This window comes from Camellia sinensis, chromosome 9 (genome assembly GCF_055761805.1).
Source record: "Camellia sinensis isolate YWXY chromosome 9, ASM5576180v1, whole genome shotgun sequence".
Classification (NCBI taxonomy): Eukaryota; Viridiplantae; Streptophyta; class Magnoliopsida; order Ericales; family Theaceae; genus Camellia; species Camellia sinensis.
Window position 1 is genome coordinate 188,594,239 of NC_138969.1, and position 72,089 is coordinate 188,666,327.

Here is a 72,089-nt window from a genome sequence, read left to right on the forward strand (position 1 = left end):
TGATATACATATATACACACATATATGGGGCCTAATTAAAAAGAAAACCATAACTTAAAAAAAATTATTGATTCAATTACTTTAATTTTTCCAAAATCTATACAGAATCATAGTTCTGCGATGACCAGACTATATGAATCAACTTTAACTTTTCAAAGAAAAATAAATAAATTCAACTTTACCTTTTATTTGTTTATTTATTATTATATATATTTGACTATTAAGCCTCCTTCTCATGTCTAGACAATAAACAAATCAATCAAAACTGGTAGTGTTTTCTCTGCATTTCTTGGACATAGACATTTTTTTTCTAGTACACCCTTTGCAAATATTGTCACTACCACTTCTTTTGGTTTCTGATAGTATGAAGGCTTGTTCAAGTAATCATTGTCAAAAAACTGTATAGAGCTGGGACAATTATCTCCAGAAGTAGAATACTCCATCTAGCATAAAAAAACAATCTAATAGACTAATCTTGGTTACAACAAATTAACAGCAATCGAGGAAAATAAATGATGGCATGGGTGCCGACAACAACAGAAGCAAAGATAGTACTGCCATCACAATGGCAGTAGCTGCTAGCATTAACACTAGTCTAATGATAAAGGCAGCAATTGAAACAACAGATAAAAAAAAAAAAAAAAAAAAAAACCTACACTTCTAATGCATATCAAAAAAATAATTTAAAAATAAAAAATAAAACTGACCTATAAAAACCGTTAAAGGCTTGTTCTGTTATTCAACATAGAAGTAACACGACATATAGGTATAGGCATGTACATACTTGCAATACTTTCATCACACTCTGTAATCAGTTTGGTAAATCATGAATCATTTTGTGCTAAATAAGTACCCTTTTCTAGTGCTGCCTTGGCAGTATGATATTCTTCAAGCTTAAAGCATGTAGTGCTAAAGAAAAGGGAAAGTTAAAAAATTAATTATTGAAAGGATTGTTTTGAAGAGGGATGTTTGATATCATGCAGTTGCGTGATAGTTAGAATAATATTAATCCACTTTAAGAAAAATCTGAGGGGTAATGGAATCAGTTCATATCATAACATAAATGGTCTAGATAAAGTAACTAAAAAATGCAAGGGAAAACGAAAAAAAAAAAAAAAGAGCTTCACAATGGGTATAAAAAGTGAGTTAGATGTGTAGACAACAGAGACAAGGATAAGTAGACAACTACACCAGTTTGAGAAGAATCTTAGCCATTTTGCACAGGAAGCAAAGCCAAGGATAGGTAGACAACTAAGACAAGAACTAATTATGATAGAAGTGATGAGTTATATCTGTGTCTACATGAGTGGGTGAATTTTTCATTTAGGCATTGCATCAAACAGTTGGTGAGCAGAACGTGCAACAGGCAGCAGAAATTCACAGCAAACCACACATGTATCAGCACAAACCAAACTCAAAAACAGAGAAGCAAAGACAATTTCCCATCAAGCAAAAACAATGGAACAAAAATCAGACCACTCCCTTTGCTTTTTCTTTTCTTTTTCTATTTTTTCTTTTCTTATTTGAACTCCATCGAATGGGAGTCATAATCCAGTTAATGAAACCACTTCAAACAAACCTATTTCAGAAATGAGGACAAAATTAAACTGAATGGGTAGAATAAACAACCCTAGAGCAAGAGCTCACAGTTGGGGAAATAGAAGAAAGGGTGGAGAGAGAGAGAGAGAGAGAGAGAGAGAGAGAGAAAGTCAGAGCGAGAGAGCAACAAAACGAAAGAGAGTGAGAGAGCGAACCTGTTAGCGGCAGTGGCGGTGCTGATTTGCAACATACGGGGACCGACGGTGCGAGGATGCGCGGTCGTGAGGTTTGATCGCCGTGAGGTTTGTTGATTTGCGGTGGTGAGGTTTGCTAAGAGAGAGGTTCTGTGGTTGTGGTGTATACACAGAGAGGGTAAATGTATGAAACAGAGGCGTGAATCTGAAATTACTCCCTCTATAAAATTTTGAGCTTCCATGACTAAATGATTTATTTGTCGGGAAATGTATATAATGATTAAATAATTTCATGTCATTTGGCTACTAAATATTATTGTGGTCACTAAAAAGGGTGCGAAAAATCTGACTAAATATTATTTTAGCCTAAATTATATACTATTGTCGACTAAAATTGTTTCAGTCGCTAAAAGTAGTAATTTGGCGACGAAATGTTTTGGTCGCCAATTAATTTTATAAATCCCTCCAAAATTCAAACTTTTCCCTTCAAATATTTTAATTCTTTGGCGACTAAAATATTTTTTAGTCGCTAAAAATAAAATTTTGGCGACCAAACTTTTGGTCGCCAAAAGTCTAAAAGTAAATTTTTGTTTTTCATTCGGCGACTAAAAAATTTTAGTAGCCAAAACTATCTATATAGCGACTAAAACATTTTTTAGTCACCAATAATCAATATTTCCCAACTAAAAAAATTAGTAGCTAAATATTGTACTTTTGCTGACTAAAAAAATTTTTGATCGCCAATTCCGTAAGTTTTGGCAACTAAATTTTTTTTAGTCACCAAATTTGGTCGCCAAAAGTGCATTTTGTTGTAGTGTGTCCTTCAAACAATAATTGTTCAACATTTATGATTATTTATAAAGGAACATAATGCACTACAACATTTTCTTAGTTTAGTGACATTTGAAAGTGCACAAAACTATTCTTCTAATAACATTTTTCAATCTTGTGGCATTTTAAACAAGTGCCATTTATATCTGTGCCACGGTAGATACTAGTGGCATCTCAGTGACACTTACAAGTGCCATTACACCATCATGGTTAAAAACTTTCAATAACACTTTGATGTCATGATAGACACTATTTGTAACACTATCAAGCGCTATTAAAAAAAGATTTAGTGGCACTTCAGTGACACTTTTAAGTGCCATTACACCATCAAGGCTATAGACTTTCAGTGACACTTTAATGTCATGGTAGACACTATTCGTAACGCTATCAAGTACCATTAAAGAAGACTTACAATCTAAAAAATGCCACTATATGGATTTTTAATGGCGTTTGTTATACCACAATTGATAATTTTACCAACTTCATAAATGCCACTAAATCCATTTCATTTGTGCCATTGGAGCTTATTTTAGTAACACTTTGCAAAGCTACTACCACTTCTACGAAATGCTACTTATATGTTCTTTTCATTGACACTTTTAAAACTCACAACTAAACATGCGTAAATGCCTGTAAAAATTGAATCGATTTTATAAAAAATTGATTATTAATTGCCACATCCTATATTAATTTGACAACCATTCATCTTGTAATATTTTTATAATAATAAATAAATATTACCACCATAAGATCATTCCATCAAAAACAAAAACAAAAATTCAAACCACAATCATTTTTTTTTAATCTAAAAATATAAATTTATTTATATTGCAATACAAATTATAATTAAAATTATAAAATATTCTACCACACTAACAAAGTTAAAGCAAAAAAAAAATTAAAAGAAAATTATTCCAACCATAAGTTCTGAAAAGCCATAGCGGTATTCATCTTCCCGGGAGACAAATTATCAAAACAAATTCAGTTCCCAAATTCTAAACCTCACTTATATAAATATTCTCGGCTAGCATCCATAACTTGCAAAATCTGCATTCAAAAAATAAGCATACAAAGGTAATTGAAACTATATTAAGTTAATATAAATTTATTAATGAAATTAGTATTTACGAAAGAAATATACCGCAAATGGAGTAGACCAAAAAGCATGAGCTCCAATAGCTTGTCCAATTGTTTTGACAACTCCATATGATCAGATCAAACTCTTATTAGATTTGACTGGCACTTGAACATGTACCTCCCAATAGTCACGTCCTAGTTCTTTTTCCTCTACTTCTTTAGATGGGTTATATGCTTTTAAGTACTCTAATTGCAACTGTTTCTATTGGTCTAATGATACTTTTTAGAACAATTATATCTCCTACCTATAAATCAAGATTTAACTACTTAAGTAATTACATATTTACAATTAATAAATAATATTTAAAAAATAAACTAGTACAAAGTGCTAGAGTGAAGATGATCACAACTGAAAGTGATATGCATTTCTCTAGTAGATAAGCAAGCCACATGATTTAATTACTTAATTGGGACTTTTAGAAATACCATGTTTACGAATGCAAAAAAAAAAATAATAATAATAAATAAATAAATAAAAAATAATAAAAAAATAAATAAACATAGATGGGGCTTTAGAATCTTTCTTGAAGTGGTGGTGTGAAAAGAGATTAGTATTATTTTATCATCTTATTTATCCTTACAAATAGAAAAAGGGTAAAAAAAAATATTAAAATAAAAACAGAGCAAAACAATGCAAAATCCCACCGAAGCATTTAAATAAACACTTGCAAGACATTATATAAAATCACAACATAAATACAATAATAGTAAATCACAACTAACCATTTATATCAAAAGATGAAAATTAATAAATTCATGAGTTAAAAGATTAGATTTTACAGATTATATCAAATTTTATACCTAAAACAAGAAGATCATAAATAAGTGACAAAAAGGGTATTGTGTGTGTTTGATAAGAGTGAGAAAGAGAGAAAGAATACCTAATGAACTCTGATTGTAGAAGATGAAAACACAGCATATTTGTGGTGTAGATGATAGATAAGGATGGCATGAAAACACAACAAAATTTTTTTAATACACTTTTTCTTACCAGCACTCAAATAAAACAACAATTCCTGGAGTCATGGTGAAATATTTGGAATTTATCTATAGGTTCCTAGTTTATTTTAATTTCATATATCCATGAGTGTGATTACAACCATAAAATAAATATATATAAAAACCCTAAACGTTGTATACACAACTAACCAAAATAATTGAAATCAATCCATCATCTTTATGCCAATACAATATCAAACCAACATCAAATAAATAAATAAAAATAACAAAATAAACATAAATTAAGAGAAGTGGGTTTTGCACGCACAATTATTATTTGAAAATCAAAGAAATGCTTGGAGAATTAATGAAACCACCAAAATAAAACCCTAACCCTTGTTTTTCCTCTCCTCTCTCTCCCGCCATCTCTCTTTCTCTCTCATCTGCTACTCGCTGGTTTTGATTTTTTTTTTCTTTTTTTTTTCTTTTCGTTTTCCTAATGACAACCCTATTACAACCTAATCACAATTATATAACCTAATAACTATTATATTATACAAATACAACATATATAAATATGATATATATTTTATCAATATATAAAACACTTTTTTTATATATAAAATATATAAATATTCGGATTAATTATATATAATTAAATATCACATTAAATTCTCATGTATCTACGCAATTAATAAAGCCAAAAAAAAATAAAGTAATAATAATAATAATAATAATAATAATAATAATAATGACTTAAGAAAAAATTAGGATCGCTGCAGTTTGTTTCCTTTGAGCTTCCTTATTTCCTTTGTCATATAATATAAAATATAAAAATAAAAAAAATAAAAAATAAAAAAAAGGGTGGAGAATGAGACCAGATGAATCATATGGATTAAGTTTGTTCATATTTTAAATAAAAATAAATAAATATTAATTTCGGTCCTTATATTTTTAATTAAATCAATTATAATCTGTAATTTTTAATTTTGTGTCAATTTGGTTCAATTAATAATACCGTTAGTGTTTTTGATGAAAAATGATCACTAAATTTGTTGAGGTTAACTCAACGAGTTAAGAAAATTTATTATTTTACCTCTAAAAGAATGGCATATGTCACTTGTATGCCTATTTGCCATTAAAAAATGCTAACAATTAGGGCTAATTACACTATTAGTCCCTCTATTTTGGCTATTATGTCATTTTAGTCTTTGTAATTTCAATTGAATCAATTTTAACCTTGAATTTTTTATTTTGTCTCAAATTGATCCAATTGATAGCAAATGCAACCAGTCATCATTTTAGGAGTAAAACAAAATACTTTGTTAATTCAGTGACTTAACTTTAACCAATCCAACGAAAATTTTCTATCAAAGACTCTAAAGATGTTATCAATTCGACTAAATTGACGTAAAATCTAAAATTAAGTGTCAAAATTGAGTCAATTAAAACTATATGAAACAACAAAATGTAAGGATTATTGATGTAATTTACTCAACAATTATAAGCAATTGAAATAAATTGAGATAAATTAGTAAATTCAGAGTCAAAATCGAGTTAATTGAAACTACAGAGACTAAAATTTAAGAAACTTTATCATTGTATAAGAGAGTAATTTGAAATTTTATTTTTCCTATTAAGTCACATAAAGTCGTTGATCAATTTTGTACATGTGGCAAGTACAATTAAAAAAACATGATATATTGAGTTTAATTTTTTTTTAATTTATTTGTGCATTTTAAAAATTTTGAAAATATATTGGCATTTTTTGGTTTTTCAAAAAATGCCATTAGATAACTTCAAAAGTTTTTGGCTTTGTGGCATTTCTCAAAATGCTATAAAATGTTTGTTTATGACACTTTTCACCTAATGCCATAAAAAGTAACTTGCACCTACCTAATTCAGTGACATCTTTTAAAAAATGACATTGCTACTAAAGTTTAGTGGCATCTGTTGATAAATGTCACTAAAACAATTTCTTGTATAATTATTTTATAAAAGGCCATAAAATTGATGTGACATTTTGTAGACACCCCATTTTTTTATCGTCTTTAAGACTTAGACACCTCATATTGAACACTCGATGATGAATTATTACGCTGTACAATCGTTCAATTTCTTCTGCAGAAGGCTTTGATTTTCAAACTTCAGAGCTTAAACCTTGTTGTAGACGTCCCCGAACGCCCCGGGAGTGTAAGTCCCGTTCTGTTCATATTGGGGTCACTACAGCTCAGGACTCTCAAATTTGTCACGGTTCTAAGTCTGAACCAAAGAGTCCAAATCCGGCAAATCGTTTTGAGAAAAAACAGATTTTGAAAGAAGTGCCAAACATGGACTGCTTTGCCAGATACAGAGTCGCCACCTAAATATTTTATTTTTGGGAAATTTAGGAAACCCTGACTCGTTTGCCTAAGGCCACGTGTCCGTCATCACCAAAGTTGCCTCGGCTCGGGAACTTGGGTACGATTGGGGAAGGTCACTTCGTGAGCACCCCCGCTCGCCCGGTCAGAGACCGGCCTCTACTAACCATGATATCTATTTTTGAAAACATTGTATGTTCTTATTCCGGTTATTAGCCTAGGTTACTACGTGATGCGCACAGCATACAAGTATAGACTGAGTCGCCTGAATTGGAACAAAACATTTCATGTTTGTTTGTTTGAAAGATGGTTTGCTACCCGCAGGTAGGCTTAAAATGCAGATTTTGCCACCCTCGGGTGGGCTTAGAAAAGATGGTTTTGCCACTATCTAGTGGGCTTGAAACAAACATTTGATGATTCATTCCAATCCAGATAACTCAACCTTCACCCACAGGCATTCAGGCAGTTATATCACATTAGCAATTAGGCTCATGGTAAGCATGCTATTCATGGCAGTCACTCACACGCATGCAAGGATGCTAAAGCATAAAGCTTACCGAGTACTCCAAGCCAAAATGGAAACCACATTAGAAATCATGCATGATCCTAAGTATACAGAATTGCCTAATGCAACACATGCAAAAATGCAACCTATAGTGGGCTCGGCTATTCTAAACATGGTATATGGAATGCTACAACTAACATGTATTCAATTTGGAATTGAAAATACAATGCAGTTAGTATGATGCGCCGAGCCCGATGCATGCAAAACAGATGAATGAATGCAAACATGCTGTCATACTGTATGCTAATTAAAATATGCCCTAATCTAACCATCATAAGCGGATAAATAAAAGGGAGAAAGACGTGGGGTTGGAAGACATACAACACACACACGCACACTTATTACAGTTGTGCCCTCGCGCAGAGGGTCCGAATAAATAATACAGTTCCAAACGAAAGAATATTACAGTCCAAATATTACAGTCCAAATAATATACAAATTCCTAATTAATTAATGAATTAACTAAGAAAGTAAATAAAACTGGCATGCAAGCCAGGGACTGCCTTGCTTCTGATGGATGATGCATGTCCGGGTTGTCTTGCGCGGAAATCCACCGGGATGCCCCAATTAGCCTCTGTTTAGCAGTTATTCTTGAAATGCGTGCCAAGTCCCGAAAAGTTACTGATTCTTCATTTTGCTGCAACAGAGAGCAGGAAAGGGGCATAGCAATGTATTTTCACAAATATATGCATGCCTCGATCCTCGTGCCACCAATCACGCATATCGAGGCATGATGGCCGGGGAGTCGAATTGCACAATTCAATATAGAATGAATGCACGTATCAACACGACAAAACCTAACTCCATCATGGATGATCCGAAGTGTCGGTGACTGGGGAATTGAGACACATTTCGTCACTCGGAGTACGAAATGCACCTCATTTCCCGTGCCCGGGCTAACTCCTATCCCGAACACGATGCAATATGCATGACATGCATGAAATGCAACTAAGATACAATCCTAACATACACAATGCTATGGAATGACATACACGCTATACGGGGTAACACACAACCGAGCATACACAATGCTATGGATGAAATGGCATACGCAATGCAATAATGGGCTTACACCAACATGAGAGAGCCTCAGCCACACTCACATAGGAGGCCATCAGATGAAAATGAAGTGCCTCGAAATGCGTGCACGCGGGCACGCAAACCGAGGCAATGGCATACGCAATGCAATATGGCTAAAATGGCATATAGAATGCAAGGGCAATGCTGGGGACCCCCAGTGGGGGGCGACCCCCAGCAACCCCAGTGACAGGTGGCAACTGTCCACTGGCTCAAACCAAAAAAAAAAAAAAAAAAAAAAAAAAAAAAAAACAGTTTTTCAGCCAATCAAAGTTGACCCCCAGCACCCCCACTGGGGGTCCAACTCATTTTCCTAGAATGCAACATGGACTTATACTCACATGAGAGAGCCTCAGCCGCACTCACATAAGAGGCCGATGGATGAAAATGAAGTGCCTCGAAATGCGTGCACGCGGGCACGCAAACCGAGGCGATGGCATACGCAATGCAATGGCATGGAAATGGCATATAGAATGCAAAATGGACTTATACTAACATGAGAGAGCCTCAGCCACACTTACATAAGAAGCCGATGGATGAAAATGAAGTGCCTCGAAATACGTGCACACGGGCACGCAAACCGAGGCAATGGCATACGCAATGCAATATGGCATGGGATGGCATATAGAATGCAACATGGACTTATACTAGCATGAGAGAGCCTCAGCCACACTCACATAAGAAGCCGATGGATGAAAATGAAGTGCCTCGAAATGCGTGCACACGGGCACGCAAACTGAGGCAATGGCATACGCAATGCACTATGGCTAAAATGGCATGGAAAATGCAACATGGACTTATACTAACATGAGAGAGCCTCAGCCTCACTCACATGAGAGGCCGATGGATGAAAATGAAGTGCCTCGAAATGCGTGCACACGGGCACGCAAATCGAGGCAATGGCATACGCAATGCAATGGCATGGAAATAGCATATGGAAACATGTTAATGGATTTTTAGCAATGAAATGTGGGGGAAAACAGCCCCGAAATGAGGCGAAAACACACCCGATGCATGGAATCTCTCCCGAAATGCAAATTATGGCACCCGAAATGGCCTATAGCTATACCAAACATGCACAATATGGACATGCAATGAAAATACGGAAGCAAGACAGCCTCAAAATAATCATTTTTCCAGTACAAATCATGGCCAAACAGCAAGCAAAGATAGGGCAACAATGGCATGCAAAAATGGCCCTAAACATGAGATTATGAAGCAACTCACAGCTGCTGTCGTCAAACAGGTTAGGACCCTTCAACAACATTGAAGAGGGGAAAAAAATAAGCCACTTTACAGAACTGTAAAAACCCTAAAAACAAACACAAGTATGGCTGCACTCCCATGCAAGAAAAAGGGCCAAAAGGTGGCCAAAGAGGCAAGTGGCATATGCACAGCCCAAACTGAAAAATTCCCTTCTACAACATTGAAGAGGGACCAAAAATAAGCATATTTACTGAACCGTAAAAACTCCAAAACAGTATACAAACATGCTAGAAATGCAATGCAAAATGAGGCTCAAATGAGGCAATAACACAAAGTATGCAAAGCATTCACCAAACAGCCAAAGACCCTTAATAAAACATGTTAATAAGGTCAAAATAAGACTATTTCTAGGCCTGTAAAAAGACCAAAAACAGAAGCATGATAGGCTGCCAAAGCATGCAAGAAAATGGCATTCAAGGAGGATATTGAAGCAAGTGTAATATGGAGGGCTCAAACAGGGTTGAGCCCTTAATAAAACAAGAAAATGAGCTCAAAAAAATGACCTTTTCAGTTTTGGTCGGAGCTCAAATCAATAAGCATGTATGGCTTACAAAAGGTGCAAGAAATAGACCAAAAAAGGGGGAAATGCTACTCACCCTTGAAGACCAATGCTTTTGTTGCTTGTTGGACCAACTTTGATGACTTTAAGCTTCTGGAATTCCTCCCCTTGCTTCTGGAATGGAGTAGTGGTGATGGAGCTTGATGATGATGAAGAAATGGAGCCCAAAACTTGAAGGAAATGGGGTGATATGTATGTATATGCTCCAACCAATCCTTGCAACCCCTTTTCTTGAGTTGGGAGGCCAGCAAAAAATGCAAGAGAGGGAGAGAAGACTCTAGGCCAAAGTGGAGCCAAAATGAGCCTCTTGTTCCCCCACAAAATATCCCCCGGATATAGATATTTTCTGGGGGAAACAACTGTACAGCTGTAAAGTGTGCACTGCAAGGAATATGGCCGGCCAAGTATTTTTGTTGCAGGTGGCCGGCCAGCCACCACCCCTAGCCGGCCGGCTAGGGGTCAAAAGGGTCAAGTTGGTTTAGTGGCCGGCCACCACATATTGGTGGCCTCCCAGGTCCCCTCTTCACAACCCTGTGGTTCGAATTTGGAAACTCTAAAACAGGAGAGAGAACAAGCCACTTTGAGGAGGGGTTCAAAAGGTTCAAATGGAATTAATGGCCGGCCATGAACTTTTAGGGTCCTCCCATGTGTGTACATCACAAATATGTGGTTTGGAGTTCAAGAAAGTGGCCCAAGGGTGTTCAACATTGGCTCGGAAGTGCGAAAAACGGGTGTCGGAGGGCGAAAATGGAACATAACTGGTTGCCAAGATAATTGCTGGCCTCCCACCCTCCAGTGACCTCCCTGGTGATGAAACAGAGGCACCTGCCAAAAATGAACGAAAACCGATGCAAAACGAATGCTCGGGGGCCAAAACACGCAGTTCGGGGTCCCGAAAATGGGCTGTTAAGCATCGAAAGTGGCGTTCGGCCACGAAGTGGGTTTCTCAGACCCCAGTGTCCCTCAAAAGGGGGTAAATAAGATGTATGCCAAAATTTAGAGCAAACGGAGATGGTTAGGCGGTCCCGAATCGAGGCACACGGCCAACGGTCCCGAAAAACCGGAAACCGGGCTCCGAAATGGGAAAAATGGCCTACGGCCAAAAAATGTAGCCTACGGACATTGAGAGATGGTCTACGAGACCTCTCCCTTCCCTCAGGAAAAGAAACCGAGAAAATCGAGTCTGGTTCGCAAACCGAGGCAAGGCACAGAAGAGGGTTCGGAAGTCCGGAGGCAGGGCTCGCAGCCGCGACTTTGAGACTTTTGAACAAGCACAACATGCAATATCACCAAGTGCTCAACTGGTGACGTCTGAGTCTCAAGGTCGGTCAAAAATGGGGTGTCTACACTTGTACCCCCTCTGAACCAAAATCTAATTTTTTTTATAGCCTGACCACTCGGAAGCCTGCTGGCCAGTAGCCGGCAGGCCAATTTTTATTGGCCATTGGTCAGCTGCCCCTCTTCCTGGTTGGTCGACCATATCTAGCTGTCGGCATATATTTTGCTGCTAGCTGTCTCCCTATGTGCATGCCTTGCACCGGCTAGCTCAATACAAAAATTTCTGATAGGAGAACCTGTTTTTCTATAAATACTTGATCATCTCTCATGGTTTTAGGTTAGAAATTTTGTCAAGAGACAAAAACTTGCCAAACACTCTCCATATTTATCTTGCAATATACATACATTACCCATACACTTCCTTAAGAAAAATCTTGAGACTTCTTGCTGAGATTATTAAGCCAAAATTTCAGCTCTTGAGGGTGATCACTTTGTGGTTTGTGAACCAAAAAATATCCTCTCTTCAAGAGGTATAGCTTTTGTCATCTTCTCCCTTATTTACCCTACTCTTTTCCTCTCATTTTCTTGTTGTTTATACTCTATTTTGGACTAAATTTAAGTGCTGAAACTTGTGATTTAAAAGCTACCAAAGGTGAAGGGATTAATCACCATTTCTTGAACCATATTCCATAGTTTATATCCTTATTCTTCACACTTGTTTCTTTGATTTATATACAGTTTTTCAGAGTTTTCAAAGGCTAAAATATGTGATTTTAAGGTCCAAAAGGTGGAGGGGTTAGCCACCCTTCCTTAAACTTGCTTACTAGCTTTGTTCTCTTCCATTTTTGTTTACTTTTTTCTAGCTTTTCAAACTGGTTTTTAACACTATTTTGTATAATTTAGGGGGTTTTTTAATTGTTTATTTAGTTTATATTTTGAATACTATGCCTGTATTATTGTAAGGTCTCATAGATTTGGTGGTTTAGGCCATAGATACCAATCTACTTGAGTTGATAGCTTTATTTACATAGTTTTCATACATATATTCACACTTGTAATAATCATCTCTGCAACCTCTCTCCTTTCTTTGCTTTCTTTGATTAAGAGTTGTTTTAAGCACTAGATTTTTGTTCAAGGTATGAGAAAGAAACTTTTCACACTTAATGGTTTAATCTCTTTAGAGGTTCGTTACCAAAGCATTACATCTTTCTCATGTTAAGCACAACCTCTTGTTTGACACTACTCTTTATCGCTTTTTGCACTTGGTGGACGTAGTTATCACTTTTGGAAAAAATGAAAAAAATATAAGAAAATCACAAGGTAATGCAAAAGAGGCTAATAAAATCAGAGTAAAAGAGATAAAAAGAGTAATAAAGTTGATTTGAGTTCAATCGGGCGTTATATTGAACCCATTGAGTCTTGAATCATTACATATTTCGTAGTGATGTTTAGTGATTCAAGAATCAATGCCTATCAGTTCTCTTGAGGTAACTCCATGATAGAGAGGGCGTGTTGTTGGTCTTTTATTTCCATTTACTAAGCCTTTATCTTATCAGTTCATAGATCGTCACGCAACAAACCTGCGAATATTGATGATTTGCGAACCGAATCTACTCATCCCTTGATCAGTTACATGCTAGGGACAGGTAGAGAGGATAAACATCTCCTAGAAAACACTATGTTTTTGCTTTGTTTCAATTATGTGGTGTGGACTCGCCTTTTTTCCACTCCCCGCCTTTTGAAAAGATTTGAAAAGAAGGCCTCACAATTCAGACTCCCGCGGTTCTGAATCTAGTCTCACAAGTACAATGTGAAACTGATAAGCACCAAAGAGTCTAAATCCATGGCAAAATAGCCTTAAATATAGTCTAAAACATGCTGGACTTAAGCCACAAAAAGGTAAAACAATAAGCTAATACATGGAGTTAATTAGGCGTGCAAACAAGACACAAGGAGGGGAGGCTAACCCCTTTAATTTTGGGCTTCAAAATGAGTTTTTTACCACTAAAAAACCTCTGAAATTCAGTGGTTAAAAGGCCTAAAAAACTTTGGTTTGAAAGTGATGAACAAAGGCACAAAAACCTTTACAACCAAAGAAGCAAAAATGGTGTGCTACCCTTTAACCAAAAATGGCCTCAAACCAACACTCTTAAGCCATAAAAATAAAGCTCTTACAGTTCAAAACCAGACTCAAAATAGTTGAGAGAAGATAGAAAAACAAGTGTTAAAAACAAGCTAACAAACTAGTATTCTACCTCTTTAAGCAAAAAACACTTTTAGGCACAAGTCCAAGCCAAAACCACCTTCAAGAGCTCCAAGAAGGCCCCAAGTAACCTCAGCTCAAAGGTGAGAGGATTTGGTTTAGGAGATGTAGGCTAAAGTGTAGAGAAACTAAGCAAACACACACAAATTTGCAAGAGAGAGAGAAATCTAGAGAGAGAGAAAATTTTTATGTCTCAAATTTTTCTAACATCCACACATGAGAGAGAGGGGTCCTATATATAGAAAACACAAAATTTTCTCACAAACATCCAGCCATACATGTGTTGAAAGATGCATGAATCTGTGCAAACAGCTGGCACAAAATATCTGTAGGAAACACTGGTGGCTAGCCGTCCATCAGTAATGGCCAACAAGGCTTCATTGATGGCCAGCAAGACACATCAATGGCCAGCAAAGGAGAAGTGGTGGCCGGCAGCTTCCAAGGATGGCCGACAGGCCATTTGAAACTTCATGCTGAAAAGACCTAGGCATGGTCTAAAGATGAGACAAAATGGATGTAGGGTTTGAAATGCCCAAAGCTGTGGCATTCTACTAGAGACTTCGAGAGTTCGGCAATCAAACAGACACATGATCGAATGTACCTGTAAGAACATCCAAGTCTTAAAAGGCCGTCAAAAATGGGGTGTCTACATGTGGTAGCAGGGCAGAACCTGAAAACAGTGGCCGGCCGGCCACCTTTCTGTCTAGCCAACCACTTCTCAAAACCGGCCGGCCACCTTTTTTTGTGCATGCAATGTCATTTTTATGGTAGAACAAAGCAAAAACTGAGGTAAAAACGGAATAATTTTCTGACTACAAACAAAACAGATTCTGGCAGCAAAACAGAGAGATTTCCGGGAAGATGTTCTCGTTTGTGCACGTGAAACTCTTCGCTTCTAGTAGTCCTTTAAATTAATGCTTTAATAATAGTTTGTTGTATTTAATTAGTAGCTTCATTCGAATTTGTAATAGCTAGTTAATTTAGTTAATTTTTAGTGTTGTAATAATTAGTTTAATTAGGATATTTATTCGGACCCTCTTATATGAGGAGGAACGTGTAATATTGTGTATGTCTTCTAACCCCCGTTTCTTTCTCCCTTTTATTTAGTTGCTTATGATGGTTGCATGCAGTTACCATGTGTAAATATCCATTTTTGCATGCATCGGGTTCAGTTCATCATTCTAACATTGTTATCATTTCCTACTTAATTGAATACATGCGCTACCGCATGCTTTGAGTTGAGTCATGTGACATATTAAATAAATCGAACCTCGTAGTTACATTTCATATGTGTTGCATTAGTCACTTGCATACTAGAGTATGCATTTTTCTAACTATTATCTTCTATTTTGGCTTGCTTCGGTTAAGTACTAGGTGAGCATTTCTTGTTTTAGCATATTGCATAAGTGTTTGTATTGTTATATTAAGCATACTACTATGAGGCTAAGTGCTTATTTGATATACCTCTTCAATGCCTATGGATAAAGGATATTTTGCTTAAGTTGGGATAATTTGATTGAATGTATATATGAGCTCGCTTTATCAAGTAGCACATATTCAAAATTCTTTTGAAACAAACATAAAATCAAAGCATTCCAAAGTGGAAGAAATAGTCTATATTTGTATGCCTCACATAGTAAGTTAGCATAATAATTAGAATAAGAGCATATAATGTACATAAAAATCACGTCATGATTAGTAGAAGTCGATTTTTTATCAGGTGAGTGGGATGCTCAATTCATGACCTTCCCCTCTCACACCTAAGTTCCCGAGCCGAGATACTTTGGTTATGATGGACGAATGGCCTGTGGCACGAGTCACGGGTTTTCTAAATTTTTCAAAAATATTTAGGTGGCGACTTTAAAATCTGGCAATGCAGTCCATTTTTGGCATCTCTGATGATAAATGAATTTTCTAAGATATGCCCGATTTGGACTCTCATTTGTTTAAATCTATTTCACATTGCACTTGTGAAACCAGATTCAAAACCACGGGAGTCTAAACTGTAAGGTTATCGTATCCGAGAAGACTAAAACCCTCTAAGGAACACGGAAAGCAAGCTACACATTTCTTTATTGAAATGCCACTAGAGCTTTATATGTTCGTGGTTCTGTGGCATTTTTTTAAAACGTGTCACCAAATATTGTTTTTGTGGTATTTTCTAGAAACATGCCACTAGTGTCGTGCCACTAAAGTGTGTTTTTATTGTAATGATTACTGAATTTGTTAAGGTTAACTCAACGAGTTGAACAAATTTATTATTTTATCTCTAAAAGAATGACATATGTCACTTGTATGCTTATTTGTTATTAAAAAATGCTAACAATTAGGGCTAATTACACTATTAGTCCTTCTATTTTGGCTATTATGTTATTTTAGTCTTTGTAATTTCAATTGAATCGATTTTAATCTTAAATTTTTTATTTTGTTTCAAATTGGTCCAATTGATAGCATTTTTTTTTTTTAATGACAAATGCAATCTGTCATCATTTTAGGAGTAAAATAAAATACTTGGTCAATTCATTGACTTTACTTGAACCAATCTAATGAAAATTTTCTATCAAAGACCCTAAAGATATTATCAATTTGACTACATTGATGTAAAATCTAAAATTAAGTGTCAAAATTGAGTCAATTAAAACTATATGAAATAACAAAATGTAAGGATCATTGATGTAATTTACTCAACAATTATAGGCAATTAATATAAATTGAGATAAATCCATAAATTCTGAGTCAAAATCGAGTTAGTTGAAACTATAGAGACTAAAATTCAAGAAACTTTTATCTTTGTACAGGAGAGCAATTTGAAATTTTATTTTTCATGTTAAGTAATATAAAGCCGTTGAACAATTTTGTACATGTGGCAAGTACAGTTAAAAAAAAATGTTTTATTGAGTTTAATTTATTTATTTATATTTATTTTGTGCATTTTAAATTTTTTGAAAATATATTGACATTTTTTGTTTTTTCAAAAAATGCCATTAGACACCTTAGAAAGTTTTTGGCTTAGTAGCATTTCTTAAAATATTATAAAATATTTGTTTATGACACTTTTCCCCTAATACCATAAAAAGTAACTTGCACTTACCAAGTTTAGTGACATTTTTAAAAAAATGACATTACTACTAAAATTTAGTAGCATCTGTTGATAAATGTCACTATAATAATTTCTTGTGTCATTCTTTTATAAAATGCCATAAAATTAATGTGACATTTCTTTATTGAAATGCCACTAGAGCCTTATATAGTTGTGGTTCTGTGGCATTTTTCTAAAACGTGTCACCAAATATTATTTTTGTGGCATTTTCTAAAAACATATCACTAGTGCAGTGCCACTAAAGTATGTTTTTGTTGTAGTAATGATTTGACATTTATTTTATTTTTCAAAACTTTAAAATATCAACTTTCAAATTTAAATAAAATAAAATAAAAAACTTTTTTTTTGGAAAAAAAAAATTGATTTTTTTTTTGTGCAAAACTAAAAATTTTGTGTCTATAAAGGGGTATGATAATGGCACATTGATGCACAAAATTGAAAAAAAATTAAAAAAACTAAAAATGAGAAAACTGATAATGTTCTCAGTTTTAAAATTAAAAAGACTGATAATGTTCTCGGTTTTATTAGATAGTTTAATCAAAACAATAAGTAGAAAGGCAAAAACGTTTAATCTCATACTCTGTTTTTTTTCATCAATTAGTGAAACAATTATCTGGAACATTACATTATTATGCAAAATTGATAATATTCTTAGTTTTAAAAATTAGAAGAAAAAAAAAACTGATAGCATTCTCAGTTTTACTAAATAAGATTTACTGGTTCAAAAAATCTTACATAAAACCCGAACTACATAATATTTATAAATAAGATTTTTAGATAATTAACTCTAAATTAATACAAATTCTCAAATAAAATAAATTATAAATAGTCACAACGAATTAAACCAGCCAATGACCAAAACCACCCCTCAAGAATCAAGAATTGGACTCAAAACTATTCTAACTGTCCTTTACCCACCAAAAAATAAGGGCAAATTTAATGGTCTATATAGTTTTATGTGAGTTTTAATTTTATCTACATCATTTCAATTGCAAAGCATTTAACCTTTAATTTATTATTTTGAATCAACTAGTCCGAAAATTTGGTTATATTCAACAGAGATTAATAGAGGTAGTAGTGAAGAGATATGTTGTAGTGACGGTAGATGGAAGTGTTAGGGAACCGAATAGGCCTAGATTAACGTTGGCTCGTATTATAAATAGATATATGGATCTACTTAATTTGACTAACAAAATGACCTTTGATAAAGCTGTGTGAAAAATAATAATTCATATAACCAACTCCATTTAACGAGACTTACGGCTTGGTTTAGTTTTTATTTTTTTAAATCAATTAGTCCAATAAAAAACAACTTTGCAATTTTCATAAAAATTGAAAGGTAAAAGTGACACGTCGTCCTTGAATGAGTCCAGTCAGGTGCTTCTACTTCCACATTGTATATTCACTCAGTTTGATATTTTATTTTTTCTCATTTCACACTATTAATTTTCAATTAATATTAAAATATTCTCATCCTTTTTTTATTTTTTGTTCTTTGTTCTTTTCTTGCCAAATCCTTCAACTCAAACTGATTCTAATAATTGCTGAAAACCCATTAAACAAATTAGGAACTTGCTCATTGTTGATATGGTATTAATTCTAATATCAAAAAAAAATATTAAATTTAAAATTAACTATAAATGTATCAAATTTAAAATTCAACTATAAATGTAAGTAGAACACATAACCACAATAACATACCAAACTCAACAAAGACCCAAATGAAAAGAAGGAAAACTCAAATATAGGTAGAGAAAGTTGAACACCTCATCTCCCAATGAAATGCATAAACTTGTGGTCAACGGATTATCTAAACATATAGTTGAAAAAGCAAAATAACAAATGGAAATGGACTTTACGTAATGATATATATAAATAGAAAATGTATGTAGAATGACTTATTGAGTTATGGACTTATAATTTTAAAATATAAAACTCATAAAAATTGTATGTTATTTAAAATAAAATAAAAAAAGACTGTTGTCATGTCATTTTAGTACGTAATTCTATTAATTTAAATAAATAAATCTAAAAGGGCGAAATACCATTTTGTATTGCCACTTATATGGTATTTATAATTAGTTTTCTTGTTTAAAAATGATTATTAAAGAATTAATGCGAATAAATAATATTTTGACATGTAGACCGGTTATATTAAAAGGGTAAAATAAACATGTTATATATAGCAGTTCTCTTATTTTATTACTATATTTTGTTGGTTCTTCCACTCATTTTCGCCTGATTTATTAAGTTTTAGATTGTTTAATTACATTAAAAAAACGAATATTTTGTCACAAAAACAGCAAGAATTGGGATCCAAAAATAGAAAAACATATCTAAGACACAAGTGACCTAAACTTCATACATAGCATTACAAAGAAGGTGCTGAGTACAAACCCAAAGCCTTATCCCAATTTAGTGTTACCAAATGCACCATTTTTGTCCATTCCTTCATGCCTTGTTCTCTCTCCCCCAATTTGTATCTCTCTCTCCCTTTCACTTTACATTACAGTAACACCCAGCTTTAATACTGTATTCATGTGAAAACTTTCTATGAATGCAAAAACCAATCACGGAACTGAATATAGTATATACATATATAGAGATGTAAGAACAAATCTAGAAGTGCATCTCACTAAAAAAATGATTAAATCTTGTTCATGTATATATATATATATATATATATATTTGATTCATGTTCATGTATATATATACTAAAAGCGAAAGCACACTATGTGAGCAATTGAAAGAATCATGGGTGTGTTAGAGGCAGTGTACAGTCTTTTTTTTTCTTTTTCTTTTTTTAAAAAAAAGGTTAAATAATGGCATAACTGTTGTTATAATTGTTCTTGTAGGTATTTCTGAAACAAAAATCCTATGGCATCCATACCAATTCCAGCATTTACTTTATATAATAATAGTATAAATTGTTTGGTTATGTGTCTATAGAAAATAATCATGTGCTTGGTTGTGTGTCCATAGAAAATAACTTTGTGTCCTTAGGTAACTGTTTTTTTTTTTGTTTACAAAAACTAATTTTTGTAAAAATAAAAACAAAAATATGTTCGGTAACTCCATCTGTTTTAAAAATTTTATTTTAAAAGAACTGAAAGGAGTGGTTGGCTGGTGGTTGAAATGGTTGTCGATGATGTGATTGAAGGTGGTTGCTAATGATCAAAGGTAATTGCCATGCCGGTGGGAGGTGATTATCGGCCACGTGATGGTGGCCAAAGATGATTTCCAGCAATGGAAGATGATGGTTGATCGCCAAAGGTGTTTGTCAAAAAAGGTGAGTAACCATATGTGGTGATGAGCGAAGGGTGGTTGACCAGAGAGGTGGGAGATTGTGGAAGGAATGAAAACTATTTTCCTAACCAAGTAGAATCAATATTTTTGTGTTACAAGAATTTAATAAAATTTAATAAAATTTACAGAAAAGTAAAGAATTTAATAAAATTTGTAAATTGTTCAAGTTTTTAAAAATACAAATAGATAATTAAAGTTTTTGTTTACCCTTTTCAATTTTTTTGTAAATATAAACACAAATATGTTACCAAACAAGCATATGTGTTTCATTTATGTATTCAAAGCAGAACTGTAATATTAATACTACGTTAAAAAAAAATTAAAAAAATGATAATATAAAAAATTAAAATTTGATAATATATAAATAATAGTTATTTTGAAAGTAGAAAACACAACACAACAAATTAATTTAATTCTACACTTTATAATATATATTTATTTTTTCAGTGCATATACATCATTTCTTCCTTTCTAATTCATATAAGTTACATGTGTTGCAATATCTAAGAGAGAGAATATTATATTATGTGTATATTTAATATTATATATCTTAGAATACAATGAAAAAGCCTATATATAAGCAAGGTAAGAGTGGGTAATAAAAAACTCAACTGTGATTCATAGCTATAAAAGTACTGAGCTAGTAGTTTAAAAAAAAAAAAAAACATGAATCCAAAATATCACATCAAGGTGGGACCTACATAATTACCACATCAGTAGAGCAACTCTAGAGCTCTGAAGTATTTTTCTAAGAAACTTATGAAAATATCCTAATATAGTAAGACCTAATTAGAGCATCTAATATATATAGCGAATATAATATATATATATATATATATACCATATTCACTAACAGCTCCACTCAAACTTAAGGCCGTTGCAAAGAGAGCAACTGGAGTTTGGAAAGAAAAACTAGAGAAAATAAAATAAAAATAATAATGCTAGAAGATAGTCATATCGGACCGTTGCAGGAATACTCAAGACTAATGTCAAAAGATAGTTTATGATCGTGTTGGACCGTTTTAGTTTAAGAATGGTTGAACTAACAAACGTGACACACACATAACTTATAACGTGGTGCGGAACCATGACGGCAGCAGATAGAAGAGTGCGCCAAAGGGCGGCTTATGACAGAGTGCACCAAAAGATGACTTAGGTGGTGTGCTAGGGAGCGGTTTACATGATGCTCCAAGGGATGACTTAGGTGGTGGGCCAAGGGGCGGCTTGGGTGGTTCACCTGGGTATCATCATGCTCACCATGAGATATATTACCTCCTTTAAACTTAAATAGGTTTGAAGATAAAAACCTATTTGAGGTTGAAGCAGCAGGAAAGACAGAGTGGAGCAAAATGGAGAGACCATGTTCACAAAAAAAATATTGTTTAAATGAATTTTAGTTGAGATTCGGTGGACGGCCAAGGCAAGGCTGTCGTCTGCCGATTAAACGAAATTATTAAGTACTTAATCTAACTTTGATATCATGTTACAATATTAAAAGGATATATAATATTATATTATGTGTATATTCAATATTATGTATCTTATAATATAATGAAGAGGCCTATATATAAGCAAGGTAAGAATAGGTAACAAGAATGTTATGAAAATATCCTAATATTATAAAACCTAATTACAACATCTAATATATATAATAAATATATAATCAATAATGATACATAACTTTAATACTAAAGTTTTAAATGAAGTTCTAGTGAGGTGGAAGAGAGAGAGTAGTGCGGGCTCTATCTTTATATAGACATTCTCCACATCATTGCAGTTGCATTAGAACTCTCAAACTAAAACCCTAAAACATTATTCATATACAATATATATATATATATATATATATATATCATATTCACCAACAACATGAAATCCTATGGAGAGTTAAACAAGAAGAAATCATCCCCCCTTTTAACTCAGCTTGATTAAATATATACCAAAATCCAAAAAAGAAAAACAATAAAGTTACTAGTTTATCAGATGATCAAACTGAGAAAGAAAGACTGGAGATTTTTTTTTTTTTTTTTTTTTTCTTTTCAAAATTTGCTTTACTTTTGCCAACACAAGAGCATAACAATGCATCTCCTAGCAATGTAGAACCTTGACCTGTATTCTTTCACCGTGGCGAGGCATTTTTTTCTCAAGCTTGAATTTTGTTGATCCGAGTTGTTTTCTTGTGACGATGATGGTGAAGAATAACATTGACCCATGATTCTGACTACGAACTAACTCGTTTAATGTTTAATTTGAAACCTCAAAAAAGCTTGAGTCAACAGACGCAGAAAGTGAAAAGAAAAAAAAAAAAAAAAAACATGAGAGAGAAAATAAAGAGAAAAAGAGAGAGAGTTGTGGTACAATGAAAGGGGACATGAAGGCTATTTATGAAGTTACGTATGGAGAATGGACAACCTATCAAAGCCTTTGTGGGCTCATTGTTGCACGTATTATGTACCTTTGCCTCCATGTTGAGTGGTTGACAAGAATTAGAATTAGGATTAGGGTTAGGGATAAGGTTAGGATTTAAATTAAAGTTAATGTTACTATTTGCGTGTACATTATATTCTCCGTATATTTGTTTGACATTTTTTTCTCCTCATTTAAGTGTTTTTAAATAATTATATGTTGATTTTTAGTTGACGTTTGTGAATTTTCTAAAAAAGTCAATTTTTTGCTAAAAAATAGTCAAGAAATTATTAAATTTCTTGTCCTCAGTTAATAAAGTTAAATGATACATCAACCTTTTACTCACAAAAAATTAACTTTTTTTTTTTGGCAATTTTCCAACCACATTGGGTTTTACATTAATATATAAAAATAAAAATAATGGTAATATACAATAAAAAATTCATATAGAAAATTTATACATAATTACTTTGGCTAGATTTTACAAATGACACTATCATATCATTCTAATATAATTTTTTGTATAAAAATTGTAGTGAAATAACATTTGGAAAAAAAAAAAAAACAAAAACAAAACAAAAGTCACGTGAGCATTAAAGGTTGTGAAAAAAGAAATTTGAAAAAAAAATATATATATATCAATTTCTTAGTTTTGTTTAACATTTTTAATACGGAGATGAATTTTTCCTCACCTAGTTCACATAGCAGATTGGATGGTGTTATTCGATCCATAGCAACTTATTATGGGAATGCTTTAATGACTTGAATCATTTATTTTGTTGAACCACATATGTAAAATATTAATAAAAAATCAAATTAATCTAGTAATTATAAACATATGATTTTATCATATTTATTTTAAAAAAGATAAATGGTCCATTTTATAATTATACAAATATCCATTTTAAAAAAAATAAAGTTATGTAATTAAATATGAGATCAATATAATTTTTGTAAAAATAATCTACATACATACAAGACATAATAAAATAAACTACTTAAATTATCACAGTAAAAATCCGTGTTAAGTCCATAAATCCTGATAATACCTTTTAATTTACACAATTAGAAATAAGTGAGAACTCTCTCCATCTAGCTTTCTTTCAGTCTGATCATTGAAGGGTGCTGTTAGATTTGTAAGGATCCATCATAGGTTCTGTTTCTATAATTTGAACCATTCAATGTGTAGAACTCGTCGAATACTATATGTCTGTAAAAAATCACGTTGATCAAATATCATAACTTCGTGATCAAATCAGTTTTGTATTAAAAAACTAGATGGTGAAAAAATAAGCAGTTGACAGAAATCTAATTCGATGAGATAACTATCGATATCCGATTAACGTAATTTTTTACAAATATATAATACTTGACGAATTTTACACATTAAACTATTCGAATTATTAAAACGAAACCGTAATAGATCCTCGTAATAATATCCTCTAATCCAATCACGGATTACAGAGAAGCTCAAGTCTCTATAAAGGTCTGCTAATGATAACTCCAAGTGCTATTAATAAGACGCGCAAAATAATGGTGAAATTTGTAAAATTCAGATTGATTTTACTGAATTCATTTGAGGGGCCATTGTTACTGTTTTAGGTGGCCATGTTTGTTAGAAGGGTCAATCACTTGTCACACATGTTGGGGGACTATTGGCAAAGGTCGGTACCCTCTACATATAGGTCATTAGATAAGCATGCGTGGCACTAAGATGACCATATTTTGAGGGGCTCCAAAAGAATATCCTACATAGGGAAGAGACATATGGCTAATAATGGCTTGTAAACACCCCCAATATATATGTACAAATTTAGCTGAAATTGAGGTCATGTGTTTGCCTTAATCTAAAGCAAAAGAGATGTCACATCAACAAGGATATAAAATTGAAGTCCGGCCTGGTCTGAGACTCTCGGATCTGGGCTTGGACCAAACATTTTTTAGCCTAATTGGGCCCGAAATTAAACCTGAAACCTGAATATTCCCAAGCTTGATTTCTTGGGAGCTGACCTAGCCCAACCCAATTTAATTTTGGCAGGAGTCCGAGAGGGCCTTGACTGGCCCGGCCCAAGCCTAATGCTAGACGGGGTCAGTGTTGAGTAAAAAAAAAAATATTTATAAATTAATGATAAACTTTTCAAATATTAAAATATAAAGTAAGAAACTTTTTCATCAATTGATAATTGATTTTGGGAGATTTACTAAGATATAATTTCCCCATTTATAAACTACGTTTGTATATGAAGTTTTTTTTTCACAAAACACAAGCCATTTTAAAATAGAATTCTCAATTTTGAGCGATTTTAAACTTTTTTTTTTTTTTCAACTATTTGGCAAAGGTTATGCTTTCAAAACACAGTTTCAAAGTTAATTCGTGTTTTAAATATGGCTTTAAAAAAAATTACAATAAATCAGTTGATTTTCAACTTGAAAACATGATTTTAACCTTAAAATTATATTTTGAAAATAGTTGTGAATTACATTAATAGTCCCTGTAGTTTAGAACTTATGTTACTTTAATCTCTAAATTTTTAATTGTGATACATTTGATCCTAAATTTTAAATTTTGTTTCAAATAAGGACAATAAAATATGTTTCTTTTGTAAACGGTCTATTTCAATTGCAAAATCGTTATACAACTTATTTTGTATTGATTAACTTGTATGTTGTTTGAAATATAATTACATTTTTTTAATGAATAATGCTAGAACCTGCTGATCAAAAAATAATGCTAGAACTTTGTTAGTTATAAATTTCTGTTCGGTTTGGTTTTCATAATTTCTTTTCAAAAAAAATTTCTTAAGAAACTAAAATTTAAATTGGTAAAAAAATTAAAAATATATCATTTTTATATAATTTTATCTTTTGGGACGGTAGAAATAATTTTTTTATATTTATTTTCGTTAAATTATTTTCTATTTTTCAAAAGTCAAAAATAGTGATAACTTTGATGTCATTATTAAATCAAGGATTAATTACCTAAAAGTCTTATCTACATATTTGGTGGTAGTTTAGGTCCTGTCAAAAAGTTTTTGAACCAATAAGTCCCATTTATAGGTAACAAGACGTTTTACCCTTTAATCCCAAAACGGAGAATGTTCTCAATTTCAAAACTAAGAATGTTCTCAATTTATAATTATCAAAACTAAGAAATTTCTCAAATTTTTTTTTTGTAGTGTGAACTAAGAATATTATCAAAACTATCAAAACTAAGAAATTTATAATTATCAATTTTGAGAAATTTCTCAATTTTTTTCATGATTAAAATCGAGAATATTATCATTTATATATCCAGTGTGTCATTGTTCTTCAACCCAGAACCAGAAAGCTTTGCCAATACTTATCATTTATATATACATGTGCAACTAGTTGTCACTACAACTGGAGGAAAAAAACAAGCAGTGTCATCAACTTTTCCAACCAGCCATGTTACTAGCAGCATGTCCTGAGGCTAACACAGTAAGGATGAAGATCGGAAAGGGAGAAGACAGAAGACGGTGGAGGATGGAGAAGACGTCGGACGGTGGAGGAGAGGGACGGGGGAGAGGAAGAAAAAGATAGAGACGGAGACGGAGAGGAAGAAGAAGATGGAGACGGAGACGGAAATAGCCAACGCCGGACGGTGGAGTAGGGGGACGGCGGAGGAGAGCTCTACAGCTGGTAGATCTGGAAAAACCTTGAGCGGGATTTCTAATTTTTTTTTTTTTTACACTGTGCGTGAAACACACACACTACATAGAGACAGCTTGCCTGGAGCTTGTTGGAATGGTAAATTGGTCTATTAAAAATTAATGAGACTTGAAGGAGCAAATAATTTTATCTAGGACTTAATGGATTATAAGTTTACAAAATGAGACTTGTAGGTAAATGGCCCTTAAATCAATCCATTAAATCAAAAAATTCAAAATTTTTTATATATTAAACATATTGATTACACATTAAAAAGCCTAATAACCATCCATTATATGATAATCATCCAAAATATATGTTAACAACAATTACAATCATCTATTACATGATAACCATCCAAAAATATCAATAAAAACTACCATGTATTACATAATCATCATCCAAACAAATATTAAAAATTAATATAGTAAAATAAATATAAAATGTAAAAGATTTATCAATTTTATATAATTTTATCTTTGGTGGATAGAAATAATTTTTTAAAAATTCAAAATTATTTTTTTTTAACATTTATTTATATCAAATTATTTTATATTTTATCAAATTAGTGACTTTGCCCTTAAAATAGAGTAATGATGTCTTCAATTGTCTTTATTTGGAACGAGATTAAAAATTATGGTCAAATATATTACAATTGAAAAATCAAAAATCAAAATAATACAAGTTCCAAATTACAAGAACCGATAATGTATTTCGCCCTTGAAAATACAATTGCATGTGACTATTTTAAATTTGACTGTAAGTTGAAAATTCCTTTAGTTTAAAATTTGTGTTTTAAAAATTGTTTTTGATAATCTTTTTTTTTAAAAAAAAGGAATAAGTATTAGCATGTTAAACAATGTCCATTAGTGTCCAAATCACTTTCCTTATAGTCATTGCCCAAGTGGTAGTTAAAAAAAATTCCAAAAACAAATGCTTCCTCCTCTTAAACTATCACATGTGTTATTTCATTCTTTAAACTAATAAATTGAATAATTATTTCCTGTAATTATTGACCTTAGTTCACTTTATCTCAAACCTACCCAAAAATATTTATGCATGTGATTTGCTTAATTTAATAACTTTCTTATAATTTGTTACAATTGATTGTATTTTGTACTGTATTAAATATTTTCAAAATAAATGATTGTGTTTTATTACATGATATCTGAATATTTGTCTCTTTATTATGAAACAAAATGAATTAATATCCTCAATTAATTGCCTGTGCATTGGCAAGTGTGATATTCAGTCAAAAATATTAAACACGTTAACAGTATGGATTAAAATTTCTTTTGGCAAAGAGGTTAAAAGTAATTTTTTAGTTTTTAACCTCTTATAAATCATATCATCCCTTTATTTTATTACATATTTTTTTAAAAAAAAATCCAAAAAACTAGATTTTAACATACTTCCCAAAAGTATCATTAGTTTAAAAGAAGTAATTGTTATGTATCTAAAAAAAAAAATTAATTGTTTGAATAGATAGTTCAAATGGCAAAGTGACACTATTGTAATAATTTGAGAAGGGAAAGTTTTCCAAAAGCTTTAAAATACTTCATGTTAAATAATGCCACGTTTTCAAAATTCACTAATTAGTCTTGGTTTGCCGGAGAAGTTATTTGCTGGTAGTGAGACACCGTCAAGTGATGCCTTAATAATATTGTGATTAGTAGAGAGAGTGAGATTTATAAATTTGTGTTTGGTGGTTGAAAAACATGAGAGGGTATAGAGAATTATGATTGGTGAGAGATACAACCATGAGGCCTGAATCAATCAATAATTTTTTGATTTGGTGGGCTGTATCAACTAATTATTGATTTTGATGACATGATAATAAGGTGTTTAGTACATATTAAAAAAACTGTTTATAGTTTATTTTAATTTAAAAGTATGTGTTAGAGTATTTGGTGCAACTTTTATTTATAGTTTATTAGATAAAAATAATTTTTAATTGTTTTAAAAAGTTGGGGATGAATACTTTTGAATTCTAGTCTTTAATTATCAATTTTTAACTTATATTACACCAAACAAGTCCAATATGTAATAGAGATGTGACAAGATTAGGTGATTTGTTTGGCAATTTTTAAAATATATACTTCTACCAGTTTTTTTATTTTTTATATTTTTTTATGATACGTCTTGTCCAAATAATATCAAAATTTCAACTTTTGGAGATTTGGTGATAGCCCTCTCACTATCTAATTTGTCTTTCAAAATAACAAAAATTATATAAGTACTTTCAAAACCCCCTAATATTTTAAAACTTGTTTCTTTTACTATATTACCCTCATATCTATCAGCTCTCCTATTAAGCCATCTTCACTGTGTATTTCAGAGTAAAATTTTACTCTGTATAAAAGTAAAATTTTACTCTGAAAAACAAGTAAACTGTAAGACTCTAAAGCTAAAAGTAAAATTTTACTCTGTATAAAATTTTACTCTGTATAAAAGTAAAATTTTACTCTGAAAAATAAGTAAACTGTAAGACTCTGAAACTAAAAGTAAAATTTTACTCTGTATAAAAGTAAAATTTTATTCTGATTCTGTCAAATGAAAAAAACAGAGCAATAGTGGTTCTATCAAATGAAATTTGATGTTTACTCTGAAAAATCGATGGAACATTGAGTTTTGAGCTTTGAATTAGGCCTATAATCCTTGAATCAATCGATGTTTACTTTGAAAAATATTGAATCATGCCTATAATCCTTGAATTAGGCCTATAATATGAAAATTTTAGAGAAATCTCAATTTTTCATACCCCGGTTCTTCAGATTTTTCAGATTTTACAGATTTTTCAGATTTTTAAAATTTTGAGTTTTCAAAAATCTATATATTCGAATTCAAATCTCAAAACACACAAACACACACATATATATAGATATACATATATATTCGAATTCAAATCTCAAAACACATATATTCGAATTCAAATCTCAAAACACACAAACACACACATATATATATATATATATATATATATATCTATATATCTCGGGAGATTAGAGATCGGAATCGTTCATGGTGCACAAATTTGAGTTGAAACTGTCACGACCCAAACCCGACCCTATGGGTTTAGCACCGTAACTGGCCAGTAATCCGAGATTACCGAAGGCCTGCCTAACAGTAATCCAGTAAAACAGAGTACAGGGCCTAGCGGAAGCCAATACAGTAAATAAACAATGTCCAATGAGCTGTGACAGTCTACACATACAAGTACAATCATTCAGAACAGGGATCTAATCCCGATTAAACAGTACAGTAATAGTCTATACAGTCTATACAGTAAACAAAACAGTTACAGAGACAGACGAGGAATATTAAAACACCCCAAAGCCGAAGCTTGAACGGCTTGAAACCTCACGGTGAGGCACAGTGGTTGGCTGACAAAACAAAAGCTAGCCTGACGCTCCTAGTAGCGGTCCGGTGCCTGAACACCTACATATATATATGAGCAGTGAGCTAAAACCCAGTGAATAACATAATACGTAAAGAGGTTTAGGATGAATGTCTTTTCAATATTTAAAACAGTCCATTAATTCAGTATATCGGTCAGTCAGTTTGTGGCTCATATTTGATGCCGTAACAATCATTTAGAAATCATAGTAATCGTGCGTGGCACATCCGTTAGCAGTACTAGTAGCAGTGTCAGTACAGTAGCAGTAACGGTAACAATAACAGTACAGTGGCAGTACAGTAGCAATAACAGTAACAGTAACAGTAACAGTAACAGTACAGTAGCAGTAACAGTAACAGTAACAGTAACAGTAACAGTACAGTAACAGTAACAGTAACAGTACAGTTCTTATGGACTCAAGAGGTGTCTTACACAGATTCTAGAGGTGGCTCACTCTGTAGCACTTAGTTCCGTGCAGCACTTTGCTCCAAGTTTCACAGATTATAACAGTCATATGTGGTACATCCAGTAGCTAAACAGTACAGTAGGTCTTAATAGACCGGGTCTTAATAGACCAAACAGTGAATGATAGCCATCATATCAGTAAACAGTAGTGGTTCCAACATGGGAACCGACAGAGATCTCTGTAACAGTAGCAATCAGTAACAGTAGTTGCTAAGGATGCCACAATACAGTTCAGAATATAGGACATACGTTCATTCAGTTAACAGTAATCAGTTCAGAAAGCAGTACAGTTCAATTGTTCAGAAGATAATCATTTTGAACATATCTTTACACAATCGTTACTCACAGAGTTCTGGGCTATAGTAAGGTAGAGCGTCTCCTCGGAAGTCAACCCTACACAGTCAACAGATCGAACACACACTAAGCTACACAGTTAGGAAAGATAAGAACTTAACCCCTAATTTGCCTTGGTGTGTTCTACATCTATGTCCTCATTAAGATGTCTTAAACTAGGCCTAAGAATGCCTAGAATGGGAAGAAGATGCAAAGATGCACTCAGAAAACATTTTCAGAAAATCAGAGTTCCCGCTCGAGCGTAGGTTTCCCCGCTCGAGCGGTAATGCAACAAAGGTACACGCTCGAGCGTAAACTTTCCCGCTCGAGCGTACTGTAAAAGTACTGGATGGGTGAAATCTCCGCTCGATGCCCGCTCGAGCTTGAGACATGACTCCGCTCGAGCGCCCAATGCTCCGCTCGAGCGGACTGTAAAACAGTGCAGAGATACTGGATGCTCGGATTCCCCGCTCGAGCTTCACTTTCCCCGCTCGAGCGGGAGACCAAAATCTGGAAAATCCAGATTTGAACTCCAATGCTCAAATCAAGTTCCAATGCATCAAATTCGATCCTTTTGGGCTAATTTTCTGGAAAACACTTCAAAACTCATAGTATAACATGTTTCAAAGATCAATTTGAGAAATCAAAGCCCAAAGGTAGTTCAATTAAACATGATTTCAAACCAAGTTTCAAGAACAACAACTCAAATGTGACATGCATGGCTTTAATCAACTTCAAAGCTCCAAAGTAAGTTCAAATGAGTCTAAACTTCCCAAAACATGATGAATTCATGATCTACTCTCAAGACATGAACATGCATGTGAGGAATTATGAACTACAACCTCAAAACTTAGCGATATAAACATGCATGCAACAATTAAGCTTCATTTCAACAACTTAAGCTAGTTCTATACTCAAATCACTACTTTTGACATGAATCATGCAAGAACAAGCTCAATTCATAACAAGAGGGTAATTACACTACCTTAGGTCTTGTAGTTCAAGAAATGAAGCTCAAATGGGCAATCTACACTTCAAATCTTCAAGTTCTCTAAGCCAATTCACAATGAAATCAAGTTATCTCCTCTCTCTCTCTCTCTCTCTCTCTCTCTCTCTCTCTCTAGTTCGGTTATGCTCTCAAAATGAGCTGAGGAAATGTTTTGAATGAAGTGTAATATGATTCAAAGATGGTAGAATAGTAAATAAGTCCAACTCTTGTAATTGACCACTATTTAATCTAATTTAGTCATACTAAATCACATTTTAGATAAATATGCCAAAAAAATCATATAAATTCCAATGGTCACCAACATCAATCAATTTCAGATTCTGCCGCCGATCAGGCCTTCAATTTGTAGTTTAATGCATATGACATAAACAGATAATTTGGCAGTCAAACAGATAGACAATGCTTTAAACAGATACAGTCAGTCAGTCAGTTCTGGATTTCAGTCAGTTCGATTACCAATTGTAATCAGTCTCAGTTTAGCAGTAATCAGCGGCTAATCAGTAATCAGTGACGAGGGTTGTTATAGAAACCCTACATCGAAAAAGGGAAGAGAAGCTTGCGAAGGCTCTGGAGGATGATGAAGTCATGGAGAGGTAACGGTCGAGGACGGAGTCGATGGAGGGGTTGCCGAAGGCGAAGGTGTTGCCGGCGTTGGAGAAGGTGATGACGGCGGCTTCGGTGCCGCACAAGTTGCAGAGCTCGCCGGTCTTCTTGAAGAGACCATCTGTGGAAAGGAAGAAAGTGGGGAAGAGAGTGGGTATAATAGTCATATAAAATATTTAAATAATAAATTTGTCCTTTATGCAAGACTTTATAATTATGAGGTGGTTTAGAAAGTATAATTTTTTTCTTTGTCCTTTTAACAATGAAAGAAAGGTAAAGGGGGTTTATAGCCAAATTTCTCTTCAATTTTTGATGGATATTTAATTTTTAAAAAATGAATAATAAATTTTTACAAACACAAAGATAAATGAAATAAGATATACATTTGAGTATATAAGATATGATCATATCATTTTTCTATATAAGTAATAAATTATTAATAAAAAAAATATTAAGAGTTCGTTTGGAAAGTGGGTTGATTTTTTGACTTTTTGACTATTAAAAAAGCCTCATTTAGGCCCTGTTTGGGGACTTACTTTTTTAGTCAATTAGCCAAAAAGTTACTAATTAGTCAAAAAGCCAACAACTCATACAAAAAAGTCAAAGATTCTCTTTTCTCTCTACCTTTTGCACATCTTTTCGTAATAAGTCAAAAAGTCATCCCAAACATACAAGTTTTTTTTACCAACCTTTTTAGCCAAATAGCCAAAAAATTACTAAATTAACCTGTTCCCAAACGAGGCCGAAGAGTTTTTTTTTTATTTTTTTGACTTTTTGTGAGATGAAAAATGTAATGATTATAAGTTGGATGTGATATTTTATCTTATTGGATTAAAATAGCCTATTTGTCTATTTTAGCCCAAACCTTCCTTCCCAAACGAAGGCTAATTGTTATACGAATTAAAATTTTAAAAAAAATTAATGCAATTATACAAAACTTGTGGTACTTATTACATTTTTTTTGAAACTTCAAGTGGGTTTAGTGCAATTTATCATAATATAAAGGATAAATTATAAATACACTCTTTAAAATTACTTAAAATACTAATCTTTCCTTATAGTTTGAAAATTTACAAATACTCCATTTTAAGATTTTTTTTATTTAGCATAAGTAATTAAAAAAATCCTAAATATTCACTCATACAATAATAAAATTACCTGAATTATTAATTGAAATATATTTTTGATATCACTAAAAATTGTTAATTCACCTCTATTTTTTTTACACATTTTGTCATAAAAAATTAAAAATTCAATTAAAATAATTAATTTCCAAACAATTATTTGTAATTTACCCTAAGGTTTGTTTTGGAAAGTAATTAACTTTTTTTTTTTTACTTTTTTTAATAAAACATATAAAAAAGGGAAAATTATTGATAAATCCCATTTAGAAGTGTTTTAACCTAAGAAGTCCATGAAGGAATTTTTTAACCCATTTAGTCCTATGTATGTATAGTTTTATTCCATAAAGTCATTTTTCTTGATTTACACTATTTTCTTGGACACTTATGCTCTTATATTTAATTTTGATACCCTTATAAATATTTTTTGAACGGTTAGCAATTTTATGATGTGAGCATTCATATTTTAAAATTTACATTGGTAGGAATGTAAAATTGACCCGTGGGCGGCCCGAAATTCGCCCGCAAACCGGGGCGGTCCCGGCCCGTTGACAATGTGAATATTCACGTTGACATGTTAATATTCACATTAATAAGAGTGTAAAATTGGCCCGCGTCCTGTGGCGGGACGAAACCCGCCCGCAGCCCATGAGAGGCCCGAGGCGGGCCCGGCTCGGCCCGTTGACAATGTAAATATTCACATTGACATGTTAACATTCATATTGATAAGAGTATAAAATTGGCCCGCAGCCCATGAGCGGCCAAAAGCTCGCCGCAGCTCGGGGAGGGCCCGGCCCGTTGACAATGTGAATATTCACATTGACATGTTAACATTCACATTGATAAGAGTGTAAAATTAGCCCGCGCCCCGTGGCTGCCCGAAACCCGCGCCACGGCCCGTAGGCGGCCCGGGGCAGGCCCGGCCCGGCCTGTTAACAATGTGAATATTCACATTGATATGTTAACATTCACATTGATAAGAGTATAAAATTGGCTAGCAACCTAGGGCGGGCCTGACCCGGCCCGTTGACAATGTGAATATTCACATTGACATGTTAACATTCACATTGAAAAGAGTGTAAAATTGGCCCGCAGCCCGTGGGCGGCCCGAAGCTCGACCGTAGCCCGAGGCGGGCTTGGCCCGACCCGTGACATTGTGAATATTCACATTGACATGTTAACATTAACATTGATAGGAGTGTAAAATTTGTCCGCTGTTCGAAGCATGCCCGTGGCCGGGGGTAGGCCCGGCCTAGCCCGTTGACAATGTGAATATTCACATTGGCATGTTAACATGCACATTGATAGGAATGTATAATTGGCCCGTGGCCCGTGGGCTGCCCGAAGCCTGCCCACGGCCCGGGACAGGCTCGTTTGTGTCCGAGCTCGAGCCGGTGGGTCAAGCCTCGGGTCGGGCCGATGGACCTGGGCCTAGCCTCAGGCTTGGGTCGGGCTTGGGCGGGCCTAGTCATTTTTTTTTAATTCTTTTTAATTTTTTCTACCAAAATTTTATTATTTTCCACAAAAAAAGACACTAGGCCTCGGCGCGGGCCAGGCCTCGAACCGAGCCTTGGGCCTTAACCGGGCCGATGGGCCGGGCCGGGCTTCAAAGTGATGGCCCAGGCCCTAGCCTAGGGTCTCGAACTAGGCTCGAGCCCGGGCCCAAACAAGCCTTTCCCGGGCCGCGGGCGGGCTTCAGACAGCCTACGTTCTTTTTGACTATTCCATTAAGTCCTATTTGAGGTAAGAAGACCAAAATACCATTTTCATCTACTTATATTCTATTTAGTCCACATTATTTTCTTATGTTTCAATAAATCCTATGGAGAGACATAATTACCAAAATACCCATAATGTGAATGTTCACATCGTCAATGTGAATGTTCATATCATCAATGCGTAGAGGCCCGGGCCGGCGAATATCGAGCCTCGTGGGTGTCTGAAAAAATCTGACCCGGCCCGGCCCGGCCCGACCCACGGGCCAAAAAATTAGGCCCATACCCTAGCCCTAGCACAAGGGTATTCGGGCTTTGGACGGGCTGATGGATCGAGCCTCGGGTCGGGCCGGTGGGCCTAGGCCTAGCCTCGAGCTTAGGTCGGGCTTGGGCGGGCCTGGCCATTTTTTTTTAATTCTTTTTATTTTTTTTACCAAAATTTTATTATTTTTCACAAAAAAAGACATTGTGCCTCGAGCGGGCTGGGCCTCGGACCAAGCCTTGAATGGGTCTTAAGCAGGCTAATGGCTCGGCCTGGGCTTCAAAGTAATGGCCTAGGCCCTAGCCTAGGGTCTCAGACATGCTCAGGCCCGGACCCAAACGAAATTGCCCCGGGCCGTGGGCGGGCTTCGGGCAGCCCACGAGCCGCGGGCCAATTCTATATTCGTATCAATATGCATGTTAACATATCAATGTAAATATTCACATTGTGAACGGGCTGGGCCGGGCCTACCTTGGGCCGCAGGAAAGCTTCGGGCAGTGGGCAAATTTTACACTCCTATCAGTATTAATGTTAACATGTCAATATGAATATTCACATTGTCACGGGTCGGGCCAAGCCCGCCTCGGGCTGCAGTAGGGCTTTGGGCCGCCTACAGGGTGCGGGCTAATTTTACACTCTTATCAATGTAAATGATAACATGTCAATGTGAATATTCACATTGTCAACAGACCGGGCCGGGCCCGCTCCGGGCCCCCCACGGGCAGCCACGAGGCGCGGGCTAATTTTAAACTCCTATCAATGTGAATGTTAATATGTCAATGTGAATATTCACATTGTCAACGGGCCGGGCCCCTCCGGGGCCGTGGGCGGGCTTTTAGCTGTCCATGGGCCGCGGGCCAATTTTATACTCTTATCAATGTGAATGATAAACATGTCAATGTGAATATTCACATTGTCAACAGGACGCCCCGGGCCCGCCTTGGGCCGCCCATGGACCGTGGGCGGGTTTCGTGCCGCCACGGGACACGGGCTAATTTTACACTCCTATTAATGTGAATGTTAACATGTCAATGTGAATATTCACATTGTCAACGGGCCGAGCCAATTTTATACTCTTATCAATGTGAATATTCACATAACATGTCAATGTAAATATTCACACTGTTAACAGGCCGAGCCGGGCCAGCCCCGGGCAGCTCACGGGCCGTGGACGGGTTTTGGGCAACTACGAGGCGCGGGCTAATTTTAAACTCCTAACAATGTGAATGTTAACATGTCAATATGATTATTCACATTGTCAACGGGCTGGGCCGGGTCGGGCCGGACTTGCCTGGCGCCGCGGGTGGGTTTTTGGTTGCCCATGGGCCGCGGGCCAATTTTATACTCTTATCAATATGAATATTCACATTGTCAACGGGCCGCCCCGGGCCGGCCATGGGCCGTGGACAGGTTTCGCGCCGCCACAGGACGCGGACCAATTTTACACTCTTATTAATGTGAATGTTAACATGTCAATGTGAATATTCACACCCGGCCCGACTCGAACTTTTTCAGGCACCCACGAGGATCGACATGGATCGGGCCCCTACACATTGACGATATGAACATTCACATTGACGGTGTGAACATTCACATTATGGATATTTTGGTAATTATGTCACCCATAGGATTTATTGAAATATAAGAAAATAATGTGAACTAAATGGAACATAAGTAGATGAAAATGATATTTTGATCTTCTTAACTCAAATAAAACCTAATGAAATAGTCAAAAAAAAATATAAGGTAGATAAAATAAAAATCTTAAAAAGTGAATTTATCCAAAAAAAAAAAAAAAAAAAAAAAAAAAGCTCCCTATAAAAAAAATAAAAATGTGATAGGATCTAAAAAAAAAAAAAAGACTTCCAACTTCCAAGTTCCAAGACAGGCCAAAGTGGATGTGGTTAGCATATACAGCAACCAAACGTCGTCGTACCAGTCTCCTTCTCCGTTGTCTTCGCGTAAGCGGAATCGATTTCGAGACTTTTCTTGTGGAGTAGGGCAAACCCCAAACCTCTCTCTCTCTCTCCGATGTCGTGTTGGAATCAAAAACCCTAATCAGCTTTCGCTTCTTAAACACCCAATTTTTCTATATTAAATGACAGTAATCTTGACACTCACTCAATTCTTTTCTCTCTCTTGACTTTGACATTTAAAACCTTTCGCAATCTTTGGATCAATCAATCAATCAATCACAATCTGCAAAAACCCAATTCGTCAATTCGATCTCTTTTGCCTTTCGTCTTTTGGTAATTGTTTCTATTCTAGAAAGAAAACCCTTTTACGTTACTTGTTTGTTTTCTCTTCTCTCTTAATTCTGTTATTTTCTAGAATGGGTATTCATTTAATTCTATTTGTATAGTAGTATACATGTGTATGTGTGTGTGTGTGTAGTTGGTGAGAAGGGTTTTGTGGTGGTGGGTGTAATGTTGTTTGGATGTTTGAACTTTGCAGAGAGCAATCGAAGTCTTGCCATGGCCAAAAGCTCCTTCAAAGTTGATAACCCTTTGGGTTTGTTTTTCTTCTCCTTTTTGTCTATGCCTATTTTTTTATTGTATGTATTTCTTTGAAATTTTTTCGAAGTTGTGATCTGGAATGGATTTGGGCATGATTTGATTATCTGCTTTGATGACTGATTATGGTACAGGGATCTCTGTGATTTCTTGAGATTTATGACTTGTTGTGTTGAAACTGTTTGGTGTCCGTTATGATTTCTGTGAAATTCAGTCATGAAATTTCTTTGAATTTTGCTGTTGGTTATTGGTGTGGATTGCTCATGAAGTTTAGGCCTTTTTGTTGGAGGAGTTTTGGTTTTGCTTTACCTATGACTGCTGAATTTGAAAGATGTGTGGTAATTCTTTGTAGCACTTCATTTGGTATATCTTATTTATAGTTCAATTTGGATAATAAAGTTTGCATACACTGACCATCAAATGTGATGATTTTTAGTCAAGCTCTAGAAGCTTTTTGGTGAATTTTATTTGCTGAGATGAGTTGACTGTAACCCAAGGGTTCAAGTCCTGAGGTGCTTTAAGTAACATATATATACCGGAAGGCTAAGCATGCTACATTTGCAATTGAAATTGTCAATATGGAGATCATGGGTGGGTAATAGTGAAGAGAAAGATTCTGTGTTGACTAGTGGGCAGCAGTTTATTTTACTTCTTAATCCTTACAGTAACTGTTAAGCAAAGGTAATTGTGTGGGAAAAATATAATGTTGGCGTGTTCCTTTGGGAATCAAAATTATGTTACAAAGGTTCACACTAAGTGAGTTGTGTGCTTTATATAATTACATAGATATATTTTTTAGTTGTATTAATTATATGCGTCTTTTCTCATTTGTCTGAGTGTGGATGAGAATGAATTGTGCGATTGACTATTTTTATAGGCCATGGAAGCATTTTGTGGTTTGCGTTTTTTTATAACTTAATTTTGACATAGAACAATGCCACATCCATTTTTTCAAAAATCCATGTGGTCGCTGATCGTGTTGGTGCTTGCTTCATGCAGTAGGCCTCACACTATTTCTGTTTTTTCATGATTTGTATGCAATTGCCATAGTATCTTTCGTGGGACAGTTCCTAGCTGATGTTCTAGTCATGCTTTTTGTAATAGCCTTAATTTTTAAATTATTGTATATAGGTCTATGCATGGAGAATGATGGGCATAGCATTTGTTTGTTGTTTTGGTAAATGGTTATGCACGTCGTTAATTTGAAAAGGAAAGGCATCATTTTATTGGACACTTAATTGCTGAAATAAATTTTTTCTTGAAGTAGCTTAAATTCTAATATTGTAATCTGAACAAGTCTACTCCTATAATACCACATTCCCAATATTGTAATCTAAACAAGTCTATTCCCATCATATCACATTCCCAATACCATTCCACATACTGAAACAATCCACGTTCCAAGTAACATAGGTCTAAAATGATCAAGTTTTTGAAGGCAGTCACATTACTGTTCTTTGCACTTCTCTCAAGATAAGCAGCCACACTAGGCCTCACACTATTCTTTGAAGACAGTCTAAAGTTTTCCTGTTCGCTTTGCATTTATTGTCTGTTTCTTGTTAAGAAATTTATTTTTCTGCGTTTCAGAGAGGAGGCAGGCAGAGTCTACTCGCATTCGAGAGAAGTATCCGGAGAGAATACCAGTAAGATTTTTTTTTCTTGTAAATGAACGGTAGCCACAACTCACTACACTACAGATGAGCTACTGCTATAATATTTGCCTCTGACAATTGAGAATCTTCTATAGATAATTGTGGAGAAGGTTGAAAGGAGTGACATTCCTGACATTGATAAGAAAAAGTATGTTGCATCTGCCTTTGTAACTATTTTTAATAGTAGTTATTGCTCATTATTTATATACTTCTGTTTAAATTATTATTCAGCTTCTTTGTCCTAGTCTCCATGTATCAATATTCGATATTTATGTTGCCCCTTTGTATGTTGGTACTTGGTACTTGCTACAGAAGTTTTTGTTTTTAGATTGTTAGCTTTTAACATATTAATTAATACAATCATTTCTATCAATTGACTACATTTTAGCGAAGTGTTACCAGGGTGTTTTATTTATTTCATATGTGCGCTGTACTTTATTGACCTAAACCAAGGTTTTAAATAACGGTATTGACCTAAACCAAGGTTTTAAATAACGGTAGTGGTTACCGTAACGGTAATGGTAGCATTGACGCGGTTGCAGAATATACTAGCCGTAGCGTAATGGCAGTGGCAACCGGAATCATGAATTTTTTAATTCATTGCACAACTTTATGAAAACATACCGATATGCATGTTTTTATTTCAAAATCACATTTAGTGCGATTCAAAATGATTTTTAATATTTTTGTTTAGTTTTAAAACTTGATCCAATATATATACTAATTTTTATGTTAGTTTTAAGTTGTGGAAAATTTTCCTGTTGTTGGATTTATTTAATTTTTATTACTTTATTAAAAGTTATTTGGGATGTTCCAAATAAGTGCACTTTTTGACTTTTTATGAAATATGATTTGGTTATGGGTTGGGTTTGATGTGGTAGAGAGATGATGTGACTTAAATAAGATCGTGACTTTTTGACTTTTTGATTTTTTGATTTTTTTAGGGAATGTCAAACAAGGCCTAATTATACCTATGGATAACTTTCAATTTGTTAAGAAAAAAATGAAGTATGTTTAATATTAAAAATAATAGTCTCATAAACAAAAGTTCAAAATATAAAATGTCAACATAATAATGTAAAAGTACATAATATGAAATTTAAATTTTGTTCAATAATTTATATTCAAATATGATTAAGCGAAAATGTATTAAAATCTTGAAAAACTTGAAGATTGGACATTCAAAACATTTATAGATAAGATTTCTATTTAAGTTTTTATGTAACTAGAAAATAAAAAGAGAAAATAGTATTATATACAAAATTTAATATTTAAAAAAAAAATAGAAGCGCAACAGTTGTAACGGTATTGTAGAGGCAATGTATGTTACGGCCATTAAGTAACAGCTGCGGTCGTTACGGTTGTGAATTTCTATCACGCTACTATAACGTCTGTAACGAGTGGTGGTAACGACCACGACTATTATGTAATAGTTGCGGTCGCTTTTTATAATCTTGCCTGAGACATAAGAGTTTAATTTCTCTTTTCCTTGTCAGTTTTTCAGTGTTAAGGGTAGGAAATTTCTTTCTTGTTTGTACTTTCTAATTTGGATGACAGCATAGGTGAATATCACATTATTTATAACTGTGTAGTGTTTAGTTGAGCCTAAAATCATATTGTACTATGGGGTTTTCATTTCATTATCTAACCTTTATTCTTAGTGATTCTAGATTCTTGGCTGCATATTATGAACTCTTCTAGAATTTGATGAAGCATGAATACGTCTAAGAGGTAGTCGTATCTGTATTGGATATCGATACTCTTCAAATACTTGCGAATATCCAAACTATTATGAAATTGAAATTGAAATTGAAATTGTTGTAAGTTTTGCATATTGTATTGGAGTATAATTGTTAAAATAAATACAAGAATAGTTTTTCCAATATTTTCTTGTTTTCTTGCCAAAGAAGAAAATAGTGAGATTAAAGAAGTCCCTTACTTTTTCAGATTTTATCAAATTAATGTATCCTCCAAAAATAAAAAATAAAAAAATAAAAAGAAGTAAACGGACTGTTTGCTCTTAAACTAATATTTAATTCTTGAAGAATGGTTTCTCACTATTCTTTGAGCTCCTGTATAATATAATCCTATAATTTTTTTCAACGTATCTTGGCTATATCCGTATCTTTATTTTTTTTTAGATTTTATGATATTGCTGTGTCCTTATTTATATTTGTATCCGTATCTGTATCCATGCTTCATATATACTGGTAGAACTTTTGAGCTTTCTTCAAATAAGTGTTAGATCATCAGTAAAGAAGATGGTGTAATTACCCCTGCTGAAGCGCAATTTATTCTTGGCCTTGCTGATATAAATTTGGCACCTAAAGCCAGAGATTTATGTGTCAATGGAGAGTGGATCGAATGGTTTAAATATGTTACATATAATCTCTCATTTGTCATGAAAGCAGATATCTTGTCCCTGCTGATTTGACAGTTGGGCAATTCGTTTATGTTGTTCGGAAGAGGATTAAGCTCAGTGCTGAGAAGGCTATATTTATCTTTGTCAAGAACGCACTACCTCCCACCGGTGACTAGAATTTCTTTCTTTCTTTTGATTATTTATTGATATAGAAATAGTAAGTCATTGTAATTTATCATTTTTTTTTTTTTTTCAGCTGCCTTGATGTCTTCAATTTACGAGGAAAACCAGGATGAAGATGGGTTTCTTTACATGACTTACAGCGGCGAGAACACATTTGGGTCCATCCAAACACAATCTGTGTAAATAAACTCTTCCCAAGTGTAAATTCTCAGCTATTTGTTCTTTTTTTAAGTTAACAGCCCGACCTCCCTTTCTGGTTTTAGTCTCGGTTTAATGGAAAATTTGATGTTGAAAAGAGATTTGATGATTGGACTTGAAATGGATGAAATTGAATTTTAAGTAATTTGTCATTATGGTATTATTGTCACAAGAGATCTGAGTGGTTAACAAATCTTAAACTGATTTTGATGAAAAATTTTCTGAAAACAATTTACCTTCTAAGAAACGTTAAAAGGTTATTTGTTAAATTTGTTAAAAAAAAAAAAAAAAAAAAATTACACAAATGAAAACAATATAAAAGCTATGAATATTTTCGAACTAAACACAGGATCTTACTAGGCAACTACTGCCATCAACAACTAGTTATTTTTACATTAAATTTTCAGTAGTCAGTAAACATTATATGATCTATTCATTTGCATTCTTGTTCTTCTTTTGGCATTTGTTCTTGATCCAGCTGATTGCCATGGAAGTTCCACTCTTGACGTTCTGTGCTCCTGCCTTGGCTACTGCTTTGGCTTTTCCAAGTCCGGCTGAGACCGTTGTCATCTTCTTGTTACCGCCTTTTGCTTTATTGGTTTTGGTGTTATCATCTTCGTCTTCCATGGCACCGATGCCTCCGGCACCCCATTGATCTGCCCAGCTTGGTGCCTCACTAGCCATGGGCTCTTTATTCTGAGGCCACTAAATTTCCAGACAAAATTTTAAGTCAATTAACAAATATTATAACGGCAATCAACTTTTGATTCATAAAAGATAATGAAAACCCCCAATAAATATATAAGAAATAAAAACTATATACGAGTGGGGAGATTTGAACCGTTAATCTTTTAGTGAGGTGCAAAAGGCTAACTCAGATTCTAAATACATATTGCTCGATACCATACTGCTATTTAACACCTTATATGAAAGAATATGGAGAACTGTAATATCCAGCTTATCATGAAAGTATTTGCTGTTAAAAGTATCAAGAAAAAGATCAAGACAGAACTCTAAAACAAAAATCTAAGGGGAAGAACAAAATGAAGGTAGCACAACTAACAAGAGAGAGAGAGAGAGAGAGAGAGAGAGAACCTGGTGAGGATTAGAAGGAACTTCACAATTGGGTTTCTCTATGAAGAAACTTAACAAGAAAACTTGTTATAGTGCTTAAATAAAATTAAACAAAGGATAGTGCATGTGGAGATAATGCATGTGGAGATAAGCTGTCTTTTATCGTTTTGTTTCCCTCTCTTTGTTAAAAGGCATCCCCAACTCAACTCAACTTGGATGCTTACCATCTCCCTAAGCAAAGTTTTTTTTTTTTTCATTTTTATTCCTTAATTTTATTATTGGAAAATAGTATATACTTTCTTTTTTTAATAAATTGAGAATGTTGTGTTGACAATACTTCATACATTTTTAATTTTTGTAGATATGTAGCATTATTATTTAATACAAAACTCTCTTTATTATTTAATCAATAATGCGACATCCCCATAGTTTATTACCTCTAATGATATGGTATTGAGGTTAGATCCCACATGATGGAATATTTAAAATTTGATACTTGTCAAACATATCATTAGAAGTAATTTTTAAGAGTGATAAATTAGGTGTTTGAAATATTTTTCTTATTCAATACAGTACTCTCTTTGTAGATATTGTTTCTACGTAATGTTTTCTAAATTGATTAATGTAAGTGATCAATGAAGAGATAACAAAGCATTGTGGATTTGCAAAAAGATGCACTATTATTAGTGGTTCAGTAGCCGTCATTTGACAGGAATTTGATACTTAAATCAGCATAATCTCCATGAATATAGTAATAAAATTTGTATTAGAGATGGTATATTGTGTGCTTGAGCCCTGGAAAGTATAGAGCATAGACACCTCCATGTCCAATAGCTGACTTGGATTGTTGTTTTATTTTTTGTGGGATAGTGCCATATTTAGGTGTGATCAGCATTATTTAAATAAACCAGTGATGTTCTCTAAGATTATCTCCATTAGAATGACCTAATTTATCAACTGAATATATTGACTTAATAAATTGGGTCGAGCACAATGTCTAATAAAAAATTTAAGCAAAATAATCAAAAAGCATGTTGAACAAAATATCCGATAATCTGAACATAGTGTTTAGATAGAGTGCTCAAACAAAAAATTTATCACATTTCTATGTTGGGACTTCACATAATCTTGAGTTCATTTTTAGCCTTATTAACAAAGACATAATATCAGACTTTCATAGTTTCTAAGAGTATCTCCAACGGTGAACTATTTTTTTTCATCAAATCTGATGAAAAAAAAAGCTCTTTCTTCAATTTGATACGAGTTGCTTTAGCGGTGAACACTGTTGCTTGCATCAAATGCCTTGGGATGACCGGCCGAACGACCGGCCGGTCGACCGGTTACGCTACTGAATTTTTTTTTCCCCCCTCCATTTCTGTTCCGATTTTGTTTCCCTTCAAGAGCTTCCCTGAGCTTGTGCTCTTGCAATTTCCTCAGAAATGATGGGTTTCTCTTGATTTCTTTTGTTGAATGGTTAGACCCATCTCTTTTTCTGGTCTTCTTGTCCATAATCAGAGCAGCACAGTGAGAAATTGGCTTCCATAGTGAAAGATGCATTGAAAGACCCATCTATTCTTCTGCTCTTCTCAATTCTCACTGATCTTTAACCAGATCAAATAGAAATCTTAGATTTGACTACCTTGAAAATCCAGTAACTGAGGATTCAAGTCATATTAAGACAGCAGATTTGGAACCCAGAAATGTAGGAAGAAAAAAAAGTAAAAAAAAAAAATTCAAGAACCTAAAAGCAGTCAAGCCCATTTGATGGATTTTAATGGCAAAGCTCGTGATGAGGTCCAAGCACAACTACCAAGTGCAGAATTGCCAACTGAAAAATTGGCTTCTTCAACACTTGAAAATGCACAACAATCAACTGAGAAAACAGAGGTTCACCCATCTTATTGTGTCAATTCTGTAGTTAAACAAGATTTTATTTTCAAGCTCGAGGGGTCATCCGGGGAGTTGACCTGTGGGTCGACCGGATGGTCGACTTCCCAGTGTAAAATCTGTACAAAATTTTGCAAAAAGGGATCGTCCTATGGGTCATCCGGTAGTGAAAATACAATGGTAATGAACAGTGTTTTAGTGAAAGACCTACAACATCCTCAATTTAGTAAATAATTTGAATCATTCTCAATTTGATATCATTTTGATAAAACTGTTAGAGACAAAAAAGTTATCTTTTTTCACTAAATCCAAATTTAATATTAGTGATGAATATGATAAACCATCGGAGATGGTCCAAATATGCTTTTTGATGGTTGGGCCGAAACCATGTGAACATAGTTAATTACAATGGCCCATTAGTTGACTTGTGATTGTATTTTTATGGTTGGGGGTTCAAAATGCTATAAATTTCCACAAAAATTTGTCCAGTTGTGTGCTTGCAGGTTTGGAGACTTTCCCAAAATTACCAAACCATCTTATATATAAAATTGTCCACTTTTTGACTGAAGAATTTTGGATTTGCCATAATTGATTCTGAATGCCGCAAAGTAAATTGCCATCATCATAATCTCTGCAAGTGGTGTTGAACTTGACCTTAAAAAACAAGTTGTAATGAAAATTTGAAATTTGTCGTGAAGAACATACCATTTTGTGCTCTGATCAACCCACACATGTAATAAAATAACATTTTGTAATTAGATTTTCTTAATATCTAAATTCATATCATACTAAACATTTAATTAATAATTCATTAGTTATTTATATAAGTAATAATATTATCATCACTTTCACTCTATTTTTTATTCTTTTTATTTTTTGATTGTCTTCACATTATTTGCATTAATCTCAGTCATTTTAAAAAGAAGACCACCCACGTAGTGGTGACTTTTGTAACTAGATTTTAATAGAGCTAAGCCCCAGAGGTTTAATCATATAGTTAGTGTAATTTGTAAACTCACACACAAGTGAAAATTTAAATTCATACTCTTGAACATGGTTCACTCAAAGTTTGGAAGGTTTGTCCTACTATTGATATGTGTTGTCGCTTGGATGACTAACTATGGAGATAGTCAAACTTTAGACAACCCAACATCTTACCACTGAACCACACCTCTTGAATTAATCTCAATTATTTTAACCTTACTAAAACAAATAGGAATGTAATTATACTAAAATTATTATGTGGGTCAAAAATTTCAACCTACTTTTCACTAGTCAAGATATAACATTTGTTTTTAGAATTGAAATGTCAATAATTAAATAGGTTTGGAGGGTGAGTTAATTCCATGCCATACCACAATTGCTAATCAAACCATGCTAGCAAAATTTGGCAGTCAAAACTAGTGAACCACTTCTTTGTCCACAAACAACCAAATCCCTCTCTATCTCTCTGCCTTTCAACCTCAAATGGCCAAATTTGATTGATATTGCTTAGTAAATTTATCTACAAACAAACTCATAATAACTAATTCATCATGTGAAAAAACATCATTTCTTTGTTTCCTTCTTCATCTAGATTTCCTAATAGACTTGGATTTCTTCATCATTTTCCGACTCTTATCATCAAAACTACTCCATGTGTACCCATTCGGTATCGCAAAAGGATCCGATTGCGGCGGCACCACCATACAATTTTGTTGTATCAGCGGCGGCAGAGGTGGCTTACTGGCAGAGCTCGAGCGGCTGGTGCTCCGCCTCAGCCATGCTGACGCTGTCGACGTCGAAGACCTTGACGTGGAAGAAAATGATGCGTAATTGCTCTCCGGTTCCTCTTCAGATCCTCCTCGGCCATAACCAAAATGTCTAGGACTTGACAATGGTGTGTAGAATTGCTCGGTTGATTGAAGCTCTACAAACTTGGTGAATGTGATCACCACCCTCACCGTTGGCACCACCGGAATCGCCACCTGTGCCACCACGAAAAACAACCACAGCCTAATCAATATTGATAATACAATCATATATCAATTTATATTTAAATAAATAAATAAATAAAAAGTCAATTAATAGGTGGGTCCTAATTCAACATCAATTTTGATGATTAACGGTATATGATGGGGCCGATGGAAATGGGACCCACGAATCAGGACCGTCGGATCAAAAAAGACCATATTTCGATCCTTCCACGTCACATCACCGACCATGTGAGGACCCACAAAGCTTCTTCTCAGACTCTCTGTCACCATTGCCCAAGCAAAGCAACCTTTGCTTGTGAGCATTAAAAGAAGAAAAAGCGAAAAGCAAAAGAAAAAAAAGAAAACAAATACACAGTACCTGATTTTTATTTTTTAAAAAATATATTTTTAATATTTTTATTAATTAAAAACTGATCAAGAAATAATATTTAATTATCAAATTTAATGTAAATTTAATTTATATAAAATATTTAAAATATTTTTTCATTGAATTAAATTTCTTAAAATACATATGATTTAAATCAAATAAAAAAATTTAGCGTTTAAATTAGCCAAGTTACCGATTTTGCCCCTCACCTTGACCGGAAAAGTCGCCGGAGGGAACTTCGTGGTGAGAAGCTCTCTCATTCGTCTAACGGCCTTCACTTTGTTCGCTAGAATGTCGAGTAATGGAAGCAACTCTTCCTTCTTCAATGGAAACTGTTCCGTTAACCAAATTGACGGCCGTAGACTTTTCACGTACTCCTTCTCCTTCGTCTGCGGAGGCACCACCGCCGTCGCCGCCGCAGACGGCGGTTTACGCCGATCCGGCATTGCCAAAGACGGAACATCTACGCTTTTCCTTGACATCGGAACAAAATCCCTGTCCTCCCGAACGAAGCTGCTATGGCGGCGACGATTATCAGAGGAAAACGCGAATTGAGGATTTTCGGCTACGAGAAAGCCTTCTTCAGCGTCTTCTTCGAGTTCTAGAGGCAGAACTTGCTCGCAACCTGCAATGTCAGAATCGCCATTGACGATTTTGCGAGATCTGTAACTGAAGAGAACGTTGTGGACTTCGTAAACCCTAGCTTTCCATTCTCCAACGCTCTCTGTTTTCTCTTGTCTTCTCCAGTTCGTTCTTCCAACGAGTTCTGCATTCGTGACGTCCATTCCGGGACGATAAACGCTCGTCTGAGCACAAAATCCAGCGATGTCGGAATCGCTGAGCGGAGCTTCGGCGTTCTCGAAGGCGTCGAAGATTCTCCGATCGTCGTGGTTGAGAACTAGAAGAGAACCAGACGGAATGTCGAGAGAAGGCTCACCATCGCCAAGAAAGAGGAAGCTCTGATCAGCGCGTTGAACTTTCATACCATCGAAACCAGCGAGAGACGTATCGGCTCGGAGATTTCCATCTCGTTTCCAGATCTTGTACGTATCGGAGGGAGCGATCTTGCCTACGAAAGGAACGATCGAACTCTCGAAATGAAACGAAATCTCCATATAGAAATCTCGCATTCTGCGAAGAACAGCGATTAACCGAGGCAATCGCCGGCGCCACTTCGACCAGGCGGCACGGTGCTGATACTGGAGGAGCACCACCGCGACATCGGAGCACCGGCGACACATCGCCTCCTGCAAGGCGTTCCAACCGGCGGCGTTTTGGAGGGAGATATCGGCGCCGGAGCCGGCGAGAGTGCGGGCGGCGAATACGTCGTTGAGACGGACAGCGAGGTGGAGGGGAGTTTCACGGTGAGGATTGTCGCGGCGGTCGAGCACGGCGGAGATCTGGTCGGAGACTCGCTCCTGGGCTAGCGAGTCCGACTCGGTGTGAATCTGAGTTGGATCGGCGAGTCTGGGCAAGGATGAGACAATTCGAGAGAGGGTGGTGTGATCACCTAGTGCGACGGCGTAGTGGACTGGGCTGTGCTTGTAGACCTCCGGTTTGATCGCCGACGTGGACATCGTCGTCGCCGTCGATGACTTCGACATTGTAGAGAGAGAGAGAGAGAGAGAGAGAGAGAGTACTAAAATGGGCTTAACTGAGTGAGAAGAGAGTTTGTGGAATGTTATTGAAGAACGAGACGGAGGATAGTTTGGTCTTTTTACAGAGGATCATGTTGTCTGATCGGCGCGACTTTTCGTAATTCTTCTCTGTTGAAGATGTGGGGGGTATTTCCTCTGTACCGATTCGGTACTTTATCTCTGAGGTTTTGTTTTATCCTTTTCTTGCCCATTAGACATTATTATATTTTTGGCAAATCTTGTCCCTTACAAGAGCATTCACAGTGGATAGTTAAAAAATCACTAATGCCTCATACACCCAGTTGCCCCGACCCCCAGTAACACCCAGTGAGGTGACACTCACGTGATAGTCACGTGACTGGGGTGTAAGACCAAACAAACCGGTTCCATTTCATTTGAAATTTTCCCCCCTCCCCCCTCAAACAACGGTGCCCTCCCCCCTGAAACAACGGTAACAGGTACTGACCCCCCACTCCGACGCCTGACTCCCACTCCGATGCCGGCGACCAGTCCTTCCCTTCACTCCGACACCGACAAGCTCGTTTCCTCCCTTCACTCGCGAATCTCTCTGTCACTCCTTCCCTTCTCAGCAGCTGTATGTATATCTGAGTATATATATATGTATATATCTATTTATTATCTGTGAATTTTCTATCTATTATCTGTGAAATTTCCTTTTGATTTGGGAATTGTGGCATTTTCATTTACGAATTGTGGCCTTTTCAGTTGGAGTCTTTCATTGCGTAAAACGTGTTCGATGAAATTCCCCAACGAAATGTTTAATCAATTGGTTTAATTTCTCCAGTGCATAATTTCTTCATTAAATCAATTTCGTAATTCATCTTGATTATACAGAAATTTCTGTGCATAATTGGTTCATTTGGTTAAATTTCTGAAGGTGCATAATTTCTTCATTAAATCAATTTCGTAATTCATCTTGATTATACAGAAACATCTTCAGATGTGTTTGTTTCTTCTTGCACGTAAGTTTTTATCTCCATTTGGGTAAATGTGTCTTCTCATATTTGAGGCATCGTGCTATGATGCATGGTGATTTTCCTTTTCGTCTAAGTGAAAATATTGTGAAAGTATTTTCATGGTCATTGGCTCATAATAAGATTAATGTCAATGATTTGTTTTAAAGGAGACCCCCCAATGACTCTTTGCTTCCACAGTTGTGTAGCTTGTCATGTAGGACGGATGAGGAAAGTATTGGCTATCATTTTTTGCAATGTCCGGTGGCTTTATTGTTCTAGGGGAAATTGCTTTATATGGTGGATGTGGTGTAGGTGTGACTCCTCCCTACAACATACAGATGCTTTTGATTTAGTATACGGGATTTGGTGCCAATAGCAATGCACATGCTCTTTGGGATTGTGTAACTTTTGCTATATTTGGAAGATTTGGTTGGAAAGGAATGCATAGATAACATTAGGTGACCTGTACAACCCCAATAAGAACCATAATAAAGCCCAAAAGTTGACAATATAACATAAGTTGACCCAGCTGATCACAAAAAAAAATTAGTTGACCCGGGCAACCCATGTCTAGAAAATGTTAAATTTACCAAAATACCTTGCTCTTTAAAATTACATATATTCATGTGTGTGTGTATGTAAAGATTATCATATTAACACTTAATTTGATTTTTTTTTTTTTAAATGATATTAATACTTAAAATCTAGATAATCATAAAATAGGAGTCTACTAAATGTCTAAGACTAGGCCCAACAGTGAAATTACTCTAATATGCAAAGTCTTTCTTCTCTTAAATTTAACAGCATCGTTCTTATTTTTGTGTTTTCTTTATCTTTCCTCTCCCCATATGCTCATGGAAGGAGTGGTGTTGGGTTGGCTAACTCTTCCATCAGCATTACTTTTTTATCATTTATGCATATCTAATCCTGAGTTATATGTTAGGGAAGATGCATATTTGTCAAGAATGCCTGTTTCAATTATACAGTCCTGGTATCAATGAGAAGGATATATCAAGTCTATGGCTGACTTGATACACATGATACACACATGATACTTTCTCCCCATACAGTTGCACTGCACAGAGTCATGCACCAAAGCCTTTACCACACACAGCAGCAGACCTCATTTTTTATTGTATTTTTTTAGCAGTGCAGACACAAAAATCTACAACCCAAAAATCTGCTAATTAGCATGCCTCTAAGCTACAGCAAACAGCAATACACATGATGCTAATTAGCATGCCTCTAAGCCATAGAGTCATGCATTAGACCACAGGGCTTTCCCAATGCAGCAATACACATGATGCTAATTACACACAAGATCATTAACAGAGAAACCACAGCCTTGATCCACATTTTACACCCAATCCTATAGCAACACCCTAGATCAGCAGCATACTTTCTCCCCATACAGTTGCACTGCACAGAGTCATGCACCAAAGCCCTTACCACACACAGCAGCAGACCTCAAAGCATTCATTTTTTATTGTATTTTTTTAGCAGTGCAGACACAAACAAGATCATTCCACAACAGACTCCATAAGATCATAACTATGTTGCTTGAATGGTAGACCATAACCCACACCACTGAAATACTCCAATATTGCTGGTAGGCACCAAAACCAACCTTAACACACACCAGTGAACCACTGAACCACAACACAGCACAAAGACTTGAGCCTAAACCAGAGAGCAGACCAACAGATCAGAGAAACCAACAGAACAGACCAACCCAGAAACCCACAACCAGCAACTGAATAGAAGAGGCTAAACCAGGGAGCAGACCAACAGATCAGAGGGGCAAATTTCAAAACAACGGAGGAATAAGACAAGTAGCATTAGTGACCTCAGCATTCATCTTCTGTATACAGAAAATTCCTCAATTTATGTATTATTTTTAATTGAATATATAAGATCATTCATCTTCAGCATTCATCTTCTATTTTTAATTGCTATTTGTCCCTCTTTGCAGATGTCAACTTCAAGTGTTAGTGGCAGTAGCTCAGGTTGGTTGACATACGTGAACAGAATTTGTCGTACATGTAACAAAAAAGCCACCATCAAAATATCACAAACCGAGCTAAACAAGAACAAGTTATTCTACTATTGTAATGTTTGTGGTTTTATCGGATGGTGTTTACCTACGAATCCAGAATATGGAGGTCATCAAATTCAAACAGACGAAGTCCCAACTGTTGGCGAACAAGTTATGACCGAACGACTTCAAGCTATGACTGAACAACAAATACAGCTGACGGAACAACTTCGAATTCAGATCGCAAAGATGCAGAAGTTGATATATATGTTGTCCGTGTTGTTTGTAATTGGTGCCTTTAAACTTATGAATATGTAATAAGTAGAAGTACATGTCTCCTTGAACTTGTTGACGTAGACTTCATACTTTTGTGATGTTTTGGAGGAAGTCATGTTTTCTTGTGTATTGAAACCTACTTATTGTACCTCTTTTGTTGTTAGTGGAATGGAAAATGGCTTGTTCAAATTTGTACACTTTCTTCATTACGCATTGAATGGACATTGTTAAATACAGGAAACTATTGAATACAAGGTAACTATTGTTGAATACAGTTTAGCAATTGCCCATCATCTCCAAAATGTTGTGCTCTATGAGCTATAGCAAATCCGACATGCTTAGCATATTTGCCATAAAATGTGTACACCTCTTCCCTTGAGCTAAAACACATACCCTTTTTAGGTTCTTCAACGTGTTCGCCCTCATTTATTAAAGGATTCTCACCTTCAACATTTGAATCAACCTCCATTTCTTCACTTTGCGTACTGAAATAACAATTAAACAAATATCATTACTGATTATGGAACTAAACTTCATATTTCAGATTTTATATAAACTGTTTACAGATTATGGAAATTATATGAAGTTTGCTACCAAGCTTATGAAGTTGGCTACCAAGCTTACAGATTACAGATTATGAAGTTTGCTACCACAGTTGAGCACAATTACTCATAAAAATTAACTAAATTGTAGTTGAGCATAATGCCCAGATGAAAGATTAGCATATTAATTACTCATCTAAGTTTGCTACCACCTAGACCCAACTCACTAATGGTGATGTTTTTTACCTCATAAATCAGTTTCATACGAAAATTTAAAAAACCATGGTGTTTCCTGATCTTTTCATTATTTTTGTTTTTGAAAAAAAAAAAAAAAATTGAAAAACTGAAAACAGAAATTTTGAAAACAATACCACACTCAGGATAAATTATTACAGGAATTCTGAGGATAGAAAAAAATAAGCATATGAAATTATCTGATCAAATAAGCATATGAAAATAAGCATATGAAAAAAATAAGCATATGAAATTATCTCATCAAATAAGCATATGAAAAATAAGCATATGAAATTTTGAAAACAATACCACACTCAGGATAAATTATTACAGGAATTCTGAGGATAAATTATCTCATCAAATGACATAAAAAAATAAGTCACATAGCAACAAAAAAATTAAGACCAATGGAGTAGCATATAACTGAAAGATTAGCATATGAAATTGATTTTTTACCTCATAAACTAGATTGATGGACAGAGACAGAGCAGAGCAAAACCAGACAGACCAAAATTACAGGAATTCTGAGGATAGATGAGAGCTAGTAATCTGATATGGTGGAGGAGGAGGAAATTTCACAAGAGAGCTAGTAATCTGACAGAGCAGAGCAAAACCAGACAGACCAAAATTGCAGAAATTCCGGGCGACTAGCCACTGGTTTTTACAGAAATTCCCGGCGAGCTATGGTGGAGGAGGAGGATGGCGGCTAGAGGTGAGGATAGGCGAGGGAAGACAGACGAGGATGGCGGCGAGAGTTAGGACATACGAGGGAAGACGATGGCCAGAAATTCCCGCTTTTTTCCTCTTTTTTTTTGTTTTTTTTTTTTTTCAGCTGTGTTTACACATCAGCTGCCACCTCATCACCACGTCACTGGGGGTGGCCACGTCACTGGGTGTATGTAGCGGGATTGTTAAAAAATATGTTAAAATCTATTTAATAAAACAGAATTGATTTTAAAATTGTGTTAAAATGTGTAAGTGATACAATTCATTTGAACGGTTGAGATGATTTCTAAATAATATGTAATGGTTGAGATCAAATATTTTCCCGCCAAAACACTTTTGCTCTCTCTCTCCCACATCTGCCCAGATACGTCTCTTCATCTGCCCAGACACGTTCTCTCTTCAAAATCAAAAAGAAATAGAAGGTGTTCTCTCTCCCACATATGCGATCATCCTTCAGTTCTTCATCCAAAGAAATAGAAGCGGCGGAGCGAACGACGGTGCTAACAGTCTCAAGGATCATTCAATACTCCTTCAGTTCTTCATTCGAAGGTTTTTTTACCTTTCCCCTTCTTCATCCTTCACGCCGATTGATACTTCTCCGATCGCAAATATCTGTATAATCTTCTCTGTCTCTCAACCAATAGAGAAAGGGTATATACTGCCGCTGCTCGTTATCACCGTCGCTGCTCTCGAACTTGGCTCCCTTCGAGCTCACATGCACAGGGTAAGAGAATTGAGAATTGTTTCAGTGTTTCTGTCTCTCCCCTTCTCTTTCTCTCTCTCTCCCTGTTTTTTTTTTTGGTGGTTCTGTCTGTTTTTGTGCTTCAAATTTGAGAATCCTACTTCAGTTCTTTGTTTTAATATTTTTCAATCCATCTAATATTTTTGGGCGTATTTTTTAATCATTCTATACGGTTTGTCTATATGTCTCTATGGTTTGTCTAAACTTTGCTGAAGTTAAACTATAATAAGACCTTGGCAAGTAGATGGATAAAGCAACATTGCTGAATTAATTGAGCCGGCCTATTGGGATCATCAGCCCATCAGCTGCTTCCTTTGTCAAGCTTGAGTTGTATTTTTTAGTTCTCACATAGCTGAAATGCTTGCCATGGTAATTGAGGCTTTGGCTCAACTTAGTATGTTTGCTTTCCTACCTGAAGGAGCTTTTTCCATAGTTTGTTTTTAGGGAACTCAGGTTTGGATACCGATTTAAGTATAAGGTTTTTACTTCATGCTTTTGACTATGTTACAACCAATCTGGAAAGAAAAAGCAGAAGAAATATAGGTGAAAAACACTGAAGCATACTCTTCTGGCAAATGTGCTTTGAATACTTTGTTGAGGAAAAAAAAAATTGATAGGAAAGTGTTGGCATGAATCCAGCTGTCATACTTATCCATTGCTTAATTCCAATGTACATGTAGCTGAATTGTTTGAAATTTCTTCTCTTATTTCGAATTGTTAGATGGTGTGTCTTTTGTAACATTGTACATATGATATTTTTGTTTTACCCTTCTCGAAATAACTATGTGATAAAGAAATGCATTTCAATTTTTTTTAGAGAAAAGTTAAATAAGTATATTCCATTGTGAAACATACTGATCGGTAATGAGAGACATGTTTATTTGGCTTGGTTAATTTACACATTTCAGTAACCACCATTAGCATCAATGAGGCCTAGATCCAAGGAAATGATAATTTACTTTAGTATTGTCTACAAATATTTGAAAGCGGCTTTTGAGAGACATTTTTCTGCTGAGTAAGATGAGATCTTACAAAACCTTGTACAGATTCTAAAGGTATACCCCAGAACATACAAGAGACCATCTTGAATCATGCTTATCTGCATCTCTAAGTTTCAGCACTTTCCACGTTAAAAAGACCTTACCATAATTAACAGAGTTATTCTAAGTTTATTTTGAAGCTTCATCCAAAGTGGTAAAGGTCCTAGGTATGAACTTTTTATTTTCATTTTTTATTTAACAATTGTATGGGAAACTATACGATTTCAAATTTCATTCCTTTTAATTCCAAGTGATTTATCTCTTTTAAACTTTGATAGTTTTGTTTGTTTTGATAGTAGAGAATAGGAAACTCTATTGCTAACTCATAATCATTTTGGTTTAGATTAACTTTCCATGGACGCTTGAGGAATGGCTTCAACCAATCTAAAATTCTGGAGACTCAAGTGCTTCCAGGTCCAAATATCCAATGCACTCAGTGGCGTTTGACTCAAGAAGTTAGAACAATTATTGGGTTTGTGTCATGTGTATCATCTTCCTCTTCTTCTTTTCCTCTTCATTTGCTCTTAACATCATTCTAATTCGTGAAGTTACTTTTTAATATTTCTTGATGCAGGGGTATTTTAAAGAGTTTCAAAAGCATACATGAGCAGTTTTATGTCTGTGGCCAATTAAATACTCAGAATATTATGCTAAGTGAAGGCTTGGACGTGAAACCCACTGATGTTAAATTAGTTCGTGGTAATAAGGCATCATTCAAAGATGATTTTTCTAAATTGAAGGAAATTATCGTGAAAATCATCCACAATGTGGCAGGCAATGGAAATGTACCAAAAGATGTATTGCATTTTATGAGTTTCCTTGGTAAACCAATGGATAGGTATGGTTTCCAATTCTATTTTAAACAAATTTGTTGTCAAATTAGATTTTTTATTTTTTATTTTTTATTTTTTTGAGTGTTGATTTAGATTTCCCCCTTATTAGTTGGTTGTTTATTTGTTTAGAAACCCAACAGGTGGGTTAGAAACCCAATCAAGAGGGAGGATGTTCGGAAGATGGTGATGAGCCATCCAATGGGTCTTTCCCAATTCTGTTGCGTAACGCGATTCAATTGAAATTGCTCCGAAAAACACAGGTTTGGTATTGATTTGATTTGATCGATGTGGGTTTTGGTGTTATTGTCAATGATGTGTCTTTTGGTGACTAATTAGGTAAGTGTTTGTGTGGTTGGAAAATTGGGTAAGTGTTGGCTTGAAGAGAATATGTGATTGCAAGCTAAGCTTTTTCAGTCCCTATCAGAAGTGTTTGTGAGTGAAAGAGATGAGTTGTTTTGGAGTATTCAGCTCTTGCAAAGAGAAATCTGAGACTCAAACAGAAGGTAAGGGCATGAATATGATTTATGTAATTGTATGCAGTACTTATTTGTTGGATGCAAGATTTTATTTTTATTATTATTATTTTTTTGTTGTATTAAAGTTTGTGATTTTTTGAGTTATGGGAGATGGGTTTGAACTTTATTGACCTATTCGACTCTTGGTTATGGCCTGAATACGGATATGGTTCGATTGATGTAACGATTCAATTTGGCACATGGCATGAAAGTCCTGGATGGTCTTTTGTGTACCTATTTAGTTTGGTTCATTCCATCGGAATATCTGTTCTCATGTTTGCTTAAGTAAAAAAAAAAGGAATTTACATAGGAAATGAAATCACCATTCACCAATTTAGGAGAATAGCCATTCCATTCTTGCCTAAAATCATTCCAGCGAACACAACGCAACCTTAATAATATTTTGTAGTTTGGTTTCTCTCTCTGCAAATCAAGCAGGCTTTGTTGTGGGCTAAATTTTCGAACCCCCTATTGTTGCTTTAATTGCTAAAAATTTAGTTAATTGTTTGTGGTTTTGACGGTTTCTGATGAATTGCTTGAGCTTTCTCTATGGGAATATTGATTTTGATTGTGATGCAAAGTAACATAGTATCTCTGTAAATTCATGTACACTATGTTTGTAAAATTAGCCATCTTTCGAAGTTCACTCTTTAATCTCTATGTAGTTTTTATTTCTGATCAACATTTGATTTGTTATAAAATAAAATCTGTTGATACATATCAAATTTATCAAATAAAATTTCTTTGTATCAATAAATTTTTTTCATATCATCTTTGGGAATTGCATAGTGTGCTTGCCACCCCACAAGGGTTGAGCCCGATTCCTGTTTTGACTTGCACATACATACCAAGATACACCTTTAGTTAGCTGGTCAAACCTATGTGGTGGGTCATAAGTACGTGAACTTTTGTTTCTAGCCTCAATTTCACATGGATTCTGACTTTTCGTGTTTGTGAACTAATAAATGAAAGTTTTGTTCTTTTCTTAACAGAGTTTCTTCATAGGGCAGCTGATCTTACACTGGTTTCATCAGCTGCCCTTGCAAAGGAGCTTGAAGCAGCTAGGGTAACAGCAGGTAAATGAACATCGCCCAATAGATAATTCTCTGAAATTTCATATTGATCACATAACAGAATTTGACATTTATGCTTCTGCTTGAATTTTTATTTTATTTTTTTCAAATGTTTCTTTAAAAATAGTAGCTCATATCCATGTTACTTCTTTGTTTATTTTCAGGTAACAAGATTTGTCTCTGGAATAAGGGTGTTGATTCCGAAAGCTTCCATCCCAAATATCGCTCTCAAGAAATGTGAATAAGACTAAGGTATGGCTTTCTTTCAATCCTTAAAAGATTGAGATCCCTAAAATCTCATTCCTAAGTTTAACCTAAATGATGCGGATGGTTACAGATTAATTATTGATTTGTTCAAGAATCAAACAACAGTCACTGTCACACGTCATTGTAGATGAATTTATGAGTGATATTTGAAGTCTTAGCAAAACTTATGAGTAAAACATGAGAAGTTTGGAGGGTCAAGTATAATTAAGTTACATAACATGCTGTGAGACTAGCAAGGCCTGTATGAGATTAGCTTTTAAACTTAAGAATAGAATGTAGTTATTTTTGAATTTGAGATACTTCTACTTATCTTAGAGTAGTGCTATTGTATATCATTTTCCTTTATCTTGTTGTTGGATTCCCTTTTCTTTAAAAAATAAATAAAAAAACAAAAAAACAGAAGTCAGTTTTGACACTATATCAATGTGTACTGGTTCCATCAGCTACCCTTGCAAAGGAGCTTGATGCAGCTAGGGTAACAGCAGGTAAATAAACATCGCCCAATAGATAACTCTCTAAAATTTCACATTGATCACATAACAGAATTTGACATTTATGCTTCTGCTTGAATTTTTATTTTATTTTTTTACAAATGTTTCTCTGAAAATAGCAGCTCATATCCATGTTAATTCTTTGTTTATTTTCAGGTAATAAGATTCGTCTCTGGAATAAGGGTGTTGATTCTGAAAGCTTCCATCCCAAATATCGCTCTCAAGAAATGTGAATAAGACTAAGGTATGGCTTTCTTTCAATCCTTAAAAGATTGAGATCCCTAAAATCTCATTCCTAAGTTTAACTTAAATGATGCGAATCGTTACAGATTAATTATTGATTTGTTCAAGAATCAAACAACAGTCACTGTCACACGTCATTGTAGATGAATTTATGAGTGATATTTGAAGTCTTAGCAAAACTTATGAGTAAAACATGAGAAGTTTGGAGGGTCAAGTATAATTAAGTTACATAACATGCTGTGAGACTAGCAAGGCCTGTATGAGATTAGCTTTTAAACTTAAGAATAGAATGTAATTATTTTTGAATTTGAGATACTTCTACTTATCTTAGAGTAGTGCTATTGTATATCATTTTCCTTTATCTTATTGTTGGATTCCCTATTCTTTAAAAAATAAATAAAAAAACAAAAAAACAGAAGTCAGTTTTGACACTATATCAATGTGTACTGCAGCCATAATATGGGATCATGTACTAAGTTTCATCTTCCAATGATTAGAGTAATTGAACTAATTCATACAAAAATATGTGGCCATGGTTGTGCATTATAGTTTTAGGAAAGAGGCGCAAGCATGTTATGACAATTGAAATTGGGTTAGTTTCTCGATCTCTTTTATAGCAGTTAATATGTTAAGAGTTAAGTTACAATGTAAGTCAACATCTCTTCATAAACTGAAACCTAAAAAACCTCTCATATTGGCGCACAAATCTTTTTTTGCCATGTAATATGAGTTTCCTCCAAATATTGTTCTTTTTTTAATCAACAATGGAGAGCTCGAGAGACCATTGATAGTCCATGTTGGACGACTAGGAGTTGAGAAGAGTTTGGATTTACTCAAAAGGTACTGCTCTTTTATTTCAAATGATAAGTATTTTCTGCTTTTGCAATTTAGGAAATATTACTTGCAAAATATTGACGGAATAATGCTTTTTTCATAATTATTATAAGTTGTAACCATTGACATTTGGGATGTATGATTCAACAGTGTCATGGACCAGATACCTGAGGCACGAATTGCTTTTATTGGAGATGGACCATACAGGTATTTCTCTAAGGACTTATTGGTTGTTTAGTTTTGTCAACATTGCCGGAACAATCTCTATAGAATATAGTATAAAATGATTCTTTGTATTAAAAACCACAAACCGCTGTCTAACGAAATGAATTATTTATTTTTATATTTTTGCTTACATCCAATGATACACAAATTGGGCCATGATGATCACTTGAATTTATTTTCCAGTAAGAACCATGGGAAAAATTTATTCATCTAGAATGATTTCTTCGTGGCAGGGAGGATCTGGAAAAGCTGTTCTCCGGCATGCCTGTCGTATTCACAGGGATGTTAGGAGGTGAAGAGCTCTCTCAAGCATACGCCAACGGAGATGTTTTCGTCATGCCTTTAGAATCAGAGACGCTCGGACACATAATGTCATTTTCAGAAAACAGGTAAAAAGGTTGGTGTTTTGTTTTTTGAACAAATATAAAAAGGTTGGTTGGTGAACTGTTTTTGATTTAATTAAATTTTTGTAATGAACAAAACCCACTTTTTAGGATTTATTTTTCGAATTTTCGTAAACCATTTTTTCTTAGCAATGAAAAAAAATCACTTTTTTATTTTATTTTTTATTTTAACATTTATAGAAACACCCCAATCTATTAAGTCATATAAAGATATTTCACCAGAAATTCTATTTCTTTCTAATTTACCTAAACATTAATCTTTGGCATATGAATTTTCAATAGATTTCATTGTGTATTCACTTTAAACTGGGGATATGACTCATGAGAGCAGGGGCATTATTCATTCTTCATAGCAACCGATTTTTACTTATTAATGAAAAAAACCACTTTTTTATTTTACTTTTTATTTTAACATTTCATTGTTCTTTTTTTTTTTTTAAAGCATGAAAAAGAAAGAAAACAAAAGCATAACCAAACAGGGCTATGTAGGAAAATTATCCAGTTTTATGTCACATTTCTGGTTATTTTTCCAAAAATGAAAAACAGACGACAGAAAATGAAAACACAACTAAACAAGTACTTATTTTCGAGTATTCATATGTATATATAATCATAAATATTAAAATGATGGCCATTTTTAGAATTTTTCATTGTCTTCGTTTTTCAAAAAAACTACAAACAGAAACACAACTAAACGGCTAGGAAAATTATTTGTTCTATGTCACATATTGGAGTCATATACTATCCTAGAAAAATATATAGCAAAGAAGAAAATCTATTCTCACACTGCAGGGAATAAGTTATTCAAAGCTTGCGAATTTACCGCCTATAGTCGGCCTCTGTGAGTATTCAACACCCTTACTCTGTTTTTCTTGCTAATTAAGTTCAACAAACTATTAAATTCACAAGATTTGATAGTCTTTAATGTATTAATTTTACTTGAATTGGGTTTTTATGCAGACTCAAGCTTAATCTTGCGGTCGGTCCAGTCTCAATAGCAACATCTTTCCGCCGAATGAATACATAATTGAGGGCAGTTCAAGCAATCAGTTTTACCCACGGTAATTTGCCCTAACCTATAAAAGATTTGTAACAAGTTTACAAATACAAACTTACTACATAAAAGATAGAGTTTTAGGTAGATTACTCTACTTATATTTTCCGACTTTAGTTCTATGTCTTATGATAAGGTTTGGAATCAGGTAATGTTTAATAAAGTTAAAAATTAAAAATTAAGTATTGAAAATTGAATGTTAAATTTATTGAGTTAAAAAGTTGTTTGATCAAAATTTAAGTACTAAACTAAAAATAAATTGTTTGATATGTATAAGATAAAATTTGAAATTTATTATTTTCAATCGTTTTTTTTTTAATCGTTGTGTATGGTTTTCTTTGTTCAATTTCATGCTTTTTTTTTTGGGTGGGGGGAATCTTTGAAGTATTGGTGCTGTGAAATGTGTGAATTGTTTTGTTAATGTAATGTAAATAAAAAGGAGGCTATAATGTGGGTTTTGCTTCATGTGTTCTATTCCCTTAATCTTTGTCAATGGATCACAATGTTTTATTGATTTTGCAATGTTTTAATGAAAGAAGAGTTTTCTTTTGATTTGTGTGCATTATTTGATATTTAATTTTTTTATATTTGATTTGTTTGGAATTGTAGAGTACAGTCTGTTAAATATATTTTTATAACTGTATTTTAATCTTAATATTATTTACACCGTGTCTTTAGGTACGGACATACGCTAGTATATATTATATGATAAAAAGTGATAAGAATATGACTCAAAAAATTGTGTTAAGATGTATTAAGAGTTTGTTAATTTTAAAGGGTGAATGGTGGTACAATGGATATGTTAAAGTGTGTGTCAAGATATGTGTTAAGAAAATATATATATATATATATATATAGTTAGCAGAAGCTTTTGAGGAAGATGATTGGACGTCAGGTCAATCAATCGGTTAATTGCAAATTTTTTTTTTTTTTTTTACTTGAAAGATTCAGACGTTAGGAGGGACAATCGATCGGACATCCGGCCGGACGATCCCGCAGCACTTTTCCGCCTCTCTCTCTCTCTCTCTCTCCCTCTCTCTCTCTCTCTCTCTCTCACACATAGTAGTATTAAGGGGTTGTTTTGGAAAATGTCAAAAAAAAATATTATTATTTATTTATTATGAAAAGATATATAAAAAATAGAGAGGTAATATGATTCAAATAAATCATATTAGGGGGAGACTATTCACTATTCGGATTGTTTATCCAAAGGAGTGAGCAGTTCATCGTTTATTTTTTTTAGTCCGCCGGACATGGAGTCTGGCCGGACTCCTTATCTCCCATATGGGGATTATACTATCCCCGGGAGGGGGGTGTGGGACAGTTTTGGAGGGACTATTTACTGTTGGGATTAGGTGGTAAAATGACCATTTTGACCATCTACTATTTAATTATGTATTATATTTAGTAAAATTTAAAAAATTTAAATGTCTCAATTTAAAAATAAAATAATTTTATTTAACTTTTTATTGATGTTTTATTTATTTAATTTTTTATAATAATTTTTTATAGATATTTTATTGATATTTTATTTAAAATTTTGTTTATATTTTATTTAATTTCATTATTTAAATGTTAATAGATATTTTATTTAATTTAATTGTTTAATTATTATTATTTTTAAAAACAAATTTATTTAAAATTTTAATTAAAAAAATAACATATATTTTTATTGATATTTTATTTATTTAATTTTAAAAAATAAATTTATTTAATTGTGTAAAAATAAAATAAAGTAAATTTTTATTTAATCTAGCTAAAAATAATTAAAATATAAAAGATATATTTAATATTGCTATTACTTAGTAAGTAATTAAAAATGATAAAATAGTCTTTTGTTCATTTATCCTATCCAATCTGTCCAACCAAACGTTGGATTCACTAAAAATCGTCCTTTCCAAATATCTAATCTCATGAAAAAACAAACACAGGATATATATCCAATCCAACCAAATAATCCGGGGGATTCACAGTCCCAAGACTCAAGTCCGATGGATTTTAATCATCCCTTATCCAGTCCGTCCAATTAAACACACCCTAATAGTAGTAATAAGGGGTTGTTTTGGAAAACGTCAAAAAAAATATTATTATTTATTTATTATGAAAAGATATATAAAAAATAGAGAGGTAATATGATTTAAATAAATCATAAAGTTAGCATTCGTTTGGGATGTGGGTTTGTTTTTTGGCTTGTTAGCTTTTTAATTATTTTAACTTGGGGCTAAAAAGTCTCGTTTGGGATTGGTTTTTTTAACTTTTGTGAGAAAAAAAATGAAATGATTATGGTTTGGATGCGATGTTTTATTTTATTAAACTAAAAAACGTATTTTGTCTTTTTATGACTATTTTAGCCCAAACCCTATATGCCAAATGAAGCCTTAATAAGTTGATTTTTTTTACACTTTCCAAAAGAGGCCTAATTTTAAGGGAAGTTTAGGCAAAACCCTCCATTGGACACTTGTTTAGTAAAAATAATAGCCCAATTTATTTTGCTTTATAAATTCCTAAAGAGAAAATACATAATTGAGTAAGGACAAAGTAAAATATCTTTTTTTTATTATTGGATAATATTGCCAGAGTAACATATTACTGTCAAACAGAGTAACATGTTACTGTTACTGTTTACATCAATTTTGATAGTAATAAAAAAAAATTAAGAATTTCGTAATCAATATAAATCTTATTTGATAGATCTTGATGAGAGAATTTTAAAAATACTAATTTTATTAAAAATCGACATCTACATGAAAAGTTATATTATTTTAAAATTTAATATTTTGATAATAATGGTATGTGTTGAACTTTTGAAAGAAAATTTTTTATACTTATCCTTAATGCATTAAATTTTTATTATGAGGAGGTTTTAACCAAATCCTCCTAATTTTAATAGGGCCTTACATGTAAGTCCTAATAGATGGATTTATTATCCAATAAGTCTTATAATAATTAATGACGTTTTTCATCAAACGCTAGTAAAAAACGTCATTAATTGTTAATTTTTAGCGACAGTTTAAAAATTTTATCACGAAAAATATCACTTACTATAAGTTTTAGCGACAATTTAAAAAAATCGTTACAAAAAAACGTTACTAATTTTCAATTTTTACCAATAGTTTGAAAATTTTGTCGTAGAAAAACGCAACTAATTATAAGTTTTACCGACAATTTATAAAAACCTTGACAAAAGAAAGTCATTAATTGTCAATTTTTAGTGACAAATGCAAAAAGTCATCACAGAAAATTACTTTTAGTGACGATTTTATTAGAACTTATTTTTAATAAAAGTTAATAGAAATTAAGTCTAACTATTATGACTTATTCGAAATTTATCCTAATTTTAATTATATTAATTAATTGTTATCTTTTAATTTTGAAAAACTATATTGAAATAAAATAATATAAATTAATAATTACAATTTTATAAAGATATAAAGGATTGTGTCACATATTACAATTTTACTTGTACGAGAAACAAACTTACTCACATTATAATTATTTTAAGTTATGCCCATTTAAATACACGTTATACTTCAATTTTGTACACTGAATTTATTTCAATTGACCACTTTGATTAAAAAACTAGTCAAATTATGGATAGAATTAATTCATTGAAAAAAGAATTGACCATTTTGAAGAGTTATTCATGTAAAGATTCCCTTAACTATTGGTAAATATTATTTTACCCTCTTATTTATGAACTCATACATTTTGATCCTCTCAATTACGAAAATCATACAAATATATTGCTTTTAGAGATGGTCAAAAAAAAATAAAAGCGGTACATTTTTATAATTGAATGAATCAAAATGTACAGATTCAAAGTGATATTTGCTAATAATTCATAAGTCATATTGCAAATAATCCCATTTTAAATTAGACATTAACTCAATCATTTAATAAATAATTATTTTATCTTTTAATTTCAGTCTAATTTTTTAAAAGATAATATGAAAATTCAAGTACCAAATGCAATAAAAATTATACTAATTAAATTGACACAAAAATTATTATTAATTATAAAGATTACAGTATAATTTGTCAAATTATTTATTTATTATTATTTTTTTTTCATCATTTTTTCTAATTTGCGCTTTGTGCGTAAGCTAACGAGAATTTCTGTGCGGTGAAGGTGGGTGTGATTTGGTACAATCACGAGTTTCAGCTATTAATTGCTTAACGGTCCGCTCCTTTATGATTTCTTTAGATGTCAAGTGATCCAACGGCGGACAACAAATGAGGTGGTGGAAACAAAACCGAACGATTTAGGGGAAGTAGGTAGAGAGTGTTGATTTGGTTGACTAACATTGGAATGAGGGGGGTGATTTGGACGGCTGTGATTGACTTAGAAAAGAAATGATAGGAAAATAGAAGTGGACCCTTGTTAATCTGATAGTGGAGACCGTACGAGAACATGGGAACGTGTCTGGCTCAAACCGGACCAAATCCAAAACAAATTTCACTAATCCAAGAGAGACAATGGACATTATCAAATTAATTATTCCACGAGACATGGACAATGTGGTTGGGATTTCATTCTCACTATTCACATTTTTAATATATGAATGATTTATAAATATATAAAACAAAAAAATCCAAATTAATTGTAAGTGCAAGTGAGTTCGAGTCAAAGTAATTGCCTCGTTTGTGAATATGTTAATTTAGTTAATTTTTTAGTTTATTCATTATTTTAGTGTGGTAAAAAAAATTATATTTAAAATGATAGTTAATTTGTATATGATATTTTATTTTATTAATTATTTTAATTTATTTTATTTTTATTAATTATTTTAACCTAAACCTAACTTTCCAAACGGTCTCAATGCCTCATGTCACAATTTTTTTTCTTTTATATAGGAAATCTCAAAATGCAAAAGCCGAGGTAGATTTGTGACTTGCAATGATTGAATTTTTTTGTTTTTTTGTTTTTTTTTTTTTTTGGGTAAAACATCTAATTCAAATTTAATTGAAAATAAGTGGGGAGACCTAGATTTGGAGTGGGTACTGTGACAGCACCCACGTTGTCACACTCCGTGAGATTTGTTCCTATCATATTTTGATAATTCAAAAAAATTATATTATAGAGTTCATTAAGTATATCTTTCATATAAAAAATAAAATTAATTGGACAAGTATAATCTCATAATCAAATCGAATAATAACCATAAGAATTTATCAAAATTTATAAATTCTTCCCCAATCAATAACAATAACATAATAATAATTTTTCTAGCTAATATTAAATATTGAAAATTAATATTCATTACAAAAAGTTTATAATTTTAAACTTTTATAATTGATCCCGGTGAGTTTTTATCTTTTGAAATCTTTCCATGATAGTATCATTGTCAATGCCATAAAAAATATCTCTCTCAATGTAGACAACCAAGCTATCATTCATCCATTCATCACTCAATCAGTTCCGCAACCAATTCTTCACAATGTTCATAGCTGAAATACTCTCTCAACAGTAACAGTTGCAACAGGCAAGATTAATGCTAAAATCAAGAGCAAATACACCAATGGATATACTTTGTCTCTTCCAGTTTCCGCCATTTTCTCAGCAAGATCGGCAATTTCATTCAACATTGAGAACTCACTACTGGATAGAATGTCGATAATATATGTATCAAGTTGATCATTAAGTATCATGAGCTCCACTAAAGAAAATTCTTTGGGATAAAATTCAGCAAGATGAATTAACTTTTTCCTGTCAAAATTAGAGAAAGAGTTAAATGGATTCAAACATGCCACACAAAGTAACAACTCAATGTTTGACTCAGTGAAATGAGCATTTAGTTCTTGAATTTGCATATCCAAAACAGTGTAGAATAACTCAACGCGATAGTGATGTAAGCTTGTAAGTTCTTGAGCAATGCGCCTTTTTTTTTCCTCGAGCTACAAACATATCATCCATTTGGGGAACATCAATTTCATACTTTTCACAAAAAGACAAAATATCATCAAGTAAAAATGTCCACCCACTCTCCCTCATCTTTTAGAGCCGTACTTTAGAAATTTGAACTAAATTCATGGCCTTAACAATATCTTGATCTTTCCTTTGCGATAACTCATTTGTAATAGCCAATATCGTTTTCATCAAATGAAGGTTGAATACAAACTCAAATGATTGAATTGAGTCCAACAATACATTTGCTTCTGCTCATTGTTCTGAATTTGAACCATCCTCCGAAATCATTTCAAGCACATCAATCACTGTTGAAAACATACTAGCCAAGCTGATTAAAGTACTATAGTGTGAACCCCAACGTGTATCACCAGCACGTTTAAGATTAGTTTCTTGATTTAAGCCTTGCCTACTAGATAGCTCTCCAATATTAAGTGCTTCAGCAACTTTTGCAACTTGCTTCTCTCTAACGATATCTCGACGTTTACATGATGCTCTAACAACATTCACCACATTAGAAACCAAAGTGAAAAGTAAAGCAATTTGATTATAATTCTTTGTCACGGCTACAAGTATCAATTGCAATTGATGAGAAAAACAATGAACATAATATGCACAAGGATTCTCTTTCAATATAAGTGTTTTAAGACCATTGAACTCATTTTGCATATTACTAGCCCCATCATATCCTTGACCCCGTAATTTGAAAATACTCAATCAAAGTCTGGAGAATAAATTTTCCTCAGCTTGTTTGAGTGAGAGAGCATTTGTATTAGCAACATGCTCAATACCCAAAAAATGCTCAATCAACTGGCCTTTTTTGTTAACATATTATATCACAACTGCCATTTGCTCCTTGATTGATATGTCATGGGCTTCATCAATCAAAATAGAAAAAAGTGCATCACCAAGATCTCTAATAATCACATTGATAGTTCAAATATAGCCATATTTATAATGTCTTTTTGAATATCAGGAGATGTCAACTTGAGATTTTGTAGAGCATTGCTCAATGCAACCACTTTGACATCTTCATTATGATCTGCAAGAAACTTGAGAAGTTCAAGAACAATTCCTTGGTTACTTGAATTTTCAGATTCATCATGCCTACGAAACACAAGTCCTTGTCTTAGAAGAAATTTGACACAATTAACCAATGCATTCAAACGGATTTAATACTCAATTCAAGCTTGATCAGATTGTTTGAAAAAAAATCATTTGAATATGTTAGTTTTGGTTTAACAAGTCTTGATATTTACTCAAAGCTTGATTATGAGCACTATTGGGACCTCCAACATGAGTCTGAATTTTTTCTTTTTTTTTTTCTAATTTGAGAAACCCTTACCAATAAAAGAATCACTACCATCTTGATCTCCAATATCGGGTTTGAAAAATAACAACATAAAAAACATGTTGCATCTTTTGCTACGCTATACTCCAACCAATTAGGAAATTCACAAAACTAAGCCTGATTAAATCGCTGAAGTTTTTGTCCAAATGATTTTTGTGGAAAATTATGATCACGAGGTTGACAAGGACCATTTTGTGGATATGCCCTACGAATTTGGTCTCGATCATTATCATTATAGTCCATAATCCAAGGTCGTAATCCTAGATGTGCAGGAAGGTCTACTAAGTTGATTTCTATGCGATTTTGTTTTGCGGAAAAATAGTTATCATCTGCTTCTTGAGGAGGTTATGATTCAAACTTTGATTTTCTTTTGAAATATTTCTCCATCACTGTTTGAAAAAACTAAAAATCAAAAGAAAAATTCATAATCAAAATCACAAACCTCCACAAATCAAAATCTCCAATTTTAATACAAATAAAAAAATTTAAATTTAGCACAAATCACCACAAATCAAAATTTCTAATTATAGCACAAATTATAACTAATCAAAATCGCTAATTTAAATATTAATCACGGTAAATTAATATTTTTAATTTTAGCACAAACAACAACAAACCAAAATTTCTAATTTTAATATAAATCACCACCAATTAAGATTCATAATTTTAGCATATCAAAATCTCTTATTTTAACATAAATAATAACAAATAAAAACGTTTTACAAATCAAAACTTAACAAATAACTATAAATTAATACTCATAATTTGTATTTAAAAGTAAAAAATAATAAATCAAGTTACCTGTAAACAATGAAGAGAAAATACCTAGGTTGTAGTGTGGTCTCAAATCTGTATTGTGTGATTCTAATTTGATGAATCGTGAGTCGACAAATTGCAAAGCAATAAAGGGAGACAAAGAAAAAATGAAAACACTTAACAAGTACTGTGAATAAATAAAAAAATAAAAAATTTCATACACTTTTAAGGTTTTAAGGTTTTAGTCTTGCCGTAATTGGAGTTGTATGTACTCACCAAAAAAAAAAGTTATGTGTCATTTTTTGGTTGGGATTGGGATTCCAAAAAAGAAAAAAAACGTGGGTGCGTGGTGTGTCAGTGTGTTTGGATAAATTGGAAGGACTGTGTATTATGTATAGGAGGGGCACTGTGTAAGCAAGACCTTACCAAATAATAAATAAATAAATAAAATTTGAAAAGTCAAGGGGGGCACGTGACCCCCTCGCCCCTATGTCCCTCCGCCAGTGGTTATACCAACATAACCTTTTCTAGTTATTAATTAATTTTAATTTATTTTTGTCGTTTCTTTTGTTTGTATTCTTTTAGGAAATTACATTTCAAAAAATAGACTCTTCTAACAAATTATACTTTGTTTTGGAATTTTTTTTTTTTTTCATATTAAACCTTGCATTTTTTAAATTGAGGTCAATCTTAGAACCACACATCATCAATCCTACCATGCATTTCACCACATTTTGATCAAACTTACCATCCTTTTCTTGTTCATCCACCACCATCTCTAATCCATTCCCGTTTCCCTCGCCACCTCGCTCTCCCTCCCCATCCAATTGGCACTTCCCCTCCTCTTCCTTTTCCCTAGCCACGTCCCCTTTCCTCCTTATACCCTCACCAACGTGCCTCTTCCCCTTCCCTTTCCCTATATTGCATTTCTTGTTAATGATAAAATCCCATTAAAGGGTCAAATTGAAGCTTTTTGTATGAACATTAGAATTGTAATCCATAGGAATATCCAATGACCTGAAAATCATGTATGTTGTTCAATGTCTTTCATATGCAATTACTTATTTATGAATATTTGTGGACAATTTCTTTTTACTTGTTTGTATACAGATTTTTTTTTTCAATGATGGAGGTGTTTGAAATTTTCACTTGCCTTGAGAGCCAAGTGCTAGTGTGAAGGGTTTGATATAATCATGAATTCAATGTTCCAATCTAATATGGTCAATTTCTTCTTAATATTTCGTTGTCATCAAGTTCTTGAAGATTGAAAGACAGTGGTGGTGTTGAGTTTTTCGGGTTGGTGGTTGATGGTGGCCTTGGTGGAGGTGAAGTGGCTATTAGTTTTGGGTTTGTGGTTGGTGATCTGGTGGGAACTTTGTTGGCGAAGTGAGTTGCCATGTGAAAAGAAAAATACAGTGAGAAAGACAATGTTATGTGTGATTTATTTATTTTTTTTGGTTAACCAAATTAACAGATGGATGAATTATTTTGATTGTTTCAATTTAAAATTATAAGGTTTATATTGAAAAAATATTTAAAAACGAGATGTTAATTTGATGTATCAGTCGATCTGTTGAGCAATTTTTATAATTTTCTATTTTCTTGTCTTTTCCTTTTCATACTTTTTGTCAAAATTATTGTGTGGGTAGAAAATGGAAAAAAAGATAAGGAAGTTCTATCATTTTCAAAGGCATGGGGGAGACAGAGATTGCGTGATCTATATACATCAGTGACAGATCCATAATGATCTAAAGTTGTTCTCTTAAGGAAACAGCTTTTTGTCACCAAATAATAATAGGAAAGAAAATTATATCATACACACTAAGCTAAGTAATGAATATTTTGATCCGTCTAAATCGACCGAATCGAATTAATCCATCACATTTTAGACGAATGCATGATAACAAGTAAACGGTTGCAGATTGATTTTTTTCAATCTGCTTAATTTTGGCAGGATGACGGATTTGAGGTTTCTATAGCCGCAACTGAACCATCAAACCGCGAACATCACTAGTAATTTGTAAGACCTTTTGTTTTCAATTTGTTTAGATATTCTGTTGTATTTTTAATTTGTTTTTAATTTGGAAATACTTTTATCAAATGGCAAGTGCTTCTATTTGATATTTTTTGTGTGAAAAATATAAGGCTTAATTTTTTCATTTAAAAAAAAATCAAATTACATAGTTTTTTAATAAAAAAAGTAATGAAATAGTTTTGATAATGCATGATTTTCTTATATGTATTTACTATTAGTATTTGACAATTTACTTAATATTCTTTTGGTTATGTTGATTGGATTGTTCTCCAAAAAAAATTGTTGGCA

General features: G+C 33.7%; 3 protein-coding genes and 4 long non-coding RNA genes across 8 annotated transcripts in view; 3 read left to right on the top strand and 4 right to left on the bottom strand.

Moving 5' to 3' along the window:
• The window catches only part of LOC114259064 (uncharacterized), a 3,811-nt gene extending 1,823 nt beyond the window's left edge, over positions 1-1,988 (bottom strand). Inside the window, exon 1 of the long non-coding RNA XR_003628174.2 lies at positions 1,755-1,988. This is a non-coding gene — a long non-coding RNA (uncharacterized LOC114259064). The remainder of the gene's footprint in view (positions 1-1,754) is intronic.
• A 35,292-nt stretch (positions 1,989-37,280) lies between these two features.
• Positions 37,281-42,457, top strand: LOC114259065 (autophagy-related protein 8C-like). 2 transcript variants are annotated; one of them, XM_028199060.2, is made up of 6 exons: positions 37,281-37,643; positions 37,849-37,905; positions 39,495-39,550; positions 39,655-39,707; positions 41,971-42,089; positions 42,178-42,457. In XM_028199060.2, exons 2-6 carry the CDS (start codon positions 37,869-37,871, stop codon positions 42,285-42,287), a joined length of 375 nt encoding a protein of 124 aa, XP_028054861.2. In that variant the 5' UTR covers positions 37,281-37,643; positions 37,849-37,868; the 3' UTR covers positions 42,288-42,457. The 2 variants fall into 2 exon arrangements, with proteins under 2 accessions (XP_028054861.2, XP_028054859.2); XM_028199058.2 differs by lacking the exon at positions 37,281-37,643 and having other exon boundaries at positions 37,651-37,905.
• A 176-nt stretch (positions 42,458-42,633) lies between these two features.
• Positions 42,634-43,562, bottom strand: LOC145798902 (uncharacterized). Its single transcript, XR_014340765.1, has 2 exons — positions 43,398-43,562; positions 42,634-43,007 (listed from the first exon to the last, which is right to left on the bottom strand). It is a non-coding gene; the product is annotated as an uncharacterized LOC145798902 (long non-coding RNA).
• Positions 43,563-46,718: 3,156 nt separating this feature from the next.
• LOC114259066 (uncharacterized) lies at positions 46,719-49,501 on the bottom strand. Its single transcript, XM_082888241.1, has 2 exons — positions 47,816-49,501; positions 46,719-47,230 (listed from the first exon to the last, which is right to left on the bottom strand). Exons 1-2 carry the CDS (start codon positions 49,208-49,210, stop codon positions 46,832-46,834), a joined length of 1,794 nt encoding a protein of 597 aa, XP_082744367.1. The 5' UTR covers positions 49,211-49,501; the 3' UTR covers positions 46,719-46,831.
• An 8,502-nt stretch (positions 49,502-58,003) lies between these two features.
• On the top strand, positions 58,004-58,488 carry LOC145798903 (uncharacterized). Its single transcript, XR_014340766.1, has 3 exons — positions 58,004-58,059; positions 58,156-58,239; positions 58,401-58,488. It is a non-coding gene; the product is annotated as an uncharacterized LOC145798903 (long non-coding RNA).
• Positions 58,489-59,999: 1,511 nt separating this feature from the next.
• LOC145798904 (uncharacterized) lies at positions 60,000-61,946 on the top strand. Its single transcript, XR_014340767.1, has 3 exons — positions 60,000-60,077; positions 60,222-60,278; positions 60,530-61,946. It is a non-coding gene; the product is annotated as an uncharacterized LOC145798904 (long non-coding RNA).
• A 5,250-nt stretch (positions 61,947-67,196) lies between these two features.
• Positions 67,197-67,746, bottom strand: LOC145800000 (uncharacterized). The gene is made up of 2 exons (XM_082889651.1): positions 67,658-67,746; positions 67,197-67,461 (listed from the first exon to the last, which is right to left on the bottom strand). Exons 1-2 carry the CDS (start codon positions 67,744-67,746, stop codon positions 67,197-67,199), a joined length of 354 nt encoding a protein of 117 aa, XP_082745777.1.
• Between the last annotated feature and the right edge of the window lie 4,343 nt (positions 67,747-72,089).

Excerpts from the sequence above, each read along its gene's own strand:
- LOC114259065 (XM_028199058.2), top strand. The coding sequence starts at position 37,821 with ATGTTGTTTGGATGTTTGAACTTTGCAGAGAGCAATCGAAGTCTTGCC. Across the intron at positions 37,906-39,494 it reads CAAAGTTGATAACCCTTTGG|AGAGGAGGCAGGCAGAGTCT; the intron begins GTTTGTTTTTCT and ends TCTGCGTTTCAG. Across the intron at positions 42,090-42,177 it reads GAACGCACTACCTCCCACCG|CTGCCTTGATGTCTTCAATT; the intron begins GTGACTAGAATT and ends TTTTTTTTTCAG.
- LOC114259066 (XM_082888241.1), bottom strand. The coding sequence starts at position 49,210 with ATGTCGAAGTCATCGACGGCGACGACGATGTCCACGTCGGCGATCAAA. Across the intron at positions 47,231-47,815 it reads CGGCGACTTTTCCGGTCAAG|GTGGCGATTCCGGTGGTGCC; the intron begins GTGAGGGGCAAA and ends GTGGTGGCACAG.
- LOC145800000 (XM_082889651.1), bottom strand. The coding sequence starts at position 67,746 with ATGAGGGAGAGTGGGTGGACATTTTTACTTGATGATATTTTGTCTTTT. Across the intron at positions 67,462-67,657 it reads GTTCCCCAAATGGATGATAT|GAAAAAGTTAATTCATCTTG; the intron begins GTTTGTAGCTCG and ends TAATTTTGACAG.